The sequence below is a fragment of the Lagenorhynchus albirostris genome, chromosome 8 (assembly GCF_949774975.1).
Source record: "Lagenorhynchus albirostris chromosome 8, mLagAlb1.1, whole genome shotgun sequence".
Classification (NCBI taxonomy): Eukaryota; Metazoa; Chordata; class Mammalia; order Artiodactyla; family Delphinidae; genus Lagenorhynchus; species Lagenorhynchus albirostris.
This window is the reverse complement of record NC_083102.1, coordinates 38,626,717-38,698,805: the sequence shown is the minus strand read 5'-3', so window position 1 is coordinate 38,698,805 and position 72,089 is coordinate 38,626,717. Positions and strand designations below refer to the sequence as shown.

At 35.7% G+C, this 72,089-nt stretch overlaps 1 pseudogene; it reads left to right on the top strand.

The window, feature by feature from the left end:
- The first annotated feature begins 37,140 nt into the window (after positions 1-37,140).
- On the top strand, positions 37,141-50,384 carry LOC132524320 (akirin-1-like; annotated as a pseudogene).
- The last annotated feature ends 21,705 nt before the right edge of the window (positions 50,385-72,089 follow it).

Below are 72,089 nucleotides of genomic sequence, written 5' to 3'. Positions count from 1 at the left end.
GTCCTCATATATTAAATCTGTGCCAGAATGCATCAAGAAAGACTCTAAAGAACAGCATTGGGGGTCCTGGATATCTCTACCCTGTTTTTTCAAGTACCTGTATCCTTGAAATGATTAGAGTTTAACACTGGATAAGATCTCTGATCCATGTGAATATGATTCGACAATCCAGTCTTCATATTAACTCCAGTTGGCACTGGAAGCAGAATTTTCTTTTAGTCCCAGGAATCATAATGGCTAGGCATTTTTGATAAAGAAAAATAAAGGATTTAAAAATGAGGATTTGATGCCAAGATGGCTATCTAGCTAATCTTTATTTAAAGTAGAAAAATTCTTTGTTTAAAGCAGCAAAATCTTTGTTTAAAGAGGCAGAATATGGGGACAAGTCTTTCCAATGGGATTTTGAGGAAACTGACCTAGAAACATGAGACCAGCTTACTGGATAGTTAGAGTGTGTTAGGCAGAAGGAAAATTAGTGAAAATTTCTATTACCTGTCTTTTGCTAGCAGCCCTGATAAAACCTAAACCAAAGAAGTAGGAAGCTGAAGCAGTGACAAAAATAACAGTAAAGGCAGTTTTTTCCTATTTCTGGAAAGTCTTCATGCTTCAGTGGATAGCTAGGCAGATGTGATTTTCACTCACAAAGTAACTCAAGACCATTGATTAATTAAAAAAAAAAAAGCAATACCAAAAAACTATACAGTTTGTGGTAGCCCCAGCCAAATACCCATGGAATCCTGAGAGTATACTGATAACTGTTAAGAGACTTACAAAACAGATCAACAGAAACTTGATTAATCATTATTGGTACAAGTTCTGAGAATTAATGATTAAAGAGACCATCACAAACTTTAGAGACTAATAAATGACAACAAACTTTTGTGAGCAGATGCTTCTGATGGTATGACAACAAACTTGCTAAAATGAGTGAAATAAGGAGTTTGGCAGACTTAACCTGAGAGAGTTAAGTCCCATCTATTGTCAACTCTAATGGAATATTCCTTCCTAAGCTGCAAGAATATCATGAACACAGTAGACCCTACCCTACACTATGACCAGATGGATGGATATACCTAATTTAGTGCCCTTGATGCTATGATATATACTGTGATAGTCATATCTCTAGAGCTACCTTAGCTACCTGAGTTCATCAAATCTGTGAAAGTCACATCCCCAGAGCTACTTAACTACCTGAGTTCATGAAATAAGCAAGCATGTGAGTGCTTTAGTTTATGCACTAATGGGAAAAGAGAGGGAACAACTAATGTGACAAAGAACTTTCCCAGGGTCAATGGAAAAATAATTGCTTGAAAATGGCCATGGGACAAATTTACCATGGTCAAGGGAACTGGCATATCTGGCAAGTGAATTTTGTTGGCCCTCTATTGGTAGGTTCAAATGACTGCAAAGTGCTAGCTAGGATTAACACTCTAATCTAGGCTTTCCTTACCGTGTGTAACAGAAGCAGTCTCAGAGAATATTGTCTAATTGCATATATCACTTTTGATGACAATACATAGTTAACTGCTATCAATTTATATAAATGGGCAGGGAAATACATTACACAAACCTACCATTCATTATCAGAGCAGTGGTCTCACTGAAAATTGGAATGGGCAACTTTAAAACTAGTTATTAAAACTGGTAATAAAAAAGAGCCGAAGGTTTGGCTTCATTGTTTAAAAAACTGTCATTAGGTTGAATATGAAGAGAAGTAAGATAGAGACTCCACCAATATGATTTCTAAAAGTAAGTAGTAGAAATAAAGGGACTAGAGAGGAGGAAATTCATATCTTTATTCTGAAGATTCACAAAATCTTTGGCTTTGTTACGGTATACCCAACGAAGGTGATATAAATGGTTAAGACACAATATTCATATCATAAAATTTGATATCAGATAATCATAATGTATTTCAGGATGTGCCAAAATGTTACTCTTTTCACCAAATTAGGACAAATGCTGAATTTATTCCATCAGCAAGCAGTGAGAAATCATCTTGTGAATTTTCCCCTGCCAGATTTAATATCAGCCCAGTGGTGAGGCCAAAGAGAAATGATAGTGAGTCTGCTATAACTGTAAACCCTATGGTTAAGTATTATGTTAAGCTATGCAACCTGACCAAAAGAGAACTTTGTGGCTCAATTGAAAAAAATATGCTGATACTATAGAAAACAGAAGAGGCGCTTATAAGTGGATCAAATTTCCCGGGCAAAAGGAACTCACACTATTTCTTTCTTTCTTTTTTTTTTTTTTTTTGGCAGTACGCGGGCCTCTCACTGTTGTGGCCTCTCCCACTGCAGAGCACAGGCTCCGGACGCGCAGGCTCAGCGGCCATGGCTCACGGGCCCAGCCGCTCCGCGGCGGCATGTGGGATCTTCCCAGACTGGGGCACGAACCCGCGTCCCTTGTATCGGCAGGCGGACTCTCAACCACTGCGCCACCAGGGAAGGCCAAACTCACACTATTTCTATGAGAATGTTCCAGAGCAAGAGAACAATACTTTTTGCTCTATCTCAGATCTGGTACTGATTATTGGCTAAGCTGGGAAAAACAAACCACCTCTCCCCCCAAAGATACCTGTTTTCCTCAGAAAGGTACTGGACTCATACTAATTCATATATTTGCCCAAAAAATCACATAGAGTACTGGAGAAAAGTAATAACTTAATGATTTCAATAACATTCAATAACTCAATTTACTGATAGCCAAATACAATAATCATTGGACAAATATTTTATAGGCTATATTTATTATTATGAATATTTTTCCAGATGACCCAAGAGAAATTACCAGTGAATCACACAGGATGGTGAAGAGCAGAGTTTCTGAAATTTATCAAGTCATAATTTATGATGATATGTTGCTAAGACAGTAGTGATAGGAAATGGATTGCTGCTGCATGGTCGATATATCAGAGCTTGACTTGCTCCTTTTCATATACCAAATGTACATAAAGATGGAATGCATTTAAGGAAGGTATAAATATCACCAAGGCATTCCTAGAAAAATTACACATAAGTTAAATATCTACATCAACACATACTAAAAAGTTTGAATAACTACAGCTGATGAAAGCAAAAGAATAATTAAGTTGGAATTCTTACTCTACATTAGGAGTAAGTTGGATAGTTTAAATACTAGTGTTCAATGGAATGTTTATAAGGTTATTATTTTGCACAAAATGTTTCAGAAAAATGGTGTAAAAATTATTAAAATAAACCTGAGAAATATGTAGCAAGGAGATATTGGCCAAGATAAGAGTTTAGACTGGGAAAAATAAGAACAAGACTGCAATTTATTCTTTCCCTTCATTGGAAGACACCTGGGTAAGAAAGAAATACAACTCAGACAGATCCCTGGTAAACAGACTAATAACAGAAACCTCCTGGAAGACACGCTAATTGTATGGACTAGCAGAAGTGCCCTTATCTATGGAATACTTAAAGCGAAATGTACCTGAGTCCTGGCTTTTGGTAAATGTCACATAAAATACATAACTATAAAAAGATTATTTAGTGACTGAAAGTGCTCCCTTTTAGGTAAGTGATGTCCCGCATAATATATTATGGAGAGACCGCATATGTTAAATCCAGGCCAGAGCAATTCTAATGTAGGAAAATGGATCCAAGAAACTCTGCTATGATCCCAGATATCTCCATGTTTTATCTATTTCTCACACTAGCAAATTTTGATACTTTGTGAGACCTCTTTTCTTGCGCATCTGATTTGACCCTCTGATCATTAGTGTTGTGTAATGGGCCAACCTCGTTCACAAACCATGCATTCAACTGAGACAAGAAAGGCCATGCCTTGGATATAAAGATCATGCCCTTGAGGAAGGACCACTCTAGAGTCATTCTTCCAAAATGCCTACAAAACTTAGTTAAAAGGGGTCATTCGTTAGTTAGAAGAATTTAAAAGATTCTTGCTTTATAGGCAGAGCCAGCTACACAATTTGCTGGCCTCAGTGCAAAATGAAAATGTGGGGCCCCTTATTCAAAAAGCAGGAAAAATGCCATTAAATGTAATAAAACATGAAACTTAAACAAAAAAGAATTTAAAAGATTCTTGTTATTACAAAATCAGGTATTAATAAGAGTCTTTTTACACTACATGTTTTGCATCCTATTCAGGTGTTATGGCTAAATGACATTGAAAAAAAATAATTCAGTTCCCTTGTGTGTGTTTTATTTCTAAGTATTTAATAAAATTGTATTGAGAAATAATGACACCACTATCAATTTTTTTTTTTTTTTTTTTTTTTTGGCGTTATGCGGGCCTCTCACTGTTGTGGCCTCTCCCATTGCGGAGCACAGGCTCCAGACTCGCAGGCTCAGCGGCCATGGCTCACAGGCCTAGCCGCTCCGCGGCATGTGGGATCTTCCTGAACCGGGGCACGAACCCGTGTCCCCTGCATGGCAGGTGGACTCTCAACCACTGCGCCACCAGAGAAGCCCTTCCACTATCATTTTAACTGAAAATCTGCTAAAGATATTTTATAGCATCTTTCTTTCTTCTAGACTTGCTCATCATAAAACATTACATTTTTAAGCACCTTTAGGCTTTCAACAGCTCTACATCCTTTAGGAGGAGGAAGTGGCCCAATTCTATTGATTCACTGAAACCAAGAGAATTTAGCCTAATTCTATTGATTCACTGAAACCAAGAGAGCAGTGATTCTTGACTTACTTTATGCCATGGTGTATATCCCTGCATTACATTGCCACCCTTCTGCCAGAGACATAATCCCTCCAACCCCCTGGCTCCTAGACAAAAAGTTCTACAAACACTTTTATCTACGTAGCAGCTGCTCCCCATTTGAGGTTGTGGACCTCTGGAGTTTATATATGCTGCCACACTTCTTCCCGCAGCATAACAAACAGAACTGAAGTGCCTCAAAAGGCTCTCAGAACAAGGCAGAATGCAGCTGTTTAGAAACAAAGGGATAACTGCTGCTTTGAATGGGACAATTAATGATCTTCCACTGTTATGTAAATATTAATAAGCCCACTTGCCTAAATAAGTGTTCATTTAAAAACCACAGTCCACACCTCTTTTATTATCTGTCCCCATGCTTCCTATAACTCGCGGAATGCATGTCCTTCTACTTGTTATGGAGTATTCTCCACTTTAAGTGGCTTATTCTTAGTTTTAACATTTATGAAGTTCCTTTATACGTACACAAAACAACCATAAGGAAATGCAATAGCAACAGTTACACTGGGTATGGTGCTCTCTAGGTTTTGATCCCGAATGATCCACTTTATTCATCTGGTATCTGAATACTCCCCTCCTTTTTTCCAGAAATTTACTCAATTAGGACTCAAATCTCAGTCTTAAGTGTGTCTTGTGTTACAGACACAAGTTAACTCTCCTCTGCACACCAATTTGGCTAACAAATTACTGAAAAACCAAGTCTTTGAATTATGGTTGACTTTTTTTCACAAGTACTTCCATATAATCCAAAAAAACTTAGCTGGGGATTTTTCAAACCAGCTTGATTCAACTTTAATTTTACACATATTTTACACTTTAGACTCTAAACCTTTCTCAGATATTTAATGCTTTTCATCATGTGAATGGATGGGGTTTCCCTTGGAAGCATGTTACCATTTTCTCTATTTTTATATACTGTATCTGAATCTGAATACTCCTCTCTGGAGGCAAAATCATGATTAACCATCTTCAATCTGAGTGTAGTTCTTTGTCTACAATTTTTCTGCTTGTTATTGGGACATTGGTGAACTGATCATTGAACAGATATATTTTGGAAAATTAACCTACAGCAAGACGTTTGATGATGTTGCCAAGGGCATATATTATAGTATTAGATTCCATTGTCAAAGAGGGCAGAAAGAACATTCATATATATACACACACAAACACATATATACACACACACATATATACAGCTATTTCTGAAAGACAAAAGTCTTTATCACTAGAAAAAAATTTATTGGGGCATAATACACATACCATAAAATTCACCATTTGAAAGTGTACAATTCACTGTTTTTTAATACATTCACAAGATGAAACATCTCCACCATCTAATTTCTGAACATTTTCATTACTCTAGAAAGGAACCCTGTACCCATTAGTAGTCACTTCCCATTCCTCTGCTACTAACCCCTGACAACCACTGATCTAATTTCTATCTCTATGGATTTGCTATTCTGTACATTTCATGTAAATAGAATCATATGATACATGGCCCTTTATGACTGGCTTCTTTCATCCAGCATTTTATAAGGTTCATTCATGTTTTACCATGTATGAACACTTCATTCCTTTTTACGGCTGAATAATATTTCATTGTACAGATGTATCACATTTGTTTATCTATTAATCAGGTGATGGACATTTGGATTAGATTGTTTCTCCACTTTTTGGTAATTATGAATAATGCTGCTATAAACATTTGTAATTTATTTATTTATTTTTGCTGTGTTGGGTCTTCGTTTCTGTGCGAGGACTTTCTCTAGTTGTGGCAAGCGGGGGCCACTCTTCTTCGCGGTGTGTGGGCCTCTCACTATTGCGGCCTCTCTTGTTGCGGAGCACAGGCTCCAGACGCGCAGGCTCAGTAGTTGTGGCTCACAGGCCTAGTTGCTCCGCGGCATGTGGGATCCTCCCAGGCCAGGGCTCGAACCCATGTCCCCTGCATTAGCAGGTAGATTCTCAACCACTGCGCCACCAGGGAAGCCCTGCTATAAATATTTGCGTATAAGTTTTTGTTTGAACATCTGTTTCTAATTTGTTTGGATATATACTTAAGAGTGGAGTTGCTGTGTCATATGGTAATGCTAACCTTTTGAGGAATTTCCAAACTATTTTCCACAGTTTGCACCATTGTACATTCCACCAGCAATAATGAGGGCTCCAATTTCTCCACTTTCTCACCAACATTTGTTATTTTACTTTTAAAAAACTTTATAGCCATACTGGTGGGTATGAAGTGGTATCTCATTGTTGTTTTGATTTCCATTTCCCTAGTGACTACTGATGTTGAGTGTCTTCTCATGTGCTTATTGGACATTTGTATATCTTCTTTGGAGAAATGTTTATTCAAATCCTTTGCCCATTTTATACTCGGGTTATTTGTCTTTTTCTTAAGTTGTAAGAGGTCTTTATATAACTGGCTATTAAACCCTTATCAGATATATGATTTGCAAATACTTTCTCCCATTCTTTGGATTGTCTTTTCACTTTCTTGATAATGTCTTTTAACATGCAAAACTATTATTTGTTATTAAAGTCTAATTTACCTATAGTTTATTTGGTTGCTTGTGTTATTGCTGTCAAATCTAAGAAAGCTTTGGCCAATTCAGGATCATAAAGTTTACCCCTATATTTACCTTTAATAGATTTATAATTATAGCTTTTACAGTTAAGTCTTTGGTCCATTTTGAATTAATTTTTGCAAATAATGTGAAATAGTAGTTCAAATTCATTCCTGTGCATGTGGGTATCCCAGTACCATTGGCTGAAATGCTATTCTCTCCTCATTGAATGGTATTAACACCCATGCCAAAAATCAATTAGACACTGATGAGTTTACTTCTGGACTCTCAGTTACATTCCATTGATCTATATGTCTATTCCATTACTATCATGGAACCATAGTAACTATGACAGTCATGGTAACTATATAGCTTTGTAGCAGGCTTTAAAATTGACAAGTGTGAGTCTTCCAACTTTGTTCTTCATTTTCCAGATTGTTTTGGCTATCCTGGGACCCTATTTATGGATCAGAATTTCTTATTTCTTTTCATGTCTCATAATCTTGTTGAAAACTGGACATTTTAAATAGTATAATGTGGCAGCTCAGGAAGTCAGATTATCCCTAGCCCAAGGTTGGTTTGTGTTGCTACTTGTTGTAATTGTTGTTGTTTGTTTAGTGGCATTTCTGAACCAATCCTGCAAAGACTGTATATTTGTCAAGTGTGCCACTAACATCTGTACTCAGCTTGCTTAGTAGTCAGTTAATAATTGGACAGAGATTTCCTTACATATCTAGAACCAATGAGTTTCTGAGTCTTTGACAAGGGGCTCTGGGTGGATGTTGGGATATGCTTTCCACACTCAACCAGGTAATTAACAATTCTTTCTTGGCCTCTACTTCCTGCTTATAAAGAGCACTTAGGTCAGTCGAAAGTAAGAGCTTAGAACCTTCTCAGATCTTTCCTGAACATGTGCACAAACCTACACATGGACATGGCCTTCTAGATACCCAAGAATTTTGAAGCTTTCCAAGGCACCTATGAACAGCCCACCCTCAGCTTAACCTTTATGGTTAGTGTACTGTTTGCCCCACTGCCTTGAAGGGCTTAATGTCAAAACATTCAACAAACGTCACAGTAGGAGAATATTTTAACACAGAGTGAATCTGATAAAGTCAAATAAAATCAGTTCTTTCATGTGGAAACTTTCAGGGAACTTACAGAACAGGGCAAATAATGACTCCTTCCTCAGAATAAGGCTTTGAGAGAGCTCCAGCTGTGCTCTGCTCCCTCCAAGACTGAGAATGTGAGCTGTTATTTTTCAAGGCTGCTGCAGAGCTGAGGAGTGGGACATTGAACTAAGGCAAGTTAAAACACCGCAAAGCTCTCTGTTTTAACCAAAATTCAGCCAGTTTTTTTGATTAAATGGTCCCCAGGTTGCTGCAAGCCTTTCATTAATTTCTAGAGTTCTCTAAAAGTTGATTCTGATCACTTTTACCAGGTTTATTTTGTTGTTGCATAAAGAAGTGAACTTTCTGGGGTCTTTACTTTGCCATTTTCACTGATGCCACCACTTATAACTTTTTATTCCTTAAAATAATGTATATATTATAATCTTTGAAGTCAAATATTCATCTCTTGGTTAAAGACCAACTCAAAAGATGTCAAAGTCTTTTTGAGGGTAGAGTATGCATAATTAAAAATAAATGTTTTTAGGAAATTTCATTCAGAATAAATTTAAAAACTAAAGATTTCTATTAGAATGTCACCTGAAAAGATAATCTATATTCAGACTGAATTTGGATGATATAGTCAGTGACTCTCAGTAAAAGTCTGCATAAGATGTTTATCTAGTAATAAATATGTCATCAAAGCCAGGCATAGAATTTTTAAAAGAGTTGCAGTAGAGCTACATGATTTCCATAGGGGACTCAGAACCTTTTAAGGGTAATTTTGTCTGACATTTTCTCTGTCAGGTTATTATGTATGCCAGATAACTGAAATATTTTACATCCATATGGCCCTGGGATTCTTTTACAAGTTCTGAGTTACTACATGCTGAGTAAATCATCCTTTATGTTAAAGCCAATCATACAAAAAGCATAAAAACCGCATGTAGAACCTAGGGATTTTCATGCTTAAAACTGACACATTACAATATTTACTAGGAATCCTGAAAAAAATCCAGTTCAAGATTTTTGTCTCTTCCTCTAAATTTAGGCACTATGTTCTACGCTGAGTAAGTAAAGATGATTGATATAGTTGGTACTTTCTGAGAGCTTCTAGATGGGAAGACAAAAAATAATGTCATTTAAATATAAATAATTTATTATAGGCATTCACTATATCCTAGGTAATCCCAGAAAAAGGAGTACGTGTCATGAAATCAGGAAAGGTTACACAAGGGAGAAGACATTTAAGCTAAATTTTGCAAAATGAATAGAAATGTGTCATCAAAAATCAAGCCAAGAGTATTCCAAAAACAGGGAACGGTTTACATATATAAAATATTATTGTTTTCTTATGCTGCATCCATTTATTTCTTTCCCTCCTGAAAAACCTGATTTTGTTTTCAGATACTTACCCCACTTCCATATTGTCTTATGGGAATCTGAACTAACATGTACCTGGAGAAGTGGGCCTGACTGATCTAAGTTTCATGAAATGGAAAATGTGGCCCAAGTCTGACCAAAGAGATGCAAAAGAAAGTTTAATGAGGGGCTTCTCAAAAAAGTTTTGTAGTTCCTAAGTGAAAATCAAGGGAATAATAATCATTTTTATTCCTCTAGAAATTGTCATATCTGAATATAATGTTTAGAATTTATGCATCTTGCCATGCATCTAAAATTATAGCCAACACTGAAATTGATAAAACTGAGAACAGAAAAAATACTAGATCCTCAATGATATCTTTGAAGACTGAATCAATCAACACTGAAGGAACCCTATCTCTGGACCTCTATATCTACTACTTGATATCCTCCTAACTCATATATGCTCTGAAATACACACACACACAAGGATATATATATACACATAAATAGGGATATATATGCATATATTTAGGGATATATTATGTATATCCCTAAACAGGTATGTCCACTGGTATGCTAAATGAGGCAAAAGTTAATTATAATATTTTTTACAAAGATAATTTGATTTCACATTGAGCAGAAGCTGTAATTAATTTCAATATCCAATGACAATACCCTATTTCTTTTTGAATCAGTATTGGAAAACCTCAGCTGATAACCATCCCCTCTGTCACCTGCTTCCAGCATCATGCTATGACATGTCACATGACATATCAGCAAATTGAAAATTTTGACCATCATGTGAGTGACTGAAAGAAGGAAATGCATTATGTAGGTTCTGCATGAGTAATTATTTGATAGAAAATCAAAGATATATAAAACCCTTTGACTCATACCTCCAAATATCCTAAAACTTCCTTCTCAAAAATTTTAAATAACCAGGTAGAGACTAGCCCAGGAAGTGAGAGGCATTTCCAAATCTGTCTGACTTCGGCATCATTTTTTAGAGATATGGTGATAAAATACATGCAGATAATGGCTCATGTGTTACAACTTCACAAAATGTCACGTTACTCATCAGCCTAATTGATTAATTAAATACTTTCTGTGCTTCTACCAGATATGTGGCATTTTTGCTAAGCATTGGTAATAGAGGTTTCAATAAAATAGTAAAATTCCTGTGATTATGGATTTTAAGATCTAATAAGTAAGATAACCATTAAACAGATAATCACAATTATTTCATTATGATAGTCATGAGTGGCAAAAAATACTTTCAGAGCTTGCTTGTGGTCTTGTAACTAGAAAGGTAAACTAGTTGAAGAAGAAGAGAAAGAGAAGACATTTTCTACTCCCCAGAGTCCTTCAGAATTACACGGTATGAAGCATAGTGTAATGAGAGCTACAACATCTTCAGTCACTTGAGGATACTTCTGTTAAGCTATTTTTAATATTTTCCTAGCTTATGAATTGTTTATGGAGGAATAGATGGAAGTATTCTCCTGGACTCAGGAGGTATCATAAGTCTTATTAAAATTATCATTTATAAAAGTGAAAAATGATTTATTATACTCTTGGAGATAAGTAGCAAAAAATTACCACCTGGCATCCTTCTGGTTTTCCAACTAAGTAGTAAAATTAAATAAAATGAGTCTCTCCATTAGTAATTTTAAATAAATCACTGCTCACTGCAGTCCATGTATACTATACTATTTACAAGACAGCTCCGCTAAAGAACTGATTAAAATTTACAAAGGAAATGAATGAGAAAACAAAGTGTTGCTTTGTTTCTTTCTCTGTTTTTGTTCAACAATGAAGATTTTTCAGAAAATGTATATGATACCAAAATTTTAATCAGATCTTTTTGAAGTAGGACTAATGAACTGAAATGAGAGTCTACACACACACACACACACACACACACACACACACACACACACACAAACATATGGACACACAAATCCATGGTGTTAATTCTTCTGTGTTCTAAGAGGTAATTAACAAAACCATTATTCTATCTTTTAGTGTTATTATCAAGGCTACCCTAAACTCAGATAAATAAAGGCAAGTAGAGACTGTAAAAGATCTCCTAGTAGACCTTTCTTGCTTCAAAAGGTCCTATGACATTTCTCTTTTATTTTTTAGTGAAACTACCAAACTACTTAAGACAAAATATTTTGCACTTTTAAGACTTTTCAATATCTCCTCCAAGAAATCAGGGTAAAAAATGTTTAGCCATTTCAAATGGGCATAGTGTAAAGCCATATACTACTACTCTTGTATGCTTTTACTGTTACCTCCTAATTCCTCTTTCCATCTGATAACTAGATGTGGTGGTTTAAGTAGCCTTCAACAGAACTAAATAATTATGCCATTAGGTCATACCATCTAGAATGATTATCACCACTTCTCAAGTGAATACCAAATCCTAGGCATTATTCCACGAATTTTTATAAAATATCTTTAATGCTCCAAATGACACTAGAAAATAAATAATATTTGTCTTCTTTATGTAAATGACAAATTCAGATATTCAAAAAAGCTAACTTACTCATGGCAACACAGTATAGACCAGAGAAGGAAGAGCCATACTTCAAATGCAGGACTCCCCAAGCAAACTCTTCAAAAGTGAAAAGAGGTAACAGTTTCATGGGAAAAAAATTAAGGATGGATTTCTATTTTTAAAAAAGCACATATGTCTCTAACTCGTTAATCACATTTTTGATATAATGGAACTTTTAAAATGTATCAGAAGTGATTTCCCAAGAAAGAATACAGACAATTTTTCAAAAAGTCTCTGAAGTAATAAATAATAGAGAATGTAATAATATTTAGGATTAAAATGAGGCTAAAAGGTGAAGGAGAAAGTTTTGTTTGATTTGATTTAGAATGAGGATAGTGGCAATTTAGAATGAGACTGGGAAAGCTGGAGGAAACATTTTAGGTATTTGGATGAAATTGAGAATAGTTATTAAAGAATGTGGAGAAAACTAAAAGGTAGTTTTTAATAATCAGAAATATAAAGCAGTTACATTTTGGATAGAGGGACAACAGCAACAATACTTTGTGTGGTAAGAAATAGATATATAGTGCCGAATGAGAGAATTCCAAGAGCAAGGGAAAGAGACTGGTGAATAGCTAACATATGACAGAAGCTAGAGTAGCCAACTTTATTGATACACTAGAATGTAGTCATGTATACTTCTGAAGCTTCAGCAGGAAAAAAAGGGCAGAAACTTGTAAGCAAATAGAATGTTTAAATTCAAAGGCTGACTACTGTCCAGGCAGAACTTGTAAATCCACTACTAATTCTCTCAGTCCCATGTAAACTAGTTATAAAACGACTATAAATTGCTGCTAAATATTCCCCCTAAAATTCATAATGAACCTCTAGGCACCTTGACAAAAGGGCCATCATGGCACACAGCAATACACAAAGCTGTTGAATACTTACATGACAGGGAAAATAGCAGTGATGACTATTCTGAAAGCTTATATCCATCAAGATTTAAACAGAGCTCTGTAAACTATACTGCCATTTCAAGAGCAATGTGACACTGAAAACCCTCAAATTAAAAGGCTAGGCATTTAGCAGCAATTATCTAATGGATTTTCACTTCCATGGATTTATTCCAAATTTCTTATTTCTAAATGAGAATTGTGCAGCCTGATTTTTCTTTGGGAACTTGTGTGAAGCAGGGGCCCTGCTGTCCTGTTTCTCTGAGCAGAGCTTAGAGGAAAGCATTTCACAGGATGATACAGAAGAGAAGGTGGAAGTGTGCGTGACTATCACTTGTTGTCATCCAAGTTGTATTTTATGTATTAGCTGTGCTGAATAATACATGGTTGGAATAATACACGCTAAAATTCTTATAAAAGGCCCTCACTCTGCATATGTACTGGCTGCCTTTCAAGATAAATTAACTGCCCCCCTTTTTTTATTCCCAGGTAGAATGCCTACAAATTGAAATTTGTATTAATGTGGTATATAAACCATACATTCAATTCCATGGAGATTTTTTCCTTATTAATACTAGAAGCCTTCTCAGATGACTAAGTAATTTGGTTTTCTATTTTTAAGAGAAATAGAAAGTAGAAAAATCATAAACTCTTACTAGTCCTGTCTCTTGGTAAGAAAAAGATGAAGCTTTAAATTTAAAAATTTCTTAGTTTGGATTCCAGGGAAAACAGAGCTGGAATGGAGAACAGATGCACTGACACTTTATTTGGAAAGTGTAAAGCCAGGGCAGCAAGAGTGTGGAAATGGGGAAATGAGGTAAGGGAGGATATGAAGCAATGTGTAGTTATATGCTACCATGCTGGCTACTACTTAGCAGGTTACCCAGCAGAGATATACACTTGGCCTCAAGAGTCATCTATGAAAGGAGAAAAGAAATGCATTGTATCTGCCCCTCCCATTCTCCTGTTTCCCACTGGCTGAAGTTGCACCATTGGGAAGTAATTCCCCTACACTTCCATGTTACATCATTGGGCCCCTTCGGCTGCTATTTCAGATGTCAGATATCATGTTCTACAATGTGTTTTTTCATCCAAATCCAAAAAGAGTGGAAGGTGATAGAATCTCAGGGCATGTGGCTGGCCACTGTGCTACATGGGAGCAGCTAAGAAGAACACCCAAGCACCCCTAGGGGAATGAGTGGTCAGCACCACATGGTAGAAACTTTCGGGTTCAAAGGAGTTGGTTAGGCACTTGAAGCAGAGCAAATAACTGAGGAGATGCCAAGGAATTCCAGAAGATGAATAAAATTTGAGTCTGATACAAGGACTAATAAATTACACACAAAAAAATTCATTGATAATAATGAGGATTTATATTTGGTGAATAATAAGTAAAACAGAGCCCAGTATTGCTACTTTTTAAGGATTTGTTGAATAAATGACAAGAGTCAGCAGACACAAGGAAAACTGCTTCCTGAATCAGCAATGAAAATAGGAGGTGATTTGCTAACTCTTGTTTTGATTTGGAGGAGTGACTGGTTTGGGGTGTTAAGTTTGTTTTATCTTTTGGAGTACAGGAGTTTGATTGAAATGTTTACTGTAAGGAATCATAAGAAAGGATGGAAGGTAACTGTCACTTTATGGAAAATAATAGTTATAAGTAATGCAACTACAGCACAACTGGACTATACTTGATAGCAGATAGTGAGAATAAAAAGTGGAAAGTCACCAGAGGAAACCTCTGTTATAAAAATTCTTTCAGTTTCATCATTCAGCAAACCTGTTTTGAAATAAAAAACCTGCCAGGTTAAATACCTCACAAAAATTGTTTTAAGTTCTGGCACTGTGTTGGGATTTTACTTCCATATATAAGTTAGTTTTGTTTTCTCTAGTTGTATATTTCTCTAGAGATAAAGTTAGAGACAGAAAATTTTATAAAGGCCCTCACTTGACTGGCTGCTATGTTGAACGAAAATGTTAAGCATTTTCAAAACATGTATTTGTAATTTTATTAGAATACTTTGGAGGTAGGCAAAATAACTCTCAGAAAGTAGATAATATATCATTAGGAGGTCTGCCTAATATACACTAGAGCCTTATTATTCAGACTCCATATTTGTGAATTCACCAACTCACTAAAATGTATTTATAACTCCAAAAGCAATACTCAGAGCAGCTTCATGGACATTCATTGACATAACACACAGTGGCAAAAAATTTGAATTGCCCAGTGTGTATTTTCCCAGCTGAGGTCAAACCAGGCAACACTCTGCCTTCTTGTTCCAGCTCATTCTGTAAACAAGTGTCCTTCTCACAATCTATTTAGTGTCACATTTTTGTGCATTTTGTTGGTGATTTCACTGTTTTAAACAGCCCTGAAGTATACTGCTGACCTACCACCTAGTGCTACTAAGCACAAGAATGCTGTGACATGCCTACTGGAGAAAATGTGCGTGTTAGATAAGCTTCATCCAGGCATGACTATAGTGCTACTAGCCTTGAGCTTAACCTTAATAAATCAGCAGCATATATTAAATAAGGTGCCTTTAAACAGAAACACACATAAAATAAAGTTATGTACTGATCAGTTGAAGAACATGTTGCAACCAGAGGCTCACAGGAACTTAACTCTGAATTTCCTCTAGGAGCAATCATTCAGTATTTGATAATTCAGTGTTCTTGGTGATGTAATAGAAAAAAACTCCCACGAATAATGAAAACTGACTGTATTTGGAAAAGAAAAACAATTGAAAATCTATTAAGATTATTCCAAACTCTATTTGAAGACTTGATTTGGGGTGAGATCTGACAGTGACAGGTTGCAGAACAGTAGGGAGCAAACTTTTTGTCAATTCCATTCTTCCTTTGTTCTTTTCCTTACAAAGGGTTCATAAGTTAATCAGTAGAAAATACTGAGGATAATGATAGGGTAGAGAAGGTCCAATAAATGGCATTCTTCTTCTCAAGTTCAAAACTAATTTTGAGACATCAGATAAACAGAATTCAAAATGTGAGCTTTATTTCTGACAAAACTTATATGAAAGGACACACATTAGATGTTCAGCTAAATGGCTTTGTAATTCTGAACTCCCAGATTTAGATGCACACATACATCTAGGCATAGGCAGTGCTAACAAATTTCATGGATCCCTTAAACAGGGTCGAGTCTCTTCTGCAAATTTATAGGCTGAAAGAGAAGAGACGAGAAACGCTCCTCTAAAATAAAATGAGAGAAGAGTAGAAGTCAGAGGAAGGCTGAGCTAACACTACACTCATTGAACAGATAATTCACCCCTTCTGCCCTGGGGAAGAATAACTGCTGCAAGGTTCTAGGAATGTCTTCCTCCACATGGAATTAGGAAATGAGGGAGAGGAGGGCTCTTACCACATCAGAAGCCATTTCACTGCATTGTAAAAACAAGTCACTTAACAAAATTCTGACTGCATGATGGTACCATACAGGTCTACTGACCTCTACAGAAAAAGCTGGAAATAGTCATGAAAAGAATGATCATTTAGAACTTTAAGTGTCTTAAAATGCCAAGTCACAAATCCATCTAAATAAATCAGATTTACAGGCTAGTTTTAATTATTATAGGATGAAGAATTCCTCCATATTATAAAAATTAATATTACTGTAGTCTAAATATGCACTTTGCACCATGAGAATGCACGGTGCAACATCAGTAACTATCATCTAAACTAGATGAGGTTTCGTCCATTCAAACTGACTGGAAATGCATCCTAGAAGGAATTTATTCTGTCCCAATTACTGAATTTTTTTAAGGTCGCAACATTAAAAAATATAGTTGGGCACTCATGGTTTTTAAACCACAGTTATAATTACTGCCCCCAATACTTTAAGGCTAAATTTTAACTAATACTTCATAAATGTAATTAAGTAAGTAATAGAATATGGCTTTACTTTAATATGAGTCAGATAAGTACCTTTTGTACAAGAGTGTAATTGCACTCCTACTGTTTTTTAAGTGCCTCAGCCATGTCCTGATTTAGGACTTCCTAAACCCATCCACAAGCGAGTTGCTCATTTATATAACCATATCTAAATTAGATGTTCCATAGAGGTTTTTTTTTAGAGTTCTGTTTGCAATATCTCATGTTAAGTTAAATATTAAGTATGTTTTGGTTTACAATGGAATATGCTGTGAAACAGAGATAATTCTATAACAATAATCCAGAATTCATTAGAAGAATATTTTTATTTAGTAACTTATGTTTCAGAGTACAATGAAGTGATTGAGCCATAGTATTAATTAAGCTCCTACTCCTTCAACTCTATGTAAAAATAATAATAAGGCCATAAGACATAAGCCTTCTCCTCGTGATATAACAGAGTTGAGAAAAGAGGACCACAATATAGTTGGAGAACAAAAGGAGCAGTGTACTCTAGACACAGACTGGAGCTGCTGGATTTCAACTGACTTCCACCCTGTTTATATGATATTCATGAGACATACAGCTCACCTCTATCTTTAATATGGCAGCCAACATCACAGAGACTATATGATAATATAGTCCTCTGGGTCCAGGGGTTGAAGAATCAGGAAATAGTAGTAATTGTTACTTTCTCTTTATTCACATTATCTCAATATAAAATTTTGTCTTCCTTTCTTAAGTGTCATGTGCATTAAAACAAAACAAACAGAAATACCAAAAAAATCCTCAATTCCATTTGAAATATGTAACAGGTCCAGAAAGGAGTTGGATACTTTAGCCCAGAAACCATTTGTGATGCTCATTCTTTGATGCAGAGTTTAGTACAGATTGGAGCAACTTCTTTTTATTTTATTTTATTTTTCCTGCAGTACACGGGCCTTTCACTGTTGTGGCCTCTCCCGTTGCGGAGCACAGGCTCCGGACGCGCAGGCTCAGCAGCAATGGCTCACAGGCCCAGCCGCTCCGCGGCATGTGGGATCTTCCCGGACCGGGTACGAACCCGTGTCCCCTGCATCGGCAGGCGGACCCCCAACCACTGCGCCACCAGGGAAACCCTGGAGCAACTTCTTAAATGAAGAAAATGATTGTATTGATCAGAAAGAAATCTATCCAACTATGATTCCTTTTCATTCAGATAGAAACTTTGATATTAGGAGAATCTCAGAAGACCATTAAAATTTATAAAGAAATCTCAGTTTACTAAATCTATTAAAATATTATTAATGAGTTAAATTATATATTTAAGTTTTATACATATTCAATGGAAAAATCTATTTTTATATTATTTTGAGATTTTTTAAAAATTTAATTGAAATATTGAATTGAGTGCAGACATAATTTCCTCACTGCGCTGTAGTGAGGACTTTGTCATAAGGCAAGTGTGGAATTATTTCTGTATTATCCATTCAGTTCCACTGGTATATTTGCTTATACTTACACCATGCAGTTTTAATTTTTACATCTGAGTACGTAAGTATTCTAATTTTGTTCTACTTTATCAAGATGGTCATTTTGGCACCTACCATTTGCATACTAATTTTAAAATTGACTTTTCAATATAAGCAATGTATAAGTAATCTGAAAACTTGACTAAAATTGTTTGAAATTTATATTTTAATTTTGTAAGATTTGACACATTTAAACTATTGAATGTTCTTATCTATGAAAATGATATATTCTGATATTTTTGATAATATAAATGATGTTTCTAAGTTTTCATTTTCTATTTGTTGCAGTGTAGAGGATACATTTGATTTTTTACATTGATCTTATATCCATAAATCTTGTAAAATTCACTTTAATGTATAAACTCTCTCTGTAGCTTCTTTTAGTTTTCTTTATACATACAATCATATTTTCTGCAAAGAATATTTAATTCTTTCTAATCTTAATGTCTTATAATGCAATGACTAGAACATGCAATATAATTCTGAATAAAAGTAACAATAGTGGACATTCCCATAAAATTTATATCTTAGGAAAAACTTTTACTATCTCACCGTTATGTTGGAAATCTGCTACAAAATTTGTACAGTGGGGACTTCCCTGATGGCACAGTGTTTAAGAATCCGCCTGCCAGTGCATGGGACATGGGTTCAATCCCTGGTCCAGGAAGATCTCACAGCAGGCGGAGCAACTAAGCCCCTGTACCACAACTACTAAGCCTGTGCTCTAGAGCCCGCAAGCCACAACTACTGAGCCCACATGCCACAACTACTGAAGCACACGCGCCTCGAGCCCATGCTCCAAAACAAAGAGAAGCCCACGCATGGCAACGAAGAGTAGCCCCCGCTCGCCGCAACTAGAGAAAGCCCATGCACAGCAACGAAGACCCAACGCAGCCAATAAATAAATAAATATTTGTATGACAAACAAGTTAGAAGAGCTCTTTTGTGATTCATTTTTCTCCACATTCCCTGGAGGGTAGGTAATGCAGGATAAACAATGTTACAATAAGTAAAGATAAAGATTAAAATATCCTGTCAAGACAAGACATCCCTGGCTCCATATTGTTTATGGCAAACTAAACTATTATTTGTAGACTTTTGAGTCATGGATTTCTGTATAATATCATGTAAGCTCTAGATCTCTGGGTTATAAAATAGACATGTAGGGCTTCCCTGGTGGCGCAGTGGTTGAGAGTCCGCCTGCTGATGCGGGGGACACGGGTTCGTGCCCCAGTCTGGGAGGATCCCACATGCCGCAGAGCGGCTGGGCTCGTGAGCCGTGGCTGCTGAGCCTGCGCGTCCGGATCCTGTGCTCCGCAATGGGAGAGGCCACAACAATGAGAGGCCCGCGTACCGCCAAAAAATAATAATAATAATAATAAAAAATAAAATAAAATAGACATGTATTATAATCTAAATGATCCCTTCTCTGAGGAGTGCCCCATTAAAATTACTTAGTATATGAAAATACTAATATACTGGGCCAGAGAACACTTGTCCAAGAGGAACACTGCTCGATGGCCCACATCTCTCTCTCTCTCTGCTTCATCTGAACCTCATTGCCTGTATCCTTGAAATTTTTAGTAAAGTTGGTGCCATATAACATTTCTGATTCATCTGAGTATGATTTGAAAATCTGATCCTGCTTAATGTTAAAATAGCCAGAAAGAAGGAAAATGGCTGTCATAATGTGATGCATTTTATCATAAATTACTTTTTCTACCTCTTTTGGGATAATCATGTGGGTTTCCTACTGTATTCTTTTAATGAGGTGATTTACACTAAATCGTTTTCAGATGTTAAACTGACCTTACATTCCTGGGATAAGCCACATCAGTTGTAATATGTGTGTGTTTTTGTGTTTCACTGCAATATGATCACTCTGTGTCTCAACTGACATAGCTAATCTGTTAACATTTAACGTAATAACTGATATATTTGGATATATATTGGGATTTAAATTTATCATCTCATCATTTGTTTTCTATGTCTATATTTTCTGTTATTTATTTATTTTGGACTAATCAAGTTATTATCATTGTTATCATTACTATTATTATTTCATTTTGTCTCCCCTTTACCTTCTTAGTTTTACAAACTTTCATTATTCCTTTGGTGATTGCTGTAGATATTTTAGAACACAACCTTTAACTTATTACAGTTTACCTTAAATTAATAATATTAAACTTCTCAAATAATGCAAAAGTATTACAGCATTTAACTCCATTTACATGATTTCTGCCTTATTGCTACTGTCACCATATATTTTAATTAAATATGTATTTTAAAATCAGAAAAGACCTTATATTGTTATTGTTTTAAATAACCAATAACCATTTTGAGTTAACCCCATATTTAATTTTCCTGTTTCTCTTTATTACATTTCTGTGTCTCTTACTACATTTTTGTGTTTCCTGCAAGGCTCATTTTCTTGACTGTAAAAAAAAATCCCTTTAATATTTAATACAAACAGCTTTTCTGATTACATATTCTCTTAGTGTTTCTTTGTGTGAAAATAGAATTAAGGGTTGGATGTTATTTAAGTGCTTTATAAATATGTGATTTCATTGTCTTCCACCTTTTGTTGTTTATGTTAAATAGTCTTTCATTAGTCTTATTTTACTTCTTTGAAAGTAATATGTCAGTTTTTCTCTGACTGCTTTAAAAATTTTCTCATGGTATTTGGTTGTCAGATAATAAATTTTGGATGCCTAAGTATGGTTTTCTCCATATATATCCTGCTTAGAGTTTAGACCATACCATATCTATGGATTTGTTTGTATTAAAAGCTTATCTTTCAGTGCTTATTAAATATTAATTCTGTCAAATTCTGTCTCTTCCGCTTCTAGGCTCTCAAATATACATACATCAGAAATATTCACCATGTCCCATATGTGTCATATTTTACTTTAAGTTTTATTCCTCCACATTTTTTTTCTTGCTTTCCTTCAACCTGGATATTCTTTACTGACTGAACTTCCTCTATTCTCTTCTGTCACATCTAATATTCTTTGAAGCACTTTTGTAAGATACTTAATTACATTTATTGTATATTTTAGTATTGAATTTCCAACTGATTCTTTTTTTTTAGGAGATTATAGATCTTTGGCAAAATTTTCCCTATTTTTTATGCCAGATTATCATAGTTTTATTTTCTGTGAAATAACTTCAATATCTACATTTCTTGTAGATTTTTTTTTCTTTTTTTTCTCTTGGTTTTGTTTCCTTTGGTCTTGTTTATTGTTAAGGTTGGTAACTTTTTTATTGAATTGACAGTATTTTGCAGGAAAAATATTATAGAGACTTGACGATATTATATTCCTTTAGATAGTATTAAATTTACCTTTAGCAGAAGATTAAAAAAGTAGGCAGATCACTTTGATCTAGCTGTGTTGGATTTTAGCCTTTCATTGGGCTGCACTATTTCCAGTTTGCACTATTCTCAATGCTTACTCTTACTCCTAAAACATGGTAGTTACTCTGTGAGCAAAACTCTCTGTGGTCTAAGCTAAAAGCTTGAAATATTTAGCAAGACCCCTGTATTTCTGAAGGGTTCTTAAACTCATCCTACATATTGTGAGATTATTTATATATGTGATCATATCTCTAACCACATACCTGGTGATTTCTACTTGTTTTCATACAGTGTTCTTTGCACCTGCAGTATTCCTTGCATATACAAGAAACAACAAACGTGCCAGGGAAAATTGTGAACAGTATTTTGAGCTTATTTCTATATGGTTTCCTTCTCTTTGAGATCTCAGCCCCTGAAAATCCTGAATGCCTTGACTGCCTGGAAATCCATGCTCTGTCTCCTCTGGTAAGAATGCTTCAGATCCTAAGCAACATGTTTTTGGATTGACCTTTAGGCCATGCATTAAGAATTACCATTTTCCTGAGGGAAAAGAGTACGTGAACATGAGAATCTGTGAGAAATACATCAGTGTATTTCTCATCTCTCTAGCAGAAAAGAAACCAAACCCCGCCCCCTTCAAGTTCTGTGTGCCTTAGTCAATCTCTTATGCTTTGAAACATTTCTTTTATATTTTGTGTCCTATTGTTCTGTTTTACATTCATGAAAGACCTAATCAGATACAAACTGTCCTGTCATGGCTAGATGCAGAAGCTATCATTATGACATCTTTATTGTCAGATTTCTCCTAAATAATAATACAACCAATGACCTCGGATTTGTTAAGTAAATTAAATAACACAGTAGATTCATTTACCCAAAGGGAAAGCTATAAAAGTTAAAAGTCAATTTTTATTTTCATTATTTTTATGCTCTCTGATTTCCCAAATATCTATAAACTGATGCCTCTGATTTTTGTGAGGGATGTAGAAATAAAAGAGACCTAATTTTCACCAACCTAATATCATGTCTATTTTTTTAAAAAAGGTCATATGTTGTATGATTCCATTTGCTTGAAATATTCAGAATAGGTAAATACATAAAGACAGAATGCAGACTAGTTGTTGTCAGGGACTGAGGGAAAGGTGAAGTGAAGAGTAAGTGCTTAATGGATATGAAGTTTTATTTAGGAATGATAGAAATGTTTTGAACTAGATAGATGTGATGGTTGCATAACATTGTAAATGTACTTAATGCTACTGAATTGCTCACTTTAAAATGGTTAATTGTAGCCAGGTCATGGAAGCAACCTAAATGCCCATCGACAGATGAATGGATAAAGAAGATGTGGTACATATATACAATGGAATATTACTCAGCCATAAAAAGGAACGAAATTGGGTCATTTGTAGAGATGTGGATGAATCTAGAGACTGTCATACAGAGTGAAGTAAGTCAGAAAGAGAAAAACAAATATCGTATATTAACAGATATATGTGGAACCTAGAAAAATGGTACAAATGAACCGGTTTGCAGGGCAGAAATTTAGACACAGATGTACAGAACAAACGTATGGACACCAAGGCGGGGAAAGCAGTGGGGGAGGGGGGTAGTGGTGGTGGTGTGATGAATTGGGAGATTGGGATTGACATACATACACAAATATGTATAAAATGGATAACTAATAAGAACCTACTATATAAAAAATAAATAAAATAAAATTCAAAAATAAAATAAAATGGTTAATTTCATGTTATGTGAATTTTATCTCAAACACATTTTATATATGGACATATATTAAAGCTGTTATTACTTTCAAAAAATAAATAAAAGTGAGTTCTTTTAGAAGCAATACTAATCAATAAATTACCAAAATCTGAAAAGCTACAGTAATCCTAGAACCACAAAGAAAATATAGAGAAAAAAATTTTTAATGCATTTTGTTTGAGGAAAAAGGCAAAAACCATCAAGGGCAAGGTACATAAGGAAAGACTTCTTGTGAAGAAAATAACGAAAGGAATATTAGCTTGCAGTAGGACCCTGGATTGCTATTGGGGGAAACAAAGAAAAATATCAGTATTTAATATCAATCTGAGCCTTCTTATCAGTTCTAATAACTCATTATAATAGGACAGTTAAGCTTTCTCATGATCCCCTGGTTAATACACAAAATTTCCAGAGAGAAAGGACATGGCATGTATGACTCTATCCATATGTAAAATGTCTTAGTACAAAATGACTATAGAAAAAAAGCCATGACTAAAAATATTCAATCAACAACTTCCTCCACTTCCATTTTCCATTATCTATCCCCAAATTATCCTCAGAAACTCACAATTTAGGCTTCCCAAATAACCTACATTTTATGAATACTAACATGATTTTTATATGTATGTGCATACCTGATCACACAGACACAATCAGAAAGCGGCAACATTCATTCCTACTTAAGAACCTTCTAAGCACTATACAAATTGGCTACTTCACTACTTTTATCCAAGAAAAATTATTAAGTCAAACTAGAAATTGGCACAGATGCAGATATAACAGTCAATCCAGAGACAATATATGAGAAGACTCAGGCTAACTCCCTAGAGAGTTTAATAAGCAAGATAAGTTACAGGCATCCACAGAATGCATTAGAGATATGTCATCCATTGGCAGATGCTTTTAAAATGAAAGCCTTGTTCGAAATGAGGGATCTGTGTGATACTAAAAGGATGCCAAGTAACACCAGAATGTCCTGGAATTGCAGAAACTACTTTTATCTCAACGGTGGGAGCATTTGACTTCTTGGAAGAGCAGTGGTTCTATCAAAAACATTGTTTGAAAATTATGGAAAAAAAAGAGAACAGTACAACATATTAATGCTCACCATATGACAAACCATATGCCATCTATATTCCTCAAGCCATATTTCCAAAGAACACTGATAGAACTAATGTCGAATATTGCAGCATATTTTATTTAGGAAAACTCATAGAACCAAATTTTTAGGTTAGTTATCACTATGGTTAGGATATTCCAGCAAGGTAGAGCAATTTGTCTGGTATAATCTATATACTAAGCATCTGAATATTTTTCATCACAAAAACCAGACCTTATCATGAATTTTAAGGTATGAAAGTGAGGTTTAAAACTAAAGGAAAAGATCAAAAGGAATCAAGTCATCTTCCTCAAGTCCTCATTTATTTCAGATTCTCACGGAAGTAATTAAAGAAATAAAAATATCAGGGAAAAGTCTGTATGGGCATTCTAAGCTTAAAAAGGGAATCACCCACTTTTCAAACACAGTATTGTATTAGTTTTCCACTGCTGTGTAACAACTTACCACCAACTTAGTGGCTTAAAATAGCACCCATTTGGTATCATAGTATCTACAGTCCAAGCCTGGCTTAACGGGAGTCTCTGCTTTGAATCTTGCAAAGCTAAAAATAAGGTGTCAGCCTGTCTTAATTCCTTTCTGGAGCTTGTGTTTTTGTTTTCCCATGCTTATTCAGCTTACACTCTTCCTTTTCTATATACTTGACCTTCTCTGTAGGAAGTTCAAAAAAGTTCTCAACAGAGCTGCCCCTTTCTTCTAGGTTAGCAGGAAAGTGTCTCTCTCATGCTTCAACTTCTTTTAAAGGGCTTGCCTGATTTGTCAGTCTCACCCAGGTTAATCTCACTTTTGATGAACTCAGACTCAACTGACAGTAATTTTGTAATAGGAATGATAGCCCATCATATACATAGGTCTTGCCCACTTTAAAGGGGAGACAATTTTATAGGGTGTGTTCTCCAAAGTATGGGAATCCTGGAAGCCATCTTAGAATTCTACTTACCATAAGATCTTAATGAAGAGTGCCCGGCAAGTAAGACAATGTTTAGGGAGGAAGTAACTAGCCTTGGATCCATTGTATTTGAAATAAGTAGAAAGAATAAGTAGTGGCACCCATTATGAAATTTAGTTTGGTATGTAAAGGGACCACATATGAGAATGTTTAAGGGGGCCACTAAAAAGTACACCATGTGATAGAGCTCAGAGCTTGAATACAGAGAGAGACAGGATCTCCCAGTAGAGTTCACGGTTTTTCCAAGACACTGGGATTCCATAAAGAGGACAGGACTGATGAAGCTGGATTACTTTAACACATTCTTCCTCCTTTGCTTAAGAGCTGGTCACCATCACCTTTCCCATGATAATTTTAAGAACCCTAGAATTTTATGGCTTAACTTTATCACCAATTTCCTTGCTTTAACTTGTACAGTTATTCTTGCAGAGGGATGGTTAAAAGTGATTTTCCATCTATTACTCATATATTCACTGGTATATTATGCTGAGACTCAATGGGTGAATGAGGATGATTGCTTGTTAAGGTTAACTCTAAAATTCCCTTATTTAACATCTCTATATAAATGTTTTATTAATTTAAATTTAGAAAGATTCATTTTCATTCTAAGTCTTTCAAATTTGCCTGGTCCTTGAACAAGCTAATATCAAATTTGCTATTTTAACTATCTAAATAAATAAGTAGAATATTGGATCCCAATATATAAATGTATTATTGGGGTTTAATTTGAGAGATAATTAAGATTAGTAGGTAAATCTTTTTAAAATTAAAACCCTTTCATCATTTCCGCTGGAGAGAAAAGAAGAACTGTTTTTTCTATCATCTTAAAAATCCCCTTTTAGACAGCAAATATTTGAATTGCTAATCGCTTCATTTTTGTTTACAAATACTTCTGTACAAAAGTTAAAATAATAGAAGGATAATAGAATAATCTGTTTACATCATCACATTACAGAAACAGAACTACAGTTTAGAATTATTAAACTACTTCACATTTCTTATTTGCTATCAGAAAATTTAACATTCAAATAATAATAAGCTCTTCAAGTGAAGGCACTGAGACAAGATCAGTGCACATATGTAGAAATTATCCACATCTAACTTGTCTAAAGAAAGGATCCTCAGGTACAATAAATTACTTAAACTCAATAAAATATCTTGAAAAATGTTGATTCCATCTTATCCTACAAGATTTATGATTTTCTAATTTCATTTGGATCTGGTTTTCAGAAAACCAGAAATCTTGCCCAGTGGAATGTTCAGATGAGTCAAGAGCCACCTAGCTTTCCATAAGTCTCTACCAGTTTGGTCTTAGCATTTAAGAGCTCTGATGAGCAAAAGGAAAATAAGAATAACTAGAAACATTAAAAATCAGCATAATTCCAGCCTCTATGTAGCGGCAGAAGTGTATATTCTAGGCCAACAAGCAAAATTTTGCCAAAGCTCCCCACCCTCTGGCTCTAGTTAATCCTGCTAATACCATGGGGAAAAGAGGGGTAGGGGTGAGGGTAGGCTGGGTCCTCAAATACTCTGGACTTTGATGAAGGAGTTGGGCCATGAATAGTCCTCTAATGAAATAATTTTTCGTGTAGTAATTTGATTGTACTTTGTAGAATGACAATTCTGTAAGTCAGAGATAGGATCCCAGGCAATAATTCCTTTAATCTTCAAAGGTTATCTGATGTCCTTCAGAGATGCACTGAAAGATCATTAGTAGTAATCAAGCTGGAAAGATTACTCTTGACTTTATAGGAAGGATGAATTTCATTTTCATTTCATTTTCTAAATAAGAATCTATAGGACTTAGAAAAAGTCAACTCTTCTGAAGGATTAGATTCTTTTCGTGGTTCTTTATTGACCTCATTTTCAAAAGGCTGCTTGATTTCTAAGCCACAGTTTCTGTATGGTTGTTTTTACGTGCAATGATTCATCAACTGCCATGTGCCCTCAGATAAATTTAACAACTGTTCACCATAACAGGCAGGGCCTTATTTTTAACAGAAATAATTGAAAAGGCACCAGGGGCTTCTTGAGAGCTCTGACTATGCCATTGCAAGAACACCATTTCCTGAATCAAGTCAATAATAGAGCAGCATGAGAAATAGGTTCTGAGCAACATAATTTTTCAGGGGAACAAGAGATACCAGGTAATATTTGGAGAATACTCTGTGATCTTCAAAAAAAGGGGAAGTATATAAAACGTCCTTCCCAACCAAGTCCAGTTGTTTACCACCAACATTTCAGGGCTCCATCTGCCTGTTCATGATTCCAATTATTGTAGGAAAATAACTCATGCCCTGCTCATTGAAATTCCTTATTTTATTATATAGTGACAATATTATTTATTCTGACCAATCTACTATTAACCCATACTATTCTGTGGGGCAATGATAATTACCATGGTATGAGAACTAGGTTTTAAAAGGCTTTGCTATTACTTTAAAATATATGCATGTGCTTTTTGTGACTCCTTTATTTCAGCTATTCAAGCAGGCAAGTATATACTCTAAATATGATAAGGGGAATGAGTTTATTTGAATGAAAATGTAATATTTTGTAACAAACAAAGCAAAAGAATAAGTTTGTTCTTGCACATTTAGCTATTTATGTGAAGAAAAATGCACTTCTGAGAAAACTGGTAATGGGGACAGGCACAAGCAAAACATAATTCCAAAGCTGCAGTTTGAATAGCAGTTATTTTTATTGACTCTTGTGCATAAAAATATGTAGCTCTTGATTGGTTGAAGATTGTGCCTTGAACCACTTGTTTTGTCACTTCCGTTCTTCATTTCTCTTGCTTTGCTTATACCTTCCTTTTCTCTTTTTTTTTTTTTTCCTACCTAATTCACTGTAAAGACTTATTACTGGGAGAGAAGATTGTAAAATGAAAAGTGGTATTGGTGAGAATAGGATTATTTTTCCTTCCTAAGGCTGAATTGTGACTTCAGAATGGCATAGTAGAAAAACACAGGAATACCCTGTCCTAGTTTTCTAAGAAAATTGCTTTGGAACATTTTCTAAGATCAATTCATTAATAGTAGAGCTTATTAAGAAACACTTTGCTACCCTTAGCCCATATTCTTTTAAAAATACAAATGAAATGGCCTGTCAGAATTTTCAGTCTGTTTTCTGACCAGATAAAACTGTTAAATTATAAAGTTTCTTTTCATGGTTAACCTGTTTTTGCATGAACAACCTCAGTAAAATGGTTTACCAAGAATATCATAGTTATAACATGTCCATGGGGGTTGTGAAAATAAAAATACCCCAACTATCTCACAGTAGTCACCTCTGAAATTATCTATTTTATCCTGTTAAAACTGTTGCAAATGGGACAAATACACATTTTATTTTAAATAGCATTTTGCACTTTATTTTAGATAGCATTTTGCATTTTATTTTGCTTTTTAATCAATAATTGATAAATTTTGAGTGTTTATTTAATTCCTTATAATGATGCCATGGACACGCTATCATTCCTAAATTGTTACTGCATGTTTATGTAGAAACAAGAAATAAAATGGATGACGCGAAGCATATTGAAAAGACTGCAAGTGACTGCTTGGATATGTAAATAGATAGCTGAATTAATTTCTGACCATCACAATGATAAATTATGTTCTTATTTCAAAGGCTTATGTCAAGTAAACAAAATTCTGTTTGCTCCCTTTCTTCTTACACTTTGGCTTCTTTCTCATAAGTTCTATGTCCTATTATTAGAAGAAAAATTAAATAATTCCCTTGAAGTTAAATTAGCCAAGTTATAAATTGTATTTTGTCATGAGTTTTCCAGGACTTCTAAATAGATCTAAAAGTAAGTATATTTTTACATGTTCATTTCATCAGTTATATATATACATATTAACTTTTTGTTGGTAGTTCTCTCTACTATAGCAACAACAGAATCCCTTCTCTTTTTCTTACCAAGTTAAATGTCTGCCTATGCTATTTTTCTAAAAACCTGTGTTAAGATCAAGTTCTTAATAATTTGTTAATAGTTAAAACAACACAATAAAACAACCAATATATGAATATTTCATGTAGTATATAGGCATACCTTGTCTTACTGCACTTTGCTTAACTGTGCTTCACAGATAATTGATTTTTTACGAATTGAAGATTTCTGGCAAGCCTGCATTGAGCAAGTCTGTCTGCATCATTTTTCCAACAGCATTTGCTTACTTCATGTCTTTGTGTCACATTTTGGTAATTCTCATAATATTTCAAAATTTTTTGTTATTGTTATATTTGTTATGGTGATCTGTGACCACTGATCTTTGATGTCACTATTGTAATTGTTCTGGGGCACCATAACCTGTGCCCATAATAAGACAGCAAACTTGATAAATGTGTATGTTCTGACTGCTCTACCAACTGGCCATTCCCCCATCTCTCTCCCTCTGCTCAGGCTTTCCTATTCCCTGAGACACAACAATACTGAAATTAGGCCAATTAATAAACATACAATGTCCTCTAAGTAGTCAAGTGGAAGGATGAGCTGCATGACTCTCACTTTAAATCAAAGCTAAAAATGATTAAGCCTAGCGAGGAAGGTATGTCAAAAGCTCAGATAGGCTGAAAGCTAGGCCTCTCTCATGCCAAACAGCCAAGTTGTGACTGCAAAGGAAACATTCTTGAAGGCAATTAAAAATGCTACTCCAGTGAATGCACAAATGATAAGAAAGCAAAACAGCCTCATTGCTGACAGAAGAAAGTTTTAGTGGTCTGTATAGAAGATCAAACCAGCTACAACATTCTCTTAAGCTGAAGCATGATCCAGAGCAAGGCCCTAACTCCTCTTCAGTTCTATCAAGGCTGCAAAAGGTAAGGAAGCTGCAGAAGAAAAGTCTGAAGCTAGCAAAGTTTGGTTTATGAGCTTGAAGGAAAGAAGCTGTTTTTGTAATGTCAAAGTGTAAGGTGAAGCAGCAAGTGCTTATACGGAAGCTGCACCAAGTTATTCAGAAGATCTAGCTAAGATAATGAATGAAGGTGGCTAGACTAAGCAACAGCCTTACATTGGAAGAAGATGCTATCTAGGACTTTCATAGCTAGAGAGTAGAAATCAATGCCTGGCTTTGAAGCTGACTCTCCTGTTAGGGGCTAATGCAGTTGGTGACTTTAAGCTGAAGCCAATGCTCATTCACCATTCCTGAAAATCCTAGAGTCCTTAAGAATTATGCCAAATCTACTCTGCCTGTGCTCTATAAATGGAAAAACAAAGCCTGAATGAAAGCACATCTGTTTAAAACATGGTTTCCTGAATATTTTAGGCCCACTGTTTACTGCTTAGGAAAAAAAAAATCCTTTCAAAACATTACTGCTCACTGACAATGCACCTCACCTGGTCACCCAAGAGCTCTGATGGAGATGTACAATGAGCCTTATGTTGTTTTCATGCCTGCTAACACATCACCCGTTCTGCAGCCCACAGATCAAGAAGTCATTTCTGCTTTCAAGCCTTATTACTTAATAAATACATTTCATAAGGCTATAGCTGCCATAGATAGTGACTCCTCTGATGGATCTGGCAAAATAAATTGAAAACCTTCTGGAAAGGATTCACCATTCTAGATGCCATTAAGAACATTTGTGATTCACTGGACGAGTTCAAAAATATCAACATTAACAGGAACTTGGAAGAAGTTGAAACCAATGCACATGGATGACTTTGAAGGGTTCAACACTTCAGTGGAGGAAGTAACTGCAGATGTGGTGGGAAAAGCAAGAGAACTAGAATTAGACGTGGAGCCTGAAGATGTGACTGAATTGATACAGTCTTATGATAAAACTAACAGATGAGGAGGCACTTTTTATGGATGAGCAAACAAAGTGGTTTCTTGAAATGGAATCTACTTCTGGTGAAGCTGCTGTGAATATTGCTGAAATGACAATAAAGGATGAAGAATATTATATAAACTTAGTTGATAAAGTGGAAGCAGGGTTTGAAATGATTGACTCCAATTTTAAAAGAAGTTCTATTATGGGTAAAATGCTACCAAATAGCATTACATGTTACAGAGATATCCCTCGTGAAAGGGAGAGTCAACTGATGCCACAAATCTCATTGCTGTCTTGTTTTAAGAAGTAGCCACAGCCACCTCCGCCACCTTCAGCAACCACCGCCCTGACCAGTCAGCAGCCAGCAAAAAGATTATGACTTGCTGAAGATTCAGATGACAGCTCTTTTTAGCACTAAGGTATTTTTTAATTAAGGTAGGTACATTGGATTTTTTAGACATAACGCTATTGCACACAATAGACTACAGTACAGTGTAAACATAACTTTTACATGCACTGGAAAACCAAAACTTTGTGTGACTGGCTTTATTATGACATTCCCTTTATGACATATACCTATAAACATCTCATTTGAACCTCATAACAACCACAAAAGTACATATTATTATTAAACCATTTGATAGATAAGAAAAGTGAGGTTATAAGAGGTAAATGTTATTTTTCTTAATGTCCCTTAGCTGATAAATATCAGAAGAAGAACACAAATGCAGGTATTCAGACTCAAAATTTCAGTATGCACTAGTCTCTGATAGGATTTGCAAATATAAAGATGAATGAAATATGTCCTGTCCTTCCGGAGCTCACAATCTGTTGGCTTATAATTATGCTTAGTGTTCTGTGGGTGGGGGAAATGGTGGAAGCTTTTAATTCAGTCTGAAAGAATTACTGAAAACTGTCATCCTGAACTGAGCCTTTAAGACTGAATAGGAGTTTGCCAGATAAAGTCTATTGGAATGGGATAGGGATATTCTTTCCCAAATGACGAAACAACATGAGGCAGGAAGGAGAGTAGACTCAATTTCAGAAAGATAGAAGAGGAATGAAATAGCAAGTGTCAGTAGATGAGCTGGAGAGTTAAGGTAAATGAGGAATTTGAATGAAAGGGTTTTTATCTGGTATGTTATAAGTAACCATTAAAGGGCTTTAAGAAAGTAAGGATGACATTGCATTTTTTCAGTAGATTTCTGGTAAGTGTGAATATATTTGAGGAAATGAGCCTAGGGGCAGGAGGTCCAGTTAGTTTTCTATAAAAATTACCCAGTAAGAGTTGTTAAAGGCCTGGACTAGGATAACAGGAGTAGGATTGGACAGGAAAAGATATTTGAACAAGATTAAGTGGGTAGGAGTTTACAAATGATTGGATTTGGGAATGAGCGATTCTAGGTTGATAGAGTGAATGGAAGATAATGGGATCCCCAACTGAATAAAGGAGCACATGAAAAACCAGTTTTAGAAAAGAGAAAGTATTTAATTTGGGACAGAATTAGTGATGTTAAACATGTTCTTATGAATTTAGACCTTCAGAACAGCAGGTGAAAAACTTGGTACCACATAAATTTGGAAGTCATCTAAGTATGTGTGAACATTAAAAATGAGAGTAAATTATATCTTTCAACAATTGCATGTCACGTGAGAAGGGCAATGAGCAGAAAAAATAAATCTGAAGAACACTAAGAATTAAGTACCAGAGCAAAAAAAAAATCGGAAAATATGAGGAATAAATGGCACGGTATCAGTAGAGTTTCAAGAAGAAAGGGATGGTCAACAACTTCAAATATAGAAAGTTTCAGTAACTGAAGGTAATATTTGGATTTGGCAAAGGTTAGAACATTTTTGGTAAAAAATCATCTTCAGAGGTTTGTGCTTCCTTTGAATCCTCTGGGGAAATTCTTCTTTTCCCTAGTACTACAGAATTGTGATTGTTTTTCTTGCTTTATTAATTCTGCAATGAGGTGCAGAGAATGACATCAGTAAGATAAGGATTCCCTGGCCCCCTCACTGTCCACTTCCGTCTTGGCAGTTTCCACTCTCAGTGTGAATCCCTGAATGGAAATATAATGCTCAATAAACAACTTCTGACTGTGGAATTCTTAAACCAAGCTAGTAAGTCAGATGCAGTCTGTAATTCAGTTCTGTATGAATGGAGGCCTACGTATCCCGAAACACTGCTGCACGTAATCCACACACTCTTAACTTTTTGCTTGTCGACAATGTTCTCTCTGTGTAGACTTTTCCTCCTAGGAGGTGCTGCCATTATATTAACACCTATTTCTGTTCCTGGTGGTTAGTGCAGTGAATATACACTATTTTTTTTTCTTTGCCTGGCACCTAAAGCCCCTCTTTAAAATGGAAAATTCGTCACGTTTTGAATCCTGGTGAGAGGAAGAGTTCAGAACTTCTACTGAAGTTGACAGTTTCAGCTACTTGCTCTCCCAGTGTTCAGATGTCTTGCCCGATTTCTCTCAGATCCATTTCCTTCCTTTCTCTGCTCAGCTAGCTCTGTATCACAAGAAACTACAACAAACTCTGGAGAGGTTAGGCCAATGGAAGGCATTGATGGATGTTTGGAACTTGGAAGGCATGCAGAAGCTAGGCAGGGTAACTGTGTCTCTATTATTCTGTCTCAGGCAGCATCTCTGTCACATCTCGTCCATAGCTCAGTCTCCTGGGACAATTTATCCCTCAGGGTCTCAACTTTCTCCAGGCATTCCTTAATTTATTTTTAGTTCCAATCAAATCTCCCTCTCTTCTGAGCTCTGGTAACACCCATTTTTCCTCTAGCCCCAGGAGTATTACTAGCTTCCTTTTGTTCCTTAATTTCTGGATGGGCTCACTGTCTTCCGTTTGGCTACTCAGCTCTTCCAACCCTGCATTACAGATCCAATATATTTGTAAGACTAAATGGTTTCTTGGTCTTATAACTAGACTAGACCCTGACTACCTCACTCAGCCTCCTTTGTAGCTGGGGTGCAGGTCTGTGTCTCAGAACCCATCAATCATATGCATTTACTCTGGACTTTGGAAAGGTTGCTGTTGCCATGATAAAGAGACGAGACAGAGAACACTCTCTGGCTGTTATATGAGTTTCAATGTTGGCTGCAGTGTTAGTGATGCTAGTGATGGTGTCCATTGCCCCATTCCATTATTTTCAGGGGTACAAGCTTCAATGTCCTGTGGCTTGGAGCACTGTTACCTCCTCACCGAGTTTCTCAGCCTTCTAGGAAATTCTATACACTACGCTTCTAATAAATTCTCCTGAGACAAAAGAATTAGTTTCTCTTGCTTGCCACTAAGAACACTGACTGATACATATTGAATCCTAGGAGTTACAGTCTTAAAACCAATATAGAATAAGAAAATGTAGGCAGTTCCCTGGTGGTCCAGTGGTTAGTACTCTGCACTTCCACTGCAAGGGGCACGGGTTCACTGGGGAACTAAGATCCCACAAGCCTCATGGCGTGTCTAAAAAAAAAATGTGAGAGAAATAGTTTTAAGAAATGAGCCTGATTCTGGCCAGCTCTGACAGTTCCAGTGCAATTCTACCTGACAACATCCTTGAGTCCCAGATTTAGAGACAGCAATTTGGGATGTTCTGGGTCAGAAGGCAGAGCAGGTATAGTACAGAGGTATCTGTAAATCTCTCCAGACACCAACTTAGTTCCTCTCTTTAGTTTGTAGCATTGTTGCCCAGATTTGTGTATCTACATTCAGGGCTATTTCAGTGGAAATTTAGGAGATGACTAGGCATTGCTCAGTAGCCAAAATGTCACCACAGTGCCCAGTCCCTGTAAGTCATGCTGCAATTGATTGTTTATTTGGCTCTCTAATGGGACAATGAACTCCTTAGCAACAAACACTGTGTCACTTTGCTCCACATTCTAAGACCTAGCAGAGAACAGGAAAGATATTCAGCAAATATTTACTGAACAAATGAATGGATTCTGGAAAACCAGACTGAGAAACTAAAATTTTGTTCTGTTTTGTTTCTGAAAATACAGTCACTGAATTTAGAACATTGTCTTTGGAAAGAGTACACAATGCTTTTTAGTTCAGCTATTCTCAGACTCCTCCAAGCTTCCTCCCTCATATTTCTTTACAATATCCCTCTTTTGATTGTTCAATAAAATGTCATCTCCACGAAAACCTCCTTGTAAAGTGTCAGTTATTCCTTCCTTTGTGGTACAATATCACTTTGTACTTATGCTAATTATAAGAATTGTTGTATCACACTGTGTAATTCATCTAATTGTCTGTATCCTCTATTAGACTTGGAATATTTCAATGACCAGAACCATGGTGCAGAACCTGCATCAATCCTTTGCACAATCTCAGGCATATTTTAGGACCAAGATTCTTCATAGATTACTTGAAGGGATTCAATGAGACTGACTTTCTTCTTAATGCATGCAAAATTTCATGCAGACACATGCTCTTTTTTGAAGAAAAGGTCCATTTAGTGTTTTTAAATGTTTGTTGTATTTAATTTAATCAATCTACATATCAAATATGTTTTTGTTTTCTTATATTTTGATTTTTTCAATACAAACTGCAATACATTACAACATTAAATCTGATACAGTGTTGTTTTCATGGGCATTCTTTCCACAGTAAAATGTAAAATGTTGGGATAAAGGAAGAGAAAGAAAAACAAGGAGAAAATAATCTGTTCTCTAGATCACTGTTCTATAGATTATTATTTTTATTATAATGTTCTACCCCATCTCCTTTCTCTCCACTAGGCAAGGGATTTCTCCACACTGCTAAGATGTTACCTATTATGAAATGAGATGGAAAGAAAAGCACTGAAGTAATAGTTCTGATGACTCCATTGAGGCATTAAAGTCCTTTCAACTAAATACTCAATTTAAAAATATATTGCTGATTTTTCTCACCAGAGTTTTTCAGTCCACAGTTCTTTATTTGAACTTCTTGAGGTCAGATAGGTTTTCAAATGCTGTATTTTTTCTAAATACTAAAAAGGTAATAAAATGCATTTACTGCCTATTAAGCAGCACCCTAGCGGAATCTGGGACAGCATCCCAAGATCCAACACACTAAAAATGCTATAGAAAACTGTATGGATATTCAGACTGAGAAAGATAAGTAAAGACTATAAATAAACCAATGTCATTCTTTGAAGTCAAAATTTGAAGCCAAATTAGGTCAGGTTTTGCAGACAAAAAAAAATTAGTTTTCAGAGTTATTTGGATCTTGGAAATCACGGCTTGTATTCAACTTGCACTACTCGGCTCCTTATTATGAATTTTTCAACTGAATTATTTTTCTTAAACTATATCAACTTCAAACTCATAATGGAGCTTATGGAATACTATCACTGCCAAAAGAAGAGTAGATGAAAAACAATAAGTTATAGGGAGTGTGGAAAGAAGAAACCTCAGCATCTTAAAATGTTAACTACTACAAAAATAATTCAGAGTTTTAGAATTTATGTATGTCACATACATAAATACACAAACATGCACACACACACCAGATAAGCAACAGCAAACATAGAGCACTAAATGGCATACAGGCATGGTCAAGGTTACTTTGGATGCTGTAAGTTAGAGGTTGAATGAGAAAGTATGGGGGGGAAAATGGGATATGCAACAAGGAGACTGTCATGGTCCCTATAAACTTACCATAAGGATATCAGACTCACCAAGCAGTTTAAAAAAAAGAAAGGGCCAAAACCTTCTGAACATTCACAAATGTTCAGAACAGAGGTATTCACAAAACTTCTGCTCACTGTGGACTTAGTGGTTAAACAGTCTTTAACAGAAAGTTAAGGTGCAGTTTCTGGGTCAGTCATTCTAGTTAAAGTATCTCTTTTCCCTTGATTTTCACAGAAGGACCCTCTCTGAATGAGTTTTTAAAAACTCAATAGTTTTTAAAAACTATTGGGAAAAATTTCACTGAGAAAGTAAGAGATAAGCAATATAAGCATCCTATTAAAAAGTAATTTCAGATGACTAGAAGCAAAATATACAAAGACGAGGATGTGAAAAATGAAAGAGCATTCTTTCATGCCTACCATGAACATTTTAAGTTAAATACTTTTTTAAAAAAAATTTAATTGTACTGTCAACAATAAGGACCTTCTCAAGAGCATATTAACCAAAACATGGGGACCTAGTTCACTCATTAAAATGTTTCATTACTCAGACAATGTGTGTTACCTATTGATTATTATCAGTTACAATTCCTAACACAAATAAAACTTAGTCACATTTAAAAATCAGGTTTAGCAAAGTCATTTTTGGTTATAATGTCCTTATAAAAGTATTTCAAAATCATACATTTTATACATATATATATCCCTTCAATGGTATTATTTTCCTGAACTCAAATTATCAGGTGGATATAACCAGACTAGCATGGGACACAAACAAATTCTACTTGCTCCTTACAGAGAGGTGAATCATACCGCGGGGATCTGGGATGCTGGAGACCATAGTCTCCACTGATACAATTTCCCCCCAAATATCCATTCTTTTCCTCGGAATATCCCGCCATATTCTTTCATCATGAGTTATTAAAAGAAACCCCTCTGAGGAAACAGCAGTACCTATCAGATCACTGATGTGACGGCTTGAGCAGAGTGACAGATGGCACATGTGCTTTACACATTCTCAGAGTGACATAATTATAATCGATGATTGGCCTATCTTCCACATTCCCCCCAGGGAATACTTCTTTCCTTGTTTGACTTCTTTTCTTGTTTGCTCAGCCTCTCTCTGGAATTTTTACTTTTTCAATTCCCTGACTTCATATTGTTCCTTAATTCCATACCCCTTGTTCTTCTGCCTCCTTAGGAGTCCAGTCTAAAGCAAGCATATTAGAATAGGAAATTTAAATACAATGGCATTAGAAGATAAATAAATAAATGAACATAGCCTTTTTAAATGACAGGATTTTTTTTTTTTTTTTTTTTTTTTTTGGTACGCGGGCCTCTCACTGTTGTGGCCTCTCCCGCTGTGGAGCACAGGCTCCGGATGCGCAGGCTCAGCAGCCATGGCTCACGGGCCCAGCCGCTCCGCGGCATGTGGGATCCTCCCGGACCGGGGCACGAACCCGTGTCCCCTGCAATGGCAAGCGGACTCTCAACTACTGCGCCACCAGGGAAGCCCTAAATGACAGGATTTTTGACTGAGAAACATTCTAAGATAAAATGCAGCTTACTAATTACCATAATTATGTTGTTTATATACATTAATACATGTATACAATGCGTGAAAGACTTCACCTGAACTAGCGTTCACCGTAAGCAAATATTAGTCAACACTTATTTTAAAAAGAGCTATATTAAAATTTTAAATGAAAATTAATACAAAACAGAAATAGAGACTCAGAAAAGGAAGACAAAGAACGTGGATGGCATTTACAGAGAAAACAGTATCACTGAAATGGTTACTATATTGTATCATTTTGAAATCATAGTAGAAGACGGCGCTAATGACTCCACTCCCACAAGTCTGGGAAACAGAAATATTACAGATGTTTTTCAAGTAAATTGATTAAACACTGAAGCTTCTGAAAATTTCTGGATAGGAATGGTTTGTGGAAGTGGTTGCTCTCACCCTTTCCCCACCACTCTCAACACACACATCCACACACATATATACAACATGAAGTGTCATCACACCATATTACAGCATACCAAGAAGCCACTCTGTTTGTTAGCTTAAACAAATGTATCATTGAACTCATCATTTTTATTATAAAATAATTCATCTCTCTTCATAGTTTCCACAGACGTCCATGAAATTTCTATGGCAAGAATTCAAGAATTTAATAGGCAACTCACTGATAAAAAAAAAATGAAGAGAGAAGATAAACTTTTTTTGAGAAGCATAAAAAAGTACTAGTCTAAATTAATAGAGAAATTTCTACCTGCTGTGATGAGATTCATCTATTTAAATATTACTTAAGAATTCATTTTTAAATTTCTATTATCAGGATTAGTTTCATTATATAAATGCATAGTTCTTCTAAGAAAAGGTTTAACATTAGTGTATACAGTTCACAAAAGTGTTTGCTGATGATTCAGAATTTGCATGTAAATATGCATAGTGTTATAATGCTTGGGGAAAGGAAAAAGTGAAAATAAGAATACAGCTACCAGGGACTCCCCTGGTGGCGCAGTGGTTAAGAATCCGCCTGCCAGTGTAGGGGACACAGGTTCGAACACTGGTCCGGGAAGATCCCAGATGCCGTGGAGCAACTAAGACTGTGCACCACAACTACTGAGTCTGTGCTCTAGAGCCCACAAGACACAACTACTGAGCCCACATGCCACAACTACTGAAGCCCACACACCTAGAGCCCATGCTCTGCAACAAAGAGAAGCCACCGCAATGAGAAGCCCACACACCACAAGGAAGAGTAGCCCCCGCTCACCGCAACTAAAGAAAGCACACGTGCAGCAATGAAAACCCAACGCAGCCAAAATTAATCAATTAATTAATTAAAAATAATACAACTACACATATTCTACTTGATATAAATCTCTGTAGATTCAACATTATCTTATCAACTGATAGATGATAATGCCTTTGAACATTTGACAAGGTCTATAGGCAATTGAGGGGGCACACTGCAGAAAGTTAAGAATTGGTCTAATCCTAATTATTTTGATAGTTCATTTGTAACCAATGCTATGTAGATTCCAGACAAGCACATGAAAATGAAGTGATGTGGAATATGTAGATAAATTGTTATGAAAAACCCATTAGGGGAAAAAAAAAGATTAGTCTCACCAAACACTGGCCCAAAAGGAGGGAATTTAAAAGAAGCTATAAACCTCCAAGTATTTAGACAAGTTATAAGTAAAAGGTTGTGGTATGTTGGGTGAGTATCAAATAGGGATCACCACAGTAAGCAAGTTGTCCCTTTAGCACAGAACTCTGAAGTCATGACAAATGTATATTATATACTATCATTCCTGGTTGAAATTATTCCTGATAATCTGGAAGGTGAAATGAGTTTTTTTCAATTAGAATTTGTTGAAGCACATTTGATTGTGACAGATAAACTAGAATCTTTTCTTTTAATCTCTCAGCTGAACTCAAAATTCATCCACTTGAAAATTATCTAAAACTAAAAACCTATGCCTCTTCCTCCATCTTTCTATCCACCTGTAATGTTCTCCACGTCAGATTTCAGCACTATCTTCAGACAAGTCACTGTAACCCCACACCACTCTCTTTTAACAAGCTCTGCTCTGTCTTATCTATCTATACCAAATATTTGAGGTTTTTCTGTAGGTTTATATTCTAGTAATTAGAGAAGAATATTAAAGATTGAGCATCTAAAAAGTTATACAGTTGCTAAAAATAATAAAGTTCATAAATGAAGTTAGCTCATTATTTCCTTCCTTCTCCATCAGCATCTTAATTTACTTTGGAGCTACTCCTACACAGCACGTTTCTCTGTCTTCACTCACAGATGTTGCATAGTTTTCTCTACATTCCTAGGTTCTCACCCACTTCTCATATTTTCTCTCTTTCAGAACCAGTACACACTGAGGTTTATTAATAATTGTCATAGATATAAAGTATAAAAGGCCTCAAATGAATTTCAGCATCACCTTTTTGCAAGAAGGACAGACACCTGAGGTCATTCCAGCAGAGATCTTAATTTACTTCATAAAGAAGGGTAGAACAACTGTCCTCTGGCATAATATTGTAATCTAATCACTGGAAATTCTGTTTTCCTCAGTTTCATCAGAAAGACCATTTAACAAACCTGAGCTTAGCTCACTTTTTTAAAATATGGAAAGGAACAAATATAAAGTTGGAAGCAACAAAACTGTAAGCATTGTTAACTTATAAACTTCAAATGAAAAAAAATGTAAAAATATTTCAGATTCTGAAATGTTTCACATTCAAAAAGCAATATATATTTCTATCATAATTAATATTTTTATTGTTGAAATTTTTAGACTTAAAAAAATCAGATATTCCAGTATAGTTTGTCATTGTTTTTGCTTATAACTAGATATTAATCACTATAAAGTCTTTAAAGTTTTCCGTTTAGTGGTATCATTTTAGATTACTAAGTTAAAGTTGCTCTTTTACATGAAATCCTTAAGAGAGGAGATTATTAAAATATGGGTTAACTCATGTTCTGCATAAGTCTAAGAAGGAAGCAGAAAGAAGAGCAGGATAAAGTACACTTACAACATGAAAGAGCTGGAAATGATGACGTGACTTGTAAGGGATTTTAAATCATACTATAAAAGGGGCCCTTGAGTTAAGAAAAAAATTCAAATTAGTTATCCTATTAGAGATACAGTACAGGAAAAAATTGCAGATAGGGCAAATACTTTATTCATAACATGCTAACTAAAATTTTAAAAGCTGAAGTAATATCTTATACATATGCCTCAAAGATAAATATTAATGAATAAAAGAAATTTCCATACTGGTGAATGGGAAAAAAAATCTATAGTAGCAAATCAGCCTATGGTTTTTTGTTTGTTTCCTTTTCTTTTGTCTGCTATGTGATTTCAATAAAATTAAAACTCTCTGAGCATTTTTCCTACGCTTATATTTTATGACAATGTCTAAGTGAAGCGCAGCTGGCATGCTCCAAGTTCGCAGCCATCGCTGATCACACCAGAGGATCTAAACAATCTTTCTTCTTCTCACACATGAGTAGAATCTCACTCTTTAATGGACCAATACAACAACTGATTAACACATTTCTAATGAAATTTATATACCATTTTTATGTATTTAACTCATATCCTATCCCTGTGTATTCCCTACTGCCAAGAACGATAAGTTTAATTTAGTAACACTAAACTCAAGTAAATTAGTATGTCTAATTGACTCTAAGTTCTGATTTATAAAAAAGTCTCTTCACTAACTGAATGTGCTTGTGTGTAGAACTTTTTGGGATCTCATGCAAACTAAAGTCACAATGATATTTCCTATTACATATTCCTGAAAGGAAGCAACCTCACTGATAAGAACAGAAGGGTCTATAAAGAATAATGCATAATGCTTGAGCGATGCAAATGAAAAAAAGTCAGTGTCACAATCCCTAAGTATTTATAATTTTGTGTGGAAATTATATTACTATTAAGAAAACATTTTAAAATACACTGCCTGGTATCAAAGTATGTTTAATTAAAAGTGTTCATATTTTAGACTCAGAATGATGGATTCAAAAAGCATTTTATGAAGCACAATATTTTTTTATTTAAAAGAATAAGTAAAACATAGAAGTTTAAGATATATGTTTGTTACCACATTGCTGCTTTTTATAGGGGGTGAGTCGTGCTATTTGGATTAAGCTATGGAATGAATTAAAATTTAAAATGTCATTTTCAACCAATATCTTATTTATCTTTACAATCCTTCTTGCCCAGTACATAGCATAGTGTGGTTTGTTTTTGTTTTTTGTTTTTGCCATAACTGGTACCTCTAAATATTTTTAAATTAAAATCTGTTTAGTGAGTAAGAAAAGTTCATTTACTATAAACGATCAGAGATGGAGAAGTTTTAAAGATAGCCTCTGTATCTATGTGACTGGGAAATAGAATCATCTGAAAAAAATAAACAAAAAAGTTTCTGGTGGACTGATTATTGACTGAAAGGCAACTTTATGTACTCTGCTCTGTGACTCCAGGGTTGAGAATTTGCAAACTATATTTCCCAAATTCTCTGAAAATAGGAACCACTAGAAGGTATGTTGACTTTCTCGCCATGGTTTAAGATGCTCAACAAAACTGTTTATATTCCATCCCACTTAGAGAAAAAAACTTCCTCTTAGGGATGTCATAAATATTTCACCTATTTTTGAACTTTATATAAATGTTTTATGGTTTGCTTCTTTAGCTCAACATTATGTTTGAATGATTCATCTATCTTGTTTTACACATAGCACTAGATTATTACTTTTCACATCTTTAAAAGATGTCATTATACAAATATATCACTAGTTATTTATTCAATGTAATGTTGACAGTCATTTGGGTTGTCACCAGTATTAAAGTATTCCAAATGTTACATCTATGAACATTTGTGTTCACTGTTTAGCAGACTCTTCTACAAAGTGATTATACAAATTTGCACACCAATTCAGCAACATATGAAAATTCTAATAGCTCTATATCCTCTATAGGACTTTTTAAATGTTGGTCAAACTTGTAAGTGTGTATAGTTATCATACTATAGTATTAATCTGCATTTCCAAATATATTAATAAGATTGAGAACTTTTTAATCATCTATAAGAAGTAAGTTGCAAGTTCAATGGGACTAAATATTTTAAACATGTTTAAAATTCTTGAGCTGCCCAGGAAGAGATAAAAGTACTAACTCACATATGAAAATTCAAGAATGCATACTGTAATTTGTACATATAGTAAAAGCACATACAATTACTTGGCTGCTGGAAGAAAACTAGAATAATAAAAATAATCAATTCGAAATAAGTTAAGAAAGGTGAGAAAATGGAACACAGCATAGGTGGGAAAAATTCATAAAATTGTACAATGGCAAATTTAGATATTAAATACCAATTATTCTGCTAAATATAAAATTCTATATATTCTAATTAAAATGCAAACATGTTAATAAAAGTTTATTAACAATTAATGAAAAATAGTTTCCACAAGATATATAAAATGCATGGATTTAAAATTTGAGAATAAAAAGATAGAAAAACATATACCATGTATAAACTAACCAAATGAAAGCAGAAATAGCTATATTAGTATCAGTAAACAATGTACTAATATAAAGTCCTAAAAATAAATTTTATTAATATAAAAATTTAATTCACCAAATATATGTAATATCCATAAATTTGTATGCAACTAATAGCAAAGCCTCAAAACATATAAAATAACAAAATAGAACTTAAAAAAATGGCATAAATAATTCCACAAGATATTTTTAACCCATGTTTCTCAATAATTGAAAGGATAACCAGACAAATAGTAGTAAACATATAAAAGATTTGAAAAGTACTATTAACAAACTTCATCTAACCAACATAATATAGACCACTACTGGTAACAACTACAGAACAAAATTTTTTGCAGAACATAAATTCTTGCCAAACAAAATTCTCAAGGGAACATTAAATATTGATCAGATCTAAGCACATGCCTCACCAAAACCAAGTATCAATAAAAACTAAAGTACTGAAATCATCTTGAATATGTTCTCTGGCCAAGTGCAAAGTTAGGTAACTTTTAATTCCTCATAAGTTTGGATATTAAGAAATGCACTTCTAAATAATCAACTGGGTCAAAGAAAATATGACAAGAAAGAATTAGGAAATAATTTAAATCACATTTTACCATTTTCCAATGTATGGAGGTATGTGAAAAAAGATAGGGTATTAGAGTAAAAAAATTAAAACAACCATAATAAATATGTTTGGACCCTTAGGGAATTAAAAATAATATTATATTCAATAATACTATTACATAAATAAATTTTTAAAATTATTTCATGGATATGATGATGTTTCAGTTAAATAGGAAAATATTCTTATTATTAGAGGAACATAGCTTTATTTTTTTTCAGAGTACTGTCATAAAATTTAAAATTATTTTCAAATAGTTCAGAAAATAATAGAACTACCTACTGATGAGAAAGAGAGGACAAATAAGACAAAAAGTTAAAAATTTGTAAAAGGATACCTCTACTTCTTATATTATTCTTTTAGTTTGTCTCCATCTTCACAATTTTTTTTTAAAGATTTTCTTTTTAATGTGGACCATTTTTAAAGTCTTTATTGAAGTTGTTACAATATCACTTCTGTTTTATGTTTTGGTTTTTTGACCTTGAAGCATGTGGGATCTTAGCTTCCCAACCAGGGAGCTTCCCAACCAGGGATCAAACCTGCACCCCCTGCAATGGAAGGCAAAGTCTTAACCAGTGGACTGCCAGGGAAGTCACCACAATTTTTCAAGTAAAATTTTTGTGAAATTTTTGAGGGATAAAGCTCAGGCTGTGGTCAGAGGCAAATTTATAACCTTCAAAGACAACTAGTGATGAAGAATAAAATGTAAAAATCTCAAGAATCTAACCAAGAAGTTAGAGAAAGAAAAGCAAATTATACATAAGACACAAGCAGAGATGAGTAACTTAGAAAACAAATATCCAAAAGAGGGTATAAACAAAGTCAAAATATGATTCTCTGAAAAGATTAATAAAACTGAAAAGCCTCTGACAATATAAATAATATAAATGTAAAATGTAAAACATAAAAAAACACTTTAGGAATAAAAAAGGTATAACTGTACATTCTACAAATATTAAAAACTAATTATTGGGCTTCCCTGGTGGCACAGTGGTTGAGAGTCCGCCTGCCGATGCAGGAGATACGGGTTCGTGCTCCGGTCTGGGAAGATCCCACATGCCGCGGAGCGGCTGGGCCCGTGAGCCTGCGCATCTGGAGCCTGTGCTCCGCGGCGGGAGAGGCCACAACAGTGAGAGGTCCGTGTACCGCAAAAAAAAAAAACCAAAAAAAAACAAAAAACTAATTATTAAGGATAATTACAGATATTAATTCTACAGATATTAAAAAGTAATACTGTTATGGATTGAACTGTGTCCCCCAAATTTCATATGTTGAAGTCCTCTTTGCAGGTATAGTCAAGTTAAGATGAGGTTATTAGGGAGAGACCTAATAGAGTATGACTGGTGTCCTAATATAAAGGGGAAGTTTAGACATAGAGACAGACATTCACAGAGGGAAAATAATGTGAAGAAACAGAGAGAATGCCACTTACAAAGAAAAACTGAGGTACCAGAAGCTACTAGAGAGGCATGAAACAGATTTTTTTCTTACGGCCTTCAGGAGAAGCCAATCGTAATAATGCCTTGATTTCAGACTCCTAGCATCCAGAACTGAGACAATAAATTTCTAAGACACCAAGTTTGCAGTACTTTGTTATAGCATCCCTAGCAAACTAATACAGGTTGTATAAACATATTTTGCCAATAAATTTAAAATGTTGATAAAGTTGACAAATTCCAAGAAAGAAACAATAAAAATTAAAACAAAAATAAATATAAAATCAGAATAGTTTAATAATTTTAAGGAAGTGAAACCCAAAAATAAAACCTTCCCACAGAGACATTTCAAGGCTTAATCAGTAGATGGATTCAGTAATAAATCCCAGGAAATATTTCTGGAAAAAAATTATACAAATTTTTGGTTTTCAAATGTGATATGCTTTTTGCTCTCTAATATATTGATATTGTGAATTAAATCATTTGTTTTTCAAATGTATATCAGGCTTGAATTACCAGGATATATCCCTCTTTGTCATGATATATTATCCTTTTATATATTGTGGGGTTTGATTTGCTAATATTGTGCAAAGGATTTTTTACATCTAAGTTTGTGAGGGACATTGTTCTATTAATCTTTCTTTGTAATGTCTTTGTTTGGTTTGGGTTTTGGCCTGATAAAAATGAATTGCAAAATGTTTTCTCTCTTCCTTTTCTTGGAAAAGTTAATGTAGAAACAGTAATATTTCGTTTTTGAATGTTAATTAGAATTTTCCAGTGAAGCCATTTGGTCCTGGAGATTTATTTCTTGAAAAACTTTATTTATTAATTTGGTTTCTTTAATAGACATAGAATAATTCACATTATTTAATCTTGAGTAAGGTTGGTTAGTTGGTGTCTTTTAAGGAATTTGTCCATTTCATCTAAATTGTTAAATTTATGAGCATAAAGTTGACTGTAATATTTTCTTATATTTTTAACATCTGTAGGATCTATAATAATATCCTTTTTTCATTTCTCATTTAATCATTTGTGCCTTCTCTTTTTTTCATGGTTACTCTTTCTAGAATTTTATTAATTTTTAATATTTTCAAAGAACGAGCTTTTGGTTTTTTTTAAATATCTTTTTTTTTCTGTCTTCAATTTCATTGATTTTTATTTTGTTATTTCTTTCCTTCAGCTTGCTTTAGGATTAATTTTTACATTCATTCTTCTCATTCTCCAAAATGGTGGCCCCATCTTCCTTTCATGTGCTACTGTAGGTAAGTCAAGACTCAAATAACATCTTCTAAGAACCTGTATTTTCTTATACATCAGGGTAGTTGCCTGCCTAAGACCTCAGTTTTCTGATGGGTTCTAAAGTAATGACTTTGTAGATTATCTGGAGTGATGATGCTCTTTCCAGCTTTCTACATCCTGGGAAAAAGTTAGAAACTCTCTAAAAAAAGTATTGTTCTCACTCCTTTTCAAATTAGATAATTTCTATTCATCTATCTTCAGGTTCACTGACACTTTTCTTTGTTACCTCTATTCTTCCGTTAAGTTCATCCAGGGAATTCTGAAAATTTTAAATATTATTATATTTTTAAATTCTAAAATGTCCATTTGTTTCTTCTTTATAATTTCTACTTTTCAGCTGAGAGTTCCTATCCTTTATCACAAGCACATGCCATATTAAGCACAGTTAATTTATATTCTTTTATGATAATCCCACCATTTGGGATATCGCAGTTGATTTTCTTCTCCTTTGAGAATAATACCATTTTCCTGGTTCTTCTTATGTTAATTAATTTGGAATTTATCCTGGACATTGTGAAAATTGTGTGGTGGAGAATCTTGATATAGTTATATTCTTCTGACAAGCTTTGATCTATTTTTTAGCAAGCAATTACCTTGATTAGGCTCCTATTGCAATCTCTATCTCACTTGAAACAGGTAGCAACTCAATTTTAAGTATAATTTTTTTTTTTAACCTTCTAGCCAGGATGCCTGCATGTGCTATTTTTAGACCAGGTAGACACTTAGGTAGTGATTGTACACAGAACACAGAGTTCTCCTTCTATACTCTCTCCTTTCCAGGACACTCTTCTCATTCTCCAGCACAGGCAATGCGCTTTTTATTACAAGTTCAGCTGTCTTTCTCTGTGCTGTGAACATGGCCCACCCTCAGGCCAAATCCACAAAAATGGACTAACCTATGTCAGCATTTTTCTTGAAGTCTCAACTTCCCTCCAAAATCTGCCTTTTTTTGTTCACTCTGGAGCCCTCAGAGTGGTTGGTTTTTTGTATTAGTCCAGAGTTGCTTCATATCATTTTGGAACAATTAGAATGTTAGAGGTTTACTCTGCCAAATGGTAAGAGAACTCCACAAATTCTCTTTTTAATGCAATCTTCTATTTAGCCCATTAATGCATTCTAAAATTTGATGATAATCTCTTTCATTTCCAAATCTTTTGTTGCTTTTTCTTGTTATTCTTGTTGTTCTTGTTATTCTTTTATGATTGGGCTGATAATTTTTGATGGTTTCTTATTCCTTTTTATGTTTATGGTTTTTACATCTATATTTTATTTCTTGAAGCAATTTTAAAACAATTATTTTATATTTTGTATTAAGTAATTCCAATATCAAGAGTTCTTAGAAATATACATATGCTGTTTTGTTAATTTTGTTCACTCTTACTCATAGGGGCTTTATTTCTTGTACATTTGGTTAACTTTATTATGTGCTCATATTAGACTTTTTAAAGGGAGATTATTTGCATTTGTTTCTGTCGCATGTCTTCCAGTTTTATAAACTCAGGGCCACTTCAGTTTTTCAGCTTAGGATTCTCTGGACCTTGAAATTAGAGTAAATTTAATTTACAATTCATGTGAGGAAGTCCTATGGTTACAAATTCTCAGAGTATTTTATTTTTCCATTCTGAATCTGCCTAAAATAGACAAGTTATCTTGTCATTTTCCTTTGCTGGCAGGTTAGATTTTCTATCACCCTTTCATTGGCATTACAGCCATTTGAGAGTTCTTGCTTTATATGTGGGTCTCGATTCCAACTCGTCACTTTGTAAGAGTCCCAGACATTGTATTAATTTCACCAAAGAGTCTATAAAAATCAAGTCTAGTTCTTAGCAAAAGTAAATGTCCCAAAGCAGCCACAGATTCTATGTGTCCTTACTAATTTGGTTATGTTTCTCAACTTTTTAATCTCAGCTATCAATTTTATAGCCTATTTGCGTTCATTTTTCTGCACCTAAATGTTTTATGATGAGAGTGTTTTTCAGAATATCTAGTCACCCACCATATTGGTAGAAAAAGAAATTCTATACTTGGCTGCCGGTGCTGGAGCCGCCACTGGAGTCGGCTTGGCTTGCGAGCTCCGCTGAGGAGCGGGAGGTTGGGCCGCAGTTACAGCCGCGTCGACTCCCGGTGCCTGGCCCTTCGGCGGTAGTCGTGCGGGGCGACGTGGAAGCGGCCCATGGAGTTCGAGGCGACGCTGCTGAGCCCCGGCTCTCCGAAGCAGCGGCGCTGCGCCCCTCTGCCGGCCGTACTCCGGGCCTCAGGCCCCCGGACGCCGAGCTGCCGCCGCTGCTTCAGCCGCAGACCCCACCGCCGACTCTGCAGCAGCCCGCCCCGCCCGGCAGCGAGCGGCGCCTTCCAACCGCGGGGCAAATTTTTCAGAACATAAAACAAGAATATAGTCGTTATCAGCGGTGGAGACGTTTAGAAGTTGTTCTGAATCAGAGTGACGCTTGTACTTCGCAAAGTCAGCCTCACTCAGCGCTCACAGCACCTAGTTCTCCAGGTTCCTCTTGGATGAAGAAGGACCAGCCCACCTTTACCCTCCGACAAGTTGGAATAATATGTGAGCGTCATATTAAAAGACGATGAAGATAAAATTCGGGATGAGTATGAGCAAATCCTCAATACCAAACCAGCAGAACAATATGACTCTTTTGTGAAATTCACACATGATCAGATTATGCGACGATATGGGACAAGGCCAACAAGCTACATGTCCTGAATCTTTCTTGCATATCTGGGTACCAGGTTTGACCTCAAGAGATGGCTGCTGTACACTTTTTGCAACTAGTTTGATATCACATTTCAGCTCCAACTTTGCATCCTGAGAACACTTAAATGTTTCTGCAGGTCCATTTTATACAACTTGAAAGACCTTAAAACCTTCCAGTTGCCACAAGCATATCTTACTTTTCTGCTCATCCAAAAAACAGCTGTGCCCTACTGTGACAGATTTTCCAAACAAAAATACCTGGAGCAGCAGTTTAGCAAAATATGCCCTCAGTGGCACTCAACAAATGGAGTTTCCCCAAGTACAGTTATGTAAGAAGTGTGTGTGAGAGTGTGTGTATGTGTGTGTATGTGTATTTTGTTATTATTTGTACTGTGCACATTTTTTTGATTTTGGGGATTCTAGCTGTGAATTTGATGCACGATAATTATGGATAAAAACATTTCCTTGGTCTACAGAAGATCATTAACGTTTTGTGACCATGTAAGTTGTAACAGTGGATTGTTTTATGTGTAGGTATTATTGTTAAATACACGGACTGTTTCCAGGCACAGAATATGAGTCATAAGTTAGGATGGACATTAGATGTGATTATGACGACACAGCAAAGGTCTGTGGTCCTAGGTCTACAAATGCGTGGCGAGGAATTAGAACAAACCCGAGACAGACCATTTGACACATGACTCTGCCCAGCTGTGTTAGAACATTACTTTGACTCCAAGCCTTAAAATACCCACGTGGAGTCTGTGCTCACCTCATTCACACAAGGAGCTCCCTGGACACTGAACCTCTACGAAGGAAAAGAGTCTCCTCTGGAGCAGGGGCATCAGGCTTTGCTTGGGAGCATGACAAAGGCGAGCATGGGGCTGGGCCACGCCCCGGAGGCACTGCTACTTGGGAGGCGCCACTTCACCTTTGTAACAGTTACTAAAAATAGAATTTGGATCCTTTGGTCAGGTTCCCCCAGATTCTTTTAAGAGATGTCCATGTTCAATTGCTTGAGCTTTGTTTGGGCAACCCCCTGCCCCAAGTTGCTTACAGACTGTTCTTCACCTTATTTCCAAGGCTGAGGAACAGAAAGTAGCCTCTGTTTTGAGCAGGTGGAAGTTAAGTACACATTTATTTTTTACTGTGACTTGCTCAAGACCATGTTTTACAAAATGCCTTGTTTCCTTTATTATTTTTTCTGGAAAGGAAAGTTCTATTAAAATTGTTTTAGTTTGAATATAGAATAGTTTTTTAAATTAAGGCTTATTTTGAAAAAAACTGAGTTTAATTCAAATGTACGCCAGTACCTTCCAAAGTAAGGTAATATTCAGAGACAGCTGTCCTGATCAGATAGCTTAGAGAAGTTTCTGGAATATTCACATTTGAAGACTCCTTATTAATGAATATCTTTGACTTAAATCTAGCCAAAAACTGGAACATTATTCTTTGTACATTTTCATTATATAGTGTTAACAAGCTTAGTTGCAAACAAATAAAATATTTAAGCTATTAAAAAAAAGAAATTCTATACTTAAAAGAATTCATGATTCTCTGCCTACTCTTTCAATTTAGTATTTTCCTTACTCCCTTTAAATTAATAGAAAATATTGTGAAACTAGACAAACTGGTCTTACTACAAACTCTTGCTAACTCATCAATGATTTATTCATATCCACCTGATTGCCTTTTCTGCTTTCCTTAAGTTCCCTATTCCTTTCAGCAAATACTCTAGTCTATTATTGTCTGAGGCCATTCAGTATTAATTGTTTATTCTTCCAATTTTCCTGCCTCAAAATATCTGTATTTTGACACATTCTCTTTTCTTTACCTTTACTCTACAAGACTGACACTTGTGCCCTACTTTCACCCTCCCTATCATCTTCATAACCATTATGCTTTAAAGAGTATTTTCACCATGCTTTTGAATATTCAGTATTTCCAAGGTATCTCACTACACAATATAATCTTCTTTTAAATTAATTATTTATTTATTTACTTTTGGCTGTGTTGGGTCTTTGTTGCTGTGCGTGGGCTTTCTCTAGTTGTGGCGAGCAGGGGGGCTACTCTTCGTTGTGGTGCGCAGGCTTCTCTTGTTGCAGAGCACGGGCTCTAGGTGCGCGGGCTTCAGTAGTTGTGGCACGCAGGCTTGGTAGTTGTGGCTTGTGGGCTCTAGAGCACAGGCTCAGTAGTTGTGGTGCACGGGCTTAGTTGCTCTGCGGCATGTGGGATCTTCCTGGACCAGGGCTCGAACCCGTGTCCTCTGCATTGGCAGGTGGATTCTTAACCACTGCGCCACCAGGAAAGTCCTACAATATAGTCTTCACTCTTCTAAATCTCTTCTTCAACTTATTACCCCTTCAAGCAATACATTCCTCTTTCTCTACTTCAAATGTTTTGAGAAAGTAGTCTTCCCTTTATAATCACCCACTTCATTTGAAATTGTATTGACACAACTTCAGCAATGATTCACTCCATCCAAGTCCTTTGGCCTTTTTCTCATATCCTTAATCTTGCTGCAAATTATCATACATAAACCTCATGTCACTAACTCGTCTACATTTTATAAATCTCCATACTAATCTAGTTTCTCATTCTTGACCTTATCTAAAGTGTAGGCATTTCTCAAGGTTCCAGGTTTTTTTGTCAAGTCCCTATCCCCATAACTGTATACTACATCACTTATTGATCTCTTATCATCCCATACTTCAAGATATTACCTCCATGAAATCAATTTCTAAATTTATAGCCCAAGGTGCCCCTTTTTCTGGTAGTCATTTAAGCAGAAACTGCCTAAGACATTCTTTATTTCTCCCTCTTTTAACATTGCCATCGGAGCAGTTGCCCCACTGAGACAATTCTACTTACACAAAACATTTTTCATTCCTACTGTCATCACTTTACACCACTATCACATCACCTAATCAGTCTCTCAATTTGTCTATTTCACTCTCTTCCCTCAATCCATTCTGCATATTAAAGCTGAGTTAACTTTTCAAGGATATAGTTCTGATGTCACCATCATCATGCTCAGAAAAATTCTTTCATTGTTCCCAAAGTAGAAAAACTGATTGGCATCAGGGAATTCTATAATCTGAGCCCCATTTATCTCAAAAACAGTTTGTACTGATTCACTTTAGGCACTCCAGGCACCAATCAATCTAGACTCACCATTTGATCATAATATGTTTGTCAAGACTCTGATTTCAAGGAACAAAAACCCACTCAAGTAGTTCAAATAAAGGAGTGTCTACTGAAAGGGCATAGTGTCTTTAAATAGCACCAGAACAGAGTTAAATCACACGAAACCTGGAGATGAGACTTGGGAAACTACTAAGGATTGAGGCAACCTCTTGAAACTTTCTTTGCTTCTCAGCAGCAAATATACCAAACATAGCTTTCACTCTCCTGACTCCACATGATATTTTTATGCACTCATCTCTATCATCCTACCTCAGTGCCTTTGTTTCTTAGTTTTAAGTTTTGAAGGACAGACTCCACTTGGCAGTTGGCCAACCAGCAGTATGACTCTAGATAGGTACTATGTCCAGAGAAGGAGTCAAACTGTGCAATCAAAAATATGTTAATTCAAGAACATACACTGTGTTTCCTGTTCCTGAGCTATTTTTTATATATGCCTTCTACTTGCAACTCTATGTACTCCCCCCAACCCCATCTTTCCAAATACCCAAAATTACTCATCCTCCCAAGACATCACACAAACACTACATCCTCCTTGAAGTTTTTCCTGATTTCTCAACTGAAAGTAATTGCTCCCTCCTCTGAACTCCCATAGCTCTTCCTCTGACTCTGCTGTGGCAAGTCTCATCTCCCAAATTCAGCTAAAAGCAGAAGCTATACTATTCCCCAATGCTTAGATCAATACAAGGAACACAGTAACCACTCGATAAGTGTTTGCTGAACAGCAAAGAGTATTCTAAAGGATAATTAAAGGCAGGAAGTACTTCTAAACCTTAAACTGAAGCCTTTTTCACAAAGTAGGTCATGTACTGTCATAAATATTCTTACAAGAGAGGAAATATTGATGGACATTAGAACATATCCAAAACCAATTCAATCTCAGTTAAAAGAAGATGAGACTGCATTTATGTCCTAGGTGGGAGACCCAAATGATAGATTTACTTTTAAGAAGAAAAACAAGAACAAACAAACAAAAAACTATCCAATCATTCAATAAGAATTTGCTGTAGACTTAGAGGACACTACTCTTGTGTTGACACCTTACTTGTGGTAGTAACATTCTTTGTTTCCCAGAAACAAGCCTATCATTAGTTAACCATTCTATTACCTTCCCCTAAATAGAATAGTTGTTAAATTCTGTTGGATTGCTAATCAGTATATTATCTTCTTCAGAGAGGCAAACTGAAGTAACAAGATATATATTGCAATTCTTTAGTTTCCGCTAGTCTTTTAAACTCTAAAGTATACACTTACTACTCAAATTATCTAAGGAGAGAGATCCTGTGCTAGCTAGGGACTGCAATATATCATTAAATAAAGGCTATGGAGCTACTAAAGCATCTCTGTACAAAATGCTAAGATTCATTAAAATATTAAAGTATTAGCTATTATTGCACTTGAGAATGGGGACAGAAAACCTCTCTGCTTCAGAAGAGTTGCTCAGTTCCTCTATAGGCTAAGAGTTTGGTTGAGTATTCTGTTAGCTTTTAGGATTAATAGTTCAACATGACTTGATCTCTGCAAAGTTCATTCTGCTCATTTTGATATTTTTACTCAAAATTTTACCTCCTTATCCAGGTCCCTCTCTGGCTTATTAAAGCAGTTCACCTTTCTCACATATTTTGAATAATAATTTTGAACTGTACACAATGAAATGTATTTCTGGTTTCTGTACTCAAGGGCTTTAACTGTGAGACATCTTCTCTATGATTCTTAGGTAAATAAAGATAAATAACCTCTCAGGGTATCATTCATTTATAAATTATAGTAGCCCTACTGTTTCTAGGAATTCTCAAATAAATTGATATTTACGTCTATTCTTGCAATACTTCTGCCGCATATCTGTGTTTCCCTATCCAGACTAGAGTACTGTTTAGCATTATTATTTAAGGCGTTTGTATTTTGCCTAGCCAATATTTCATCATGGGATCCTTTCAATTGGATTTGTCCTAGGCTTATTGAATAAAATTCCAATATAATTTTTCTTTGATTATTTTTCCCTGAAGTAAATGTTTTGATTATAGTCAATGATGTCACCAAAGAATGACTTTAACCCCATAAACCTCCATCAGCCTCTCCAAAGTTCCCTCTCCCAAAATAAGCATACAATATAAGTATAAATGACAGTTTTACTATGCAGAGGCAGCTTCCAGAAACAACTCCTCGGGATGCGGATGCGCCCTTTCCTACTAGATTATCCTTATCCCCTTCATACATATGCATCCTCTTCTAATACAGCTTTCTATGCACTCTTTCTTTTGAAGAATATGAAGAGACAGCATTTTATCCAAGTTCATGCCTATCCTTTAGCATCACTCAGTGTCAAGCACATATACCAGATACTCAATAACTGTATGTTAAACAAAACTATATTTGGAGTTCATTTTCCCCCCCAGGCTGAAAAATTTTGTATATGGAACGGTCCGTGTATATGTTGTCAATCTGACCACTGAATTGTACAATTAGATGTAATTACAATTTGATTCTATTACAATTTGATGTAATTAAACATAGAACAAAATTTTAAACTTTTCCTTTAAAATAATGCTGAAATTAATTGTTTTCCCTAAGTGTAGCATACATAGGTCTTGGCCAGATTAACATCTTTTCCACCATTAATATGTAAAGGTACTAGTGAATCTTTAAGAAATGTAAAAAAGCATATCTTGGCTTCAGGATTAATTAAATTACATTGCTTCTAGTGACTTGGTGTTATTAGTCCTTTAATTTTCCAGGTTAGGTCATGATATAAACCTAAATGAATGCCAAACAGAACCTTAGGATCCTGAAAATTCCCCTAAAAAAATAAGAGTTCCATTGTCATTGGTTGACCCTCTTGTTACATGTAAAACACCCTGTTTCTTCCTGCCTGCAGTGCTCTCTGCTTGCCCTTTTCTTTGTGAGGAATAATTTAGCCATCCCATTCTTAAATAGTTTGAGACCCTGTTTAAAGAACACTTACCCTAATGAGCTTTTCTTAACTCATTATTTTCATCTTCCCTTGTCTTACCCTCACCAGTTTGTGATAACACATATATTTTATTAAAGTTGTTTTAGATATCTGTCTCATTAAACCAGAAATTTATTGGGGTTAGTGACTTAGTTTTATTTTCTTTGTATTCCGAAAGCCTTGACTAATGGCTGGACAGCAAAATGAACTCAATAAATCTATGTTGTAGGCATATCATTTTACATGTGTGACTACTTTAGAAGGTTGAGCTAATACTATGTCTATATTTAAAGCATATGCATATATTATAACAGAGATCTTTTCAAATGTCATTTTAGAAGCACCATGACAATAAGTGTCAATGGTGAATTGCTAGTTCAGGAGTGATTTCTGATTTAAAAATAAGATCACTCATCCTTGTCATCATTGTAAGGTAATTAATATAAATTTCATTTGCATATTCTTGGCTCATTCCTTTTCACTCTTTAATCTTGTAATCACTCCTAGTAATACTCTGAAAAGGTGACCTTAAGAAGCGATTAACATATTTGTTTAGAATAACAGAATAATTGCTTGTTTATTAGTATACTGTTTGAACAAATAAACAATAGATTAACTGAGGAAGAATGGTTCTCAAACTGGAAAATTGGTGGACAATGCTAATACATGTCATCTTTTTAAAGAACAGGTAATGAATTTATTAAAATACTAAAGAAATATAAGCTTTTGGTAGAAACTGACAAACATTTAACGTTTAGACTTCAATACAGCATTTCTTTATCAACTTTTGTTTCTTTATATTTTTCCCTTCATTTTCTTCCTTAATATTTGTATCATTTATTTCTGAAAATACTCATTTATACCTTAGGCTCACTCCTGTGACTTTTCAATGTTTTTTGCTATAATACTTCCTGTTTCTATAGATTCTAAAGTCTCTCTTCCATCATTTTCCTCTTTCTCATTTCTTCTTGGTCTAGTTCTTATAAATTTCTTCCTCATTTTCACTTCCTATAACACTTTTCATTTTTTCACATCTTCCATACCACTTGTCATATCTTCTTTTTCTTTCTCTTATATCACACTCTTCATTGTAACTTGCAGTTATTTTCCTCTGTGTTGCATGCTTTTCTGATTCATCTGAGCCTATTATTCCTCATACTCAAAAACTCTACTTCTTTTTAGGAATGACCCTAACTCAGGTTCCCGTTCTTCAAGAGGTCACATCTAATTGCACCTGTTATTGCCATCAGAAGAGATTCCTTTGCACAGGAATCTTTCACATATTTCATAGACTTGAGTTTTTTTTCCATTTCTAGTGAAAATTCAGCTAATGAATTTAAGAAGATTCACCTGGAATTTATGATACATATCCTATCTTCAATAATCCCCATCCTATCTCAATCATTTCTATTTTAATGCCCAGAATATAACAATCCCAGTTAGAAAGTTGATTTTTTTTGTTTATTTTAAATTCAACAATAAAATACTAGTTAACACCAAACAATTAAAAACATCCCAGACATTTTTTTATTCACAGCTTATCCACTTTTATGAAAATCAAAATATCAGTATTAAAAACACATGTGGTCAGGTACACACTTCAATGTCCAAACGCATGCCACTTAATTCTTCTCAATGGGCTATAAAATGGCAATAGTTATTTTCAAAAATAGCTTACTATAACAGAACATTTTCTATTTGCCAGGTGCTATCCTAAAAGTTTTAAATGTATGAACTAAGTCTTCACTACAACACTATGAGGTATATGTTATTTTTATCCTTATTTGTACAGATGAGAAAACTGAGATACAAAGAGCCTGAGTAACTTCTTCTGGGTCTCAGCCCAGGGTCATCCCAGACCCAGACAGCTTGCATTCAAGGCTGAATACATGAGATGCTCAAAAACATGCCCAGCCTCCCATGTAGTCTATAGAGGTTGATAGGTACTCTTTGTTCAGTGAATACCCACTATGAGTAGACACAGTAAGTGACTAAAGTTAAGAATGGAGGTGAACATAAAGAGGCAGGATAGGTTGGTTTAGCTTTTCTCATCATGGTTCACAATGGCCAATTGTTGAATGCTGCTGAGGACCTCTCACAGTACTAGAACAAAAATATTCGCATGCTTTGTGGGAATTTGTTGACACAAATCATGTAAACACATATATAAATTAAATAATCCAAGATAATCAATATGTATCTAAGTTTGACTCATATACTGATTCCATGAAAATGTTATCAACAAAATTACAATTTTGCATTGATTGTAATGCTAAATGTTCAATTATATACACACATATTTACACAGAGGATTTTTCTGCATTAATATTTGTTTACATAAAGTTCTTTTAAAAAAATAAATCAATTGCAAAAATTTATAATTTTGTGTGTTGTTATTTATTTTGGATTTCATGCAATTCGATGCACAGCCAATTCAAATCAAATATATTATTCCTTATTGATGAAATATAACTGAAGATATCAAAAATAGAAGCCTGTGTTTACCACAGCATATTTGTAAAACTGGTATATTTAAGTGTTTACTTATACAAATACACAGATTTTTAAATTGTTCCTTGCATGCATTATATAATCTCATTCCTAAAACAACCCTTTGGGATAGGTTCTGCTATCTGCTAGAAAGAATATTCACAATATTAAATAATAGGTATAGCAAGAGTATGGACCATTTAGAATGCAAGCCAACCATGATGGAGCAGGATTCTGAAGGATTCTTACTGAGTCCAGTTCTGTGTTGGGGAGGACCAGGGGAGGGCATTCTTGAGGAGAACTTAGGTAGCCAGAGAAGTGGTGGGGGGAGGAGGCACTTAGAGGATTCAGGACATTAATTATTTACCAACTAGTATGCCTCATAAAATGATTTTAATTTGTTCATAAAAACCTTGCCATTAGTTGCAAAGGTATTAAAATGTATATATTTCCATTAATTTTAATGGGAAAAATTATGATGCATTTCATCCCAACCCAAGACACTCAAACAACTTTCAAAGATAAAAAAATATGAACAATTTAAATAATATAAAATACTATTGTACTAAACAAGGAGGCAAATATGACTCAATAGTAGGTGGAGCTAAGTGGAAAAGGATACAAAGAAATCATACTGGGGAAGGAATGAAGAAATGAAGAACCAAGTGATTGACTTTGACCCAGCTAATAAGCCTTTTGGGAGGTACATGGTTATTCTGCACTCAAATACAATTAAAAATAGTTACAGTACAGAAAAACAACAACAATAAGAAGCTCAAAATAAAAATAAAACCTGAGAGCACTTCAAAATAAATCAAATTTGTGTGGGCTCACAACAGAGAGACTGAGGTGTCAGAGAAGCATCTACTTCTTCATATCTCTCACTTGTGCTAATTATACAAAGCAAACATGTTAACACAGTGATTGGATATTGTTTTGTAGTATATTCTCTAACCAAAAGCTGATGTTTTTTAAAAAATTGGTACACGTGTCTTTGCCTGAAACTAAAGTGTCAATATGGTAATATATTTATTAAGGTGTGGGATGGAAAAAGTATTATACTGAAATAAAGAGGTCATCTGAACAGTGGTGTAATTTTTTAAGAATCATTATGACTCTTAAATAACTGAAGAGTTAGCAATCAATACAGCCATATGGGGCAAAAAAGCTGAGTATTAGACCTGATCATTTTCATTTTCCATTGCAGCAAATGAGACTGAATTAGCCAAACCTCCGTCACAAAGGTAGTAAAATATAGAGTCAGAACTTCACCCCAATTCTGTCTCATATCAAAGCCTATGTCTTAAATAATTGTGTATGTGTATGTATGTATGAAGAATTTCCTTGTTGATGTCTATTGTCAACATTTGAATGATAAAAAGGAATTATACAATTTTTTATCAAAAAGTGGAGTAAGAAAATGATCAGATTTGCAAGGGTCTGCTTTGCAAATCTGATCATTTACAGGTGAAGTCAGTAGATTTTTCCTAAAATATTTCCACTTCCAAAACTCTGTTGCTAGTGACTGAAACTCTACCATTTGACAGTCTTTCAACTGGGCTTAGAAATTGTCCCTAATACAATGTATTCTGGGATAAAAGCTAAAGGAAGCTTTTATCATACATAAATACCACATAAGATTTAACTAATAAGTGTCTTTCCAGAGTAGCGCTACAGAAAGAATGCTGACGTATGGTTTTAGTTCTCTCTGGGCCACTTACTAACTGATTGGCACTGGTGATGTCACTTGACCTTTCTGAAGTCAGTTTGTTTATTTACTGGAGGTAACAATGCCTTCCTAATTACATTGCAGCTTTGCTGCAGAATACCCCATGTAATAAGGCAAGTTAATGTATTCTTAAAGCTACTTACCCCATCAACACGTAAGCTCTCAGTTCTGTTAGATGGAAAGGGGATAGATTCATATTCCACAGACAAAAGCTTTATTCGAAATAGTGAAATAAGAAGAAGTTGAAAAGGGTCTCTGGGTACCTGGTGTCAGGGTGGGGAGTGGAGGAATAGAGGTGCTAAAAAACAGACAGAAGAAAGGCAAACTTCATCTATTTTACAATTTTGTTTCTAGATGGCCATGAGATTTAATGTACAAGAAAACAGAAGTAAAACTAAATGAAAAATAAAATGCAAGTTCTTTTTCATAGCCTATCTACAGCTAAGTCTCTTGTTCCACTTACTCTGGAAATGTAGGCTCATTTAAAATGGAAATCATTTTTGCATATTGTTTACAAATATAAATCAATTCTAAGATACAGTCTAGGTTGGTTCTACAAAGAAAGAAAGGGGAAGGGAGGAAAGAAAGAAAGAGGAAAGGAGGGAAGGAAGGAAGAAAAAAAGGAGAGAGGGAGGGAAGGAAAGAGGAAAGAAGGAAGGGACAGAGGGAAGGAAAGATTTAAGTATAATGCTATGAAATAGGCAATTTCTTGTTAAGAGTACCTCTGTGGACGCTAGCTTTAAATTTCTGCCATCTGATTAAAGACCTAAATGTAAGGCCAGAAACTATCAAACTCTTAGAGGAAAACATAGGCAGAACACTCTATGACATAAATCACAGCAAGATCCTTTTTGACCCACCTCCTAGAGAAATGGAAATAAAAAGAAAAATAAACAAATGGGACCTAATGAAACTTAAAAGCTTTTGCACAGCAAAGGAAACCATAAACAAGACCAAAAGACAACCCTCAGAATGGGAGGAAATATTTGCAAATGAAGCAACTGACAACTGAGGATTAATCTCCCAAATTTATAAGCAGCTCATGCAGCTCAATAACAAAAAAACAAACAACCCAATCCAAAAATGGGCAGAAGACCTAAATAGACATTTCTCCAAAGAAGATATACAGACTGCCAACGAACACATGAAAGAATGCTCAACATCATTAATCATTAGAGAAATGCAAATCAAAACTACAATGAGATATCATCTCACACCAGTCAGAATGGCCATCATCAAAAAATCTAGAAACAATAAATGCTGGAGAGGGTGTGGAGAAAAGGGAACCCTCTTGCACTGTTGGTGGGAATGTAAATTGATACAGCCACTGTGGAGAACAGTATGGAGGTTCCTTAAAAACTACAAATAGAACTACCATAGGACCCAGCAATCCCACTACTGGGCATATACGCTGAGTAAACCATAATTCAAAAAGAGTCATGTACCAAAATGTTCATTGCAGCTCTATTTACAATAGCCAGGAGATGGAAACAACCTAAGTGTCCATCATCGGATGAATGGATAAAGAAGATGTGGCACATATATACAATGGAATATTACTCAGCCATAAAAAGAAACGAAACTGAGCTATTTGTAATGAGGTGGATAGACCTAGAGTCTGCCATACAGAGTGAAGTAAGTCAGAAAGAGAAAGACAAATACCGTATGCTAACACATATATATGGAATTTAAGAAAAAAAAAAATGTCATGAAGAACCTAGGGGTAAGACAGGAATAAAGACACAGACCTACTAGAGAATGGACTTGAGGATATGGGGAAGGGGAAAGGTAAGCTGTGACAAAGCAAGAGAGAGGCATGGACATATATACACTACCAAACGTAAGGTAGATAGCTAGTGGGAAGCAGCCACATAGCACAGGGAGATCAGCTCGGTGCTTTGTGACCGCCTGGAGGGGTGGAATAGGGAGGGTTGGTGGGAGGGAGGGAGACACAAGAGGGAAGAGATATGGGAACATATGTATATGTATAACTGATTCACTCTGTTATAAAGCAGAAACTAACACACCATTGTAAAGCAATTATACTACAATAAAGATGTAAAAAAAAAAAATTTCTGCCACCACATTATTCCTCCTGTGTTATGGGATTTAACTTACCAACACTCATCCTGAATGCTGAGCCATTTAGAAATCATTCATTCATAGCTTAGAAAGCAAATAGGTCAGAATATTTTTAGAGTATAGGTAAATTATGACTACCAACTTACCACAGCCATCTCAGCTGGACTGCTGAATGGATCTAAATTAATCTCTGTCAATTTTAACCCATAGAAGATATGACGATTAGGCTTTTCTTCAATAAAAATCAGTTGCAGCAAAATAACTTTGCTTCATTAGTAAACAGTCATAACTTGAGCGCTATCTAGCTGCTAGCTAACAAGCAGTGTCTCATCCTAAGGGTACTCAGAGCACAAATCATAAAATATTGCAACTTATATTCTTCTAGTTTTATTTCAACATATAACCAAAGTTAATTTTAAGGAGACCATATAACATTAACACAGCTATCACTGTGTTGTATTTACTATATCCAATGCTTTTACCTTTACTTTAATATCAAAAAAATTCCTTAAACTTGAGAAATGACAATAGTTTTTCTAATCATGAAATGTTAAAAATACCTCTTTTACAACTCATGATTCTAGTGAGAAATAGGAGAATATTCTATTCATGGTACTTCCCATGTGTCATTAGTAATTTATTGATCATCCATAATTTTAAATGTCTGTAAATACTTATACCTCTGAAAACTCCCACCACTTTTTCTCTCCCAATTTCAGTTTAAAAAGCTTATAGATCTTGGGGGCTTCCCTGGTGGCGCAGTGGTTGAGAGTCCGCCTGCCGATGCAGGGGACGCGTGTTTGTGCCCTAGTCCGGGAGGATCCCACATGCCGCGGAGCGGCTGGGCCCGTGAGCCATGGCCGCTGAGTCTGCGCGTCCGGAGCCTGTGCTCCGCAACGGGAGAGGCCACAACAGTGAGAGGCCCGCGTACCGCAAAAAAAAAAAAAAAAAAAACGAAAAACATTAGCTATTCAAATAGGTGTGTAGAGGCAGCTCACTGTGCTTTAAATTTGTATTTCCCGAATGGCTAATGATGTTGAGGGTTTTTTTCACGTGCTTATTTACCATCCATATAGCTTTTTTAGTGAAACGTCCGTTTAAAATTCTTGCTCATTTTTCATTGGTGTTTTTTGTTTGTTTTCATATTACTGAATTTTGAAAGTTCCTTATATATTCTAAATACAAGTCATTTCCTAGGTCTGAGGCTTGCAAAGTCTGTGGTATATGAAGTCATGTATCCATTCATACAATTGTACATGGACAGTCATAACAGCTTTATTTATAATAATTCATAACTGGAAACAACTCAAACTTCCTTCAAGAGGTGATTGAGTAAATAAACTAATGTATCCATACAGAGGAATACTATTCAGTAATTAAAAGCAATAACTATTAACACATGTGGCAGCATGAATGAGTCTCAAAATAATTATGTAGAAAGAAGACAGACAAAAATGTACTTACTATATGATTTTCTTTACATAAAATTTGAGAAAATACAACCTAATCTATAGTGAAAGAAACAAAATTATACTTTGCCTAGAGAGAGGGGTAGGAGTAAGTGGGATGAATTCGAAAGGCGCATGAAGAATCTTTTGGGAGATAATAGATTTATTCATTATTTTAAAATATATAGAGATATTAAACCTTACCAGATGATATGTGTTAAATGTGTGCAATTTATTTTTTTGTTAGTTATACCTCAATGAAGATACTTAAAAAATATACTAGGGAATTCTTTATTAAAAGAAACCTAAAGTGAACAATTGTTTCTAATGCAGATTACCCCTGCACTCTGGGCCTGCAAATATAGTACATAGATTTTGGATTGGGTACAGTTCTCATCTGTGAGATGTTTGCCTCAGCACCTGGTTACTCATTGCCCTTGTGGCTCTCTTGAAAGGTGTGTAATGCTGTGTGTTTATTTTGCCTGTGGTGCTGTACCAGGACACCCTACCAACATCTTACCAAGGCCTTGTCAATCCTTATGAATCCCTTGGTCCTACAGCTGTCAATGCAAACATACCACATCTGTCTTTCATTCCTTCAGGAAGTGTCACCTGGTCAGCTGACGAGGGAGACCTCTACATTAATTCTGTGAAAGCTTCTTTAGAGTTTGTTTCCCTTACTACACAGGGAACTACTACTACTATTGCTACTACTGCTGCTACTACTGCACAATACAGCCCTAACCCGTGTAACAACAGGATTTTCTGCTCAATGTTTCTGTATTTTCCTATTCAATTCTGTAGCGGACGCAGACCTTTTTCGTTTTTGTTTTTAATTCAATCAGGTGTTTCTTTAGATTATCCCACCAAATACTTAATTAATGATTTTGTCTTGATTGTAACCTAGTTTTGTTTGACACTACACCAGACTTGGATTCTGGTTAACTAGTAACAGATATATTATGCCGTCTCTTACTTATTATTTGTAATTAAATATTCACAGCTGAAAGCAATTTATTTTAATAGTGACAGATTCCTGCTGAGGAACATATCCAGGATATCCTAGGGGAAAGGAGAATAGAAAGTCACCACTTGGGTGTGATTTCAGAGTGCCAAAAGGCCCTTATGTAAAAATATTGGAAATATTTCCCCTGGCTGTTACTACCACAGTGGCTGAATTTCCCATGACAGGCATTTTTCCTTACAGATCTTACCAAGAATCTATGTATATTTTTACATGACAAAAGCATGGTGCTTTCTGGAAAATCAAGTATACCAGCTATCATTTTAATACAGGGACATTTATAAGATTAAACAAAATTTGTATAGCTTTTATATTGAAAAATGATAAACCACCTATTGATAAACCACCCAACTTTTAGCAAAAAGAGACATATTAAACAAGCTTGATACCCAATTAACATGTTTGCAAAGCTATTAATTTTAATTGTCTTTAATCCATTTTGGGAAAAAAAATAAAATCACTTACTACTTGATCATAATTAGGGATAGCATTTATACATGTTATGCACTCAAGTATGTTAATTTGAACTCTTTCTCAAAATGGAAAAGCAACATTCAAAATCATAAAAGAATGAATCACGTGGCCTAACATTTTTACACTGTACATATGTCTGGGTTTTTTTTTAACATCTTTATTGGAGTATAATTGCTCTACAATGGTGTGTTAGTTAGTTTCTGCTGTATAACAGAGTGAATCAGCTATACATATACATATCTCCCCATATCTCCTCCCTCCAGCATCTCGCTCCCACCCTCCCCATCCCACCCCTCTAGGTGGTCACAAAGCACTGAGCTGATCTCCCTGTGCTATGCGGCTGCTTCCCACTAGCTATCTCTTTTACATTTGGTAGTGTATATATGTCTATACCACTCTCTCACTTCATCCCAGCTTACCCTTCCCCCTACCTGCATCCCCAAGTCCACTCTCTACGTCCACGTCTGCATTCCTGTCCCACCCCTAGGTTCCTCACAACCAACTTTTTTCCTTTTAGATTCCATATATATGTGTTAGCATACGGTATTTGTTTTTCCTTTTCTGACTTACTTCACTCTGTATGACAGTCTCTAGGTCCATCCACCTCACTACAAATAACTCAAGTTCATTTCCTTTTATGGCTGAGTAATATTCCATTGTATATATGTGCCACATCTTCTTTATCCATTCATCTGTCGATGGACATTTAGGCTGCTTCCATGTCCTGGCTATTGTAAACAGAGCAGCAGTGAAGACTGTGGTACCTGACTCTTTTGAATTATGGTTTTCTCAGGGCATATGCCCAGTAATGGGACTGCTGGGTCCTATGGGAGTTCTATTTTTAGTTTTTTAAGGAACGTCCATACTGTTCTCCATAGTGGCTGTATCAATTTACCTTCCCAACAGCAGTGCAAGAGGGTTCCCTTTTCTCCACACCCTCTCTGCATTTATTGTTTGTAGATTTTTTGATGATGGCCATTCTGACCAGTGTGAGGTGATACCTCACTCTAGTTTTGATTTGCATTTCTCTAATGATTAGTGATGTTGAGCAGCCTTTCATGTTTCTGTTGGCAATCTGTATGTCTTCTTTGGAGAAATGTCTATTTAGGTCTTCTGCCCATTTTTGGATTGGGTTGTTTGTTTTCTTGATATTGAGCTGAATGAGCCGCTTGTAAATTGTGGAGATTGATCTTTGGTCAGTTGCGTCATTTGCAAATATTTTCTCCCATTCTGAGGGTTGTCTTTTGGTCTTGTTTATGGTTTCCCTTGCTGTGCAAAAGCTTTTAAGTTTCATTAGGTCCCATTTGTTTATTTTTGTTTTTATTTCCATTTCTCTAGAAGGTGGGTCAAAAAGGATCTTGCTGTGACAAAAAGGATGTTGCTATGATTTATGTCACACAGTGTTCTGCCTATGTTTTCCTCTCAGAGTTTTACAGTTTCTCGCCTTACATTTACGTCTTTAATCCATTTTGAATTTATTTTTGTGTATGAGGTTAGGGAGTGTTCTAATTTCATTCTTTTACATGTAGCTGTCCAGTTTTTCCAGAACCACTTATTGAAGAGGCTGTCTTTTCTCCATTGTATATTCTTGTCTCCTTTGTCAAAGATAAGTTAACCATATGTGTGTGGATTTACTCCTGGGCTTTCTACCCTGTTCCATTGATCTATATTTCTGTTTTTGTGCCAGTACAATACTGTCTTGATTACTGTAGCTTTGTAGTATAGTCTGAAGTCAGGGAACCTGATTCCTCCAGCTTCGTTTTTCTTTCTCAAGGTTGTGTTGGCTCCTTGGTGTCTTTTGTGTTTCCATACAAATTATGAAATGTTTTGTTCATGTTCTGTGAAAAATGTCATTGATAGTTTGATAGGGATTGCACTGAATCTTTAGATTGCTTTGGGTGGTATAGTTAATTTCACAATGTTGATTCTTCCCATCCAAGAACATGGAATATCTCCCCATCTGTTTGTATAATCTTTAATTTCTTTCATCAGTGTCTTTTGTCTTTTGTCTTTCATACAAGTCTTTTGTCTCTCATACAAGTCTTTTGTCTCCTTAGGTAGGTTTATTCCTAGGTATTTTATTCTATTTGTTGCAATGGTAAATGGGAGTTTCCTATAAACTTCCCTTTTTTGCTGCTTCCATAGGTTTTGGGTCATCATATTTTCATTGTCATTTGTTTCTAGGTATTTTTTGATTTCCCCTTTCATTTCTTCAGTGATCTCTTGGTTATTTCGTAGTGTATTGTTTAGCCTCCATGTGTTTGTATTTTTTACAGATTTTTTTTCCCGTAATTGATATCTAGTCTCATAGCATTGTGGTCAGAAAAGATACTTGATACAATTTCAATTTTATTAAATTTACCAAGGCTTGATTTGTGACCCAAGATATGATCTCTCCTGGAGAATGTCCCATGAGCACTTGAGAAAAAAGTGTATTCTGTTGTTTTGGGATGGAATGTCCTATAAATATCAATTAAGTCCATCTTGTTTAATGTATCTTTTAAAGCTTGTGTCCCTTATTTATTTTCATTTTGGATGATCTATCCACTGGTGAAAGTGGGGTGTTAAAGTCCCCTACTATGATTGTGTTACTTACTGTGCATTTCCCCTTTAATGGCTCTTAGCATTTGCCTTAAGTATTGAGGTGCTCCTATGCCGGGTGCATAAATACTTACAATTGTTATATCTTCTTCTTGGATTGATCCCTTAATCATTATGTAGTGTCCTTTTTTGTCTCTTGTAATAGTCTTTATTTTAAAGTCTATTTTGTCTTATATGAGAATTGCTACTCCAGCTTTCTTTTGATTTCCATTTGCATGGAATATCTTTTTCCATCCCCTCACTTTCAGTCTGTATGTGTCCCTAGGTCTGAAATGGGTCTATTGTAGACAGCATATAGACGGGTCTTGTTTTTGTATCCATTCAGCCCATCTATGTCTTTTGGTTGGAACATTTAATCCATTTACATTTAAGGTAGTTCTCAATATGTGTGTTCCTATTACCATTTTCTTAATTATTTTGGGTTTGTTATTATAGGTATTTTCCTTCTCCTGTGTTTCTTGCCTAGAGAAGTTCCTTTAGCATTTGTTGTAAAGCTGGTTTGGTGGTGGTGAATTCTCCTAGCTTTTGCCTGTCTGTAAAAATTTTAATTTCTCTGTCAAATCTGAATGAGATCCTTGCTGGGTAGAGTACGCTTGTTTGAAGATTTTTCTCTTTCATCACTTTAAATATGTTCTGTCACTCCCTTCTGGCTTGCAGAGTTTCTGATGAAGGATCAGCTGTTAACTTTATGGGGATTCCGTTGTATGTTATTTGTTGCTTTTCCCTTGCTTCTTTTAATATTTTTCTTTGTATTTAATTTTTGATAGTTTGATTAATATGTGTCTTGGCGTGTTTCTCCTTGGATTTATCCTGTATGGGACTCTCTGCACTTCCTGGACTTGATTGATTATTTCTTTTCCCATATTAGGGAAGTTTTCAACTATAATCCCTTCAAATATTTTTTCAGTCCCTTTTTTGTTCTCTTCTTCTTCTGGGACCCCTATAATTCGAATGTTGGTGCATTTAATATTGTCCCAGAGGTCTCTGAGACTGTCCTCAATTCTTTTCATTCTTTTTTCTTTTTTCTGCTCTGAAGTAGTTATTTCCACTATTTTATTTTCCAGGTCACTTATCCGTTCTTCTGCCTCAGTTATTATGCTATTGATTCCTTCTAGAGAATTTTAAATTTCATTTATTGTGTTGTTCATCATTGTCTGTTTGCTCTTTAGTTCTTCTAGGTCCTTGTTAAACGTTTCTTGTATTTTCTCCATTCTATTTCCAAGATTTTGGATCATCTTTACTATCATTACTCTGAATTCTTTTTCAGGTAGACTGCCTATTTCCTCTTCATTTGTTTGGTCTGGTGGGTTTTTTACTTTGCTCCTTCATCTGTTGTGTATTTGCTCCCAAAGTCCTCTGCCTCAATTTTGGGATGACTCATTGTCTATTCAGGTATTCCACAGATGCAGGGTACATCAAGTTGATTGTGGAGATTTAATCTGCTGCTCCTGAGCCTGCTGGGAGAGATTTCCCTTTCTCTTCTTTGTTCGCACAGCTCCTGGGGTTCAGCTTTGGATTTGGCCCCGCGTCTGTATGTAGGTCACCTGAGGGCATCTGTTCCCCACCCTGACAAGACGGGGTTAAAGTAGCAGCTGATTAGGAAGCTCTGGCTCACTTAGGCCAGTGGGAGGGAGAGGTACGGAAGGCGGGGCAAGCCTGCAGCAGAAGAGACTATCATGACGTTGCAACAGCCTGAGGTACAACATGTGTCCTCCCAGGGAAGTTGTCCCTGGATCACGGGACCCTGGCAGTGGCAGGCTGCACAGGCTCCTTGGAGGGGAGGTGTGGATAGTGACCTGTGCTTGCACACAGGTTTCTTGGTGGCGGCAGCAGCAGCCTTAGTGTTTCATGCCGGTCTCTGGTGTCCGTGCTGATAGCCGCGGCTCACGCCTATCTCTGGAGCTCATTTAGGCGGTGCTCTGAATCCCCTCTCCTCCTCACGCACCCCGAAACATTTGTCTCTTGCCTCTTAGGCAGTTCCAGACTTTTCCCTGGACTCCCTCCTGGCTAGCTCTTGTGCACTCGTCCCCTTCAGGCTGTGTTCACTCAGCCAACCCCAGTCCTCTCCCTGGGATCTGAACTCTGAAGCCTGAGCCTCAGCTCCCAGCCCCCATCTGTCCTGGAGGGTGAGCAGACAAGCCTCTCAGGCTGGTGAGTGCTGGTTAGCAGCAATCCTCTGTGCGGGAATCTCTTCGCTTTGCCCTCTGCACCCCTGTTGCTGCACTCTCCTCCGTAGCTCCGAAGCTTACCCCCCGCCCACCCACTGTCTCCACCAATGAAGGGGCTTCCTAGTGTGTGGAAGCTCTTCCTCCTTCACAGCTCCTTCCCAGACGTGCAGGTTCCATCCCTATTCTTTTGTCTCTGTTTTTTCTTTTGCCCTACCCAGGTGCGTGGGGAATTTCTTGCCTTTTGGGAAGTCTGAGGTCTTCTGCCAGCGTTCAGTAGGTGTTCTGTAGGAGCTGTTCCACATGTAGATGTTTTGATATATTTGTGGGGAGGAAAGTGATCTCCATGTCTTACTCCTCTGCCATCTTGAAGCTATCTCTAATGTTTTATTTTTTAATTTTTTTTGGCCATGCTGAGCAGCATGCGAGATCTTAGTTCTCTTGACCAGAGTTCGAACCTGCACCCCCTGCAGTAGTAGCATGGAGTATTAACCACTCTAGTGTGTTTTTTTTTTTTTTTCAGTATGTGGGCCTCTCCCGTCACGGAGCACAGGCTCCGGATGCGCAGGCTTAGCGGCCATGGCTCACGGGCCCAGCTGCTCCATGGCATGTGGGATCTTCCCAGACCAGGGCACAAACCCGTGTCCCCTGCATCGGCAGGCGGACTCTCAACCACTGCGCCACCAGGGAAGCCCTAGTGTGTTCATCTTTAATGAACATTTTCTAACTATTTTCACAGTATATGTGTTTTAACAGAAAAATGTAGATTATTCACATTTTGTATAATGATATATTTAATTTTATTTCTTGATCTTACTTTATGTTTACTATTCATTTCCTTGGTTACGTTTTTTTCCTCTTCCTTTTTTTAATTTTGCCTAGTTTTATAGAATCATTACACAACCCCCTTTTCCTCTTGTTACTCTGGAGATGTTTTTCCTGTAATGTTTATCTTCTTATTCTGAGGACTCATTAAGGAATACATGTCTCTACTCTTATATGAAAGAAAGATGAGAACTGTTTTTCCCCACTCAGGGCTCTATTCCCAATTTGCTTTTCCTACCCAACAAGATGAGACTTGGAGTGTGAGTACTTCCCCCAACCCACTCCAACCCAGTGTCAGAAGAGACCTTTGCTGGCTCTTCTGTCTTTTCCTCTTCCTTCATCCCCAATCCTTGGTTTCACGGGATACAGTGAGAATAGTTTAGCACTTTTCACTGCAGACTCTTATTAGGTTTGCTTTGCATGATGCCTCCTCTACTTTCAGAATCGTCATTTAGCCTCATTAATGTTTCTTCCCCTCCTTGTCTTCCATTCTCCTAAGGCCACTGCTGTGATTCATTCATCATTTGGGTGGAATTCTTAGCAAGGATTTTCTTCAGATGGACTGTGTGGGTCTTATATACTTTGAGTCTTTGCTTATCAACTAATATCTTTCTTTCCCCTTGACAGGTGAATTATATCTCATCCACATGTAGGATTCTCGAGTTGCAGTCCTTTTCTTTCACTAGTCAGCAGAAGTTATTAAACTGTGCTTTTAGCTTTCA